General features: G+C 44.4%; 1 long non-coding RNA gene across 1 annotated transcript; it reads right to left on the bottom strand.

The window, feature by feature from the left end:
- Positions 1–11727: 11727 nt before the first annotated feature.
- Positions 11728–30477, bottom strand: LOC146059704 (uncharacterized). The gene is made up of 3 exons (XR_014470300.1): positions 28411–30477; positions 15905–15965; positions 11728–13777 (listed from the first exon to the last, which is right to left on the bottom strand). It is a non-coding gene; the product is annotated as an uncharacterized LOC146059704 (long non-coding RNA).
- Between the last annotated feature and the right edge of the window lie 41612 nt (positions 30478–72089).

Raw genomic sequence — 72089 nt, 5'->3', positions numbered from 1 at the left:
CTGGTGCTGTCAAGACCTTGGTGATGTTTAATGACGGTGTACAGTGATGTTACGTCACTGGTGACCAGCCAGTAATCATTTTTCCATTCTATTGTTTGTAGTGTGGTGATGATGTCAGTGGTGTCTCTTATGTACGATGGTAGGTTTTTTACAATGTCTTGAAGGAAGGTGTCAGTGTACTGTGCTAAGTTGGAGCTGATGGAGTCAATGCCTGAGATTATTGGTCGTCCGGGTGGTTTTTGTAAGTTTTTGTGTATTTTTGGTAGGTAATAAAAAACAGGAATTTTTGGATGTGTTTGTTTGATGAAGTTGTGTTCTGCTTTATTAAGGATTCCTGTTGTATGGCCTGTATTCAGTAAATCATGGAGTTCTTTGTTAAATTTGGATGTGGGGTCATTAGGTAGTACCTGATATGTGTTCTTGTCTTCAAGAAGTCTAAGGGATTCGGTGATGTAATCTGATTTGTTAAGTATGACTATGCCACCCCCTTTATCTGCCGGTTTTATTATGATCTGGTTGTTGTGTTCTAAGTTTTTAAGTGCTTGTCTTTCGCTTGCTGTCATGTTCTGTTTGTATTTATTGTGGTTGGTTGTGGTCAATTGGTCCAGGTCTTCTGTGACTAGTGATTCAAATGTTTTGATCTGGTGGCTCTTGATATGTGTAGGATTGAAGGTGGACTTGGGTTTTAACGTGGTATGTGAATATCGGTCAGTGGTTGTGTTGCTGTTTCTAATGATTGGGTTTGTCATGAAATACTTCTTCAGACAGAGTTTACGTGTGAAGGCCTGTAAGTCGCAGTATGTGTCAAATTTGTCTGGTTTCTTGTTTGGTGCAAACTTGAGGCCTTTTGCAAGGACGTCAAGTTGCTGTTGAGACAATGTAGTGTCACTCAGATTGAATATCTGAGTGTGTTTGTTGGTGGGTTCTATTGTGGTATGTTGATGTGTTTTTGTTTTTTTGGTGTCACCTCCTCTACAACCTCTTCTAGATTTATGTGTCTTTTCTTTTTGTTTTGTGTGTGGTTGCTGGTGATGGGTGTTAGGCAGGCCTGACGACCTGCCTCCGTGTCTAAAAAATGATCTCCCCAAGTAAGAGCTTCTGATGTGGGTGCAATACATGTTGTTGAAGGAGTGGTTGTCACCCTATCCGTGTGGTCTTGAGGAGCGGTACTGCTGCCAAGGTCGTGAGTGGTACTGGTGTTTGATGGGTTGGTGTTGAAGTTACGTTGTGTTGTTACCCACCCTTGATCGAATGAGAGTCTGGTGAGATGGTCGTAGTCTTTGTCGTCCTCGATTTCGTATACTGAAAAGGAGGTGTGGCCCGTGGTATCTAGACTAGAGTCTGATTCTGTCTCTGAGGTTATGGATATTGTCCTGTTATTGGTATGTACTGTAGTTTCCTTATGTAGCTTGGTCATATACTGTTGGTAGGTCAAGCCGCTGTTGTTGTATTTGTGTTTGTTTATGCAATTGAGTGGTCTGGGCAGTAATGACCCTGATGTCTTGTATGTGCGTTTTGTTTGTGGTTTGACGTTGATTTTTTTGGTGTGTTGTACAGTCTCAATTAATTTGGGTTTTGTGTCACGGTGTACCTTTTTGATTTTAATGTTGATGATGTCGTTCTCTTTGCGTGTCAATCTTTTTTGTGATATCTCTTCTATCTCTGCGTACCCTGGTTCTTTTGTATATGGTTCAATGTTCTTGTACGTATTTTCTATGGATGTCGACAGTGTTTCTAACTCACTGTTGTTTTTGCGTATCAGTAGTCTCATTAGATCTAATGAACAGTTGTGTAGAATGTCATCCCATTGTTGTAGAAAGTCAAGGTCATCTGTATAATGGGTGGGCTTTTTCTTTATTTTAAGTCCCTTAGGGATGAGGTTATGGTCAGTGTACCATTGTATGAAATGTTTATCCCACCAGACCTGTGTTTCTTTTTGTATTAACTTTTCTAATGACTTGTAGTTAATGATGAAATCAGGTGATGGTCTTGTTGTGCTGTAGGAGTTAATGTTTTGTGTTTCCAGAGATGCCCTTTCCACCCTCTTGTTTCTAATATCCAGTATACCCATGTATGTGAAAGGTAACAAGCTGCTAAGCAGGTAGACAAATCTGAGTGACACTACATTGTCTCAACAGCAACTTGACGTCCTTGCAAAAGGCCTCAAGTTTGCACCAAACAAGAAACCAGACAAATTTGACACATACTGCGACTTACAGGCCTTCACACGTAAACTCTGTCTGAAGAAGTATTTCATGACAAACCCAATCATTAGAAACAGCAACACAACCACTGACCGATATTCACATACCACGTTAAAACCCAAGTCCACCTTCAATCCTACACATATCAAGAGCCACCAGATCAAAACATTTGAATCACTAGTCACAGAAGACCTGGACCAATTGACCACAACCAACCACAATAAATACAAACAGAACATGACAGCAAGCGAAAGACAAGCACTTAAAAACTTAGAACACAACAACCAGATCATAATAAAACCGGCAGATAAAGGGGGTGGCATAGTCATACTTAACAAATCAGATTACATCACCGAATCCCTTAGACTTCTTGAAGACAAGAACACATATCAGGTACTACCTAATGACCCCACATCCAAATTTAACAAAGAACTCCATGATTTACTGAATACAGGCCATACAACAGGAATCCTTAATAAAGCAGAACACAACTTCATCAAACAAACACATCCAAAAATTCCTGTTTTTTATTACCTACCAAAAATACACAAAAACTTACAAAAACCACCCGGACGACCAATAATCTCAGGCATTGACTCCATCAGCTCCAACTTAGCACAGTACACTGACACCTTCCTTCAAGACATTGTAAAAAACCTACCATCGTACATAAGAGACACCACTGACATCATCACCACACTACAAACAATAGAATGGAAAAATGATTACTGGCTGGTCACCAGTGACGTAACATCACTGTACACCGTCATTAAACATCACCAAGGTCTTGACAGCACCAGACATTTCCTCCATAAAACACAAAAATTACAACAGGACCAAATACAGTTCATCATCGACTCCATTGACTATATATTACATCACAACTATACCTGGTTCAACGGCACTTTCTACTTACAGACAACGGGGACCGCCATGGGATCAAAAGTGGCGCCCAGTTACGCTAACCTCTTTATGGGCAAGTGGGAGGAGGACTACATATGGGGTGAGCGTGACTGGAGCGCCAATTTGATCCTATGGCGGAGATATATAGATGACTGCATTTTCATTTGGAAGGGCACTTACGACTCATTAGAACAATTCATGCAATATCTCAACGACAATGACAGAAATCTGCAATTCACCTCAACGGCTAGCCAAAAAACAGTACAATTCCTTGACCTAGAAGTTTTCATAGAATCCAATCAAATTCACACAAAAACATACAGGAAACAGGTTGACGTGAACAGTTACATTCTTTACAATAGCGGACACTACAAACCATGGCTCAAAAACATCCCGAGAGGACAGTTCCGCCGCATCAAACGGAACTGTTCAAAAACTGATGACTTCCACACACAATCCATAGAACTCAGGGAACAGCTCCTAGACAAACAATATGACCAGGACTTAGTTGACAAAGCATACAAAGACATAGCCGCAATGGACAGATCTGCCACCCTGACTAACAAAAACCCAACTGACATACAGACCACACAGGAAATCAACTTCATAACACAGTTCAACCAATCCTCGGACCAACTCAGAAACATATTAAGCAAACATTGGCACATACTCAGACAGGACCACCAACTCAAGGACATTCTACCAGACAGGCCCAGACTTATATTCCGCAAAGCACCCGACCTCAGACAGAAACTCGTCAAAAATCACATTAAACCCAAATCAAACCGACAAACCACACTTAGCGACAAGACAGGTTTCTTCCACTGTGGTCGTTGTGCTGGATGTAAAAACCTGACCAGTCTCTCCACTAAAATCTCACCGACATGGACTTCCACTACCACCAACCAGACATTCAAACATAGACATCAACTGTCATGTGAGACAAAAGGGGTCATATATCTCCTAAGGTGTCCTTGTGGATTGGAATATGTCGGTAGAACCACGAGGCCCCTTAAAGTGAGACTTTACGAGCATATCCGCAACATAAAAATAGGATACACTAAACATAGTGTATCAATGCACTTCAAATTGGCACACGGCTCTAACCCCAAGGGACTAGTGTTTACCGCAATTGAAGCCCCCGACATTAATTGGAGAGGGGGTGATCACACAGACATCCTCAATAAAAGAGAACTGTTTTGGATGTTCACACTCAAAACACTGCATCCAATGGGTCTTAACATTGACTTTAATAATGGTACATTGGGCTAGCATAAAGAGCCCCTTGCTTGCCCATTCCTACACAGGCCATCCAAGATACATTGTATGTGCCAGAAACATATGCACCTTCAAAAAAATTGCCAAACGGTAACTTGTTGCAGAAATCCCAATTGCAGGGAGGCTACACACTAGGCAATATACGACTGCTATCTTAAACACAGGCTGCTGCAGTAAAGCAACCCCTTCATCAACACTCCCACAAGTGGCCACAGCCTATCAGAGACTCAGAGGGCGGGACCCCTTGTGTGCTATAAAACAACTGACATTTACCATGGCTCAGTATCCTTGAAGAAGACCGCACAGCGGTTGAAACGCGTTGGACACATCATCACATCCACAAGCTTCACATCAAAGCCTCCTCCCGGCTGGGAGTTGAGCCTGTAGTGAAGACGCTACTGAACGCGGCTGGGGTCTCCCTGGCAACCAGGCGCCGGGACCCGGAAGTCGCGCTCGACCGCGTCACTACAGAGCCGAGCACACAGCGTAGTCCACACGCTGTCAGTGCTGCGGCTGACGAACACCTCGATAACGCCGCGGGACCTTCCGTGCTTCACAAACACAGGTGAGAGGTGCACTGCGGGGGGACGGGACGCCAGCCCCCTGCACCACCCCCTGTGCTTCATTTGTTCATTTGTCCATTAACTCTTTTCCCATCCTGTCTGCAGTTGCGGACACACTTACCCAGCAACACCAAAACAGCACTTACACCCGTGCTGCCATTACCCCCTCCCTCATTTCCCCATTTTGTCCCCCCAGTGACTTTATCCCCACAGTAGTGGGTTCTGGACTTTCACGTATTTTATTATCCTTATCAATAAAGCAAAGGTGCTTTTTTCACAATACTGCCTCCAGACCCGTTTTTCATTAGGTCAATACCCATTACATCCAGCTGACGGCTGTCAGCACGCAGTGTCACACCTAAATCCCACAGGGCAGACTTCTGCACACAGGCATTAGTCTGTCAGAAGGAGAGCGCATAGTATACCATATTTGCCATTATTCCTCTGTGGGTCTAGACTACCCATTACTGTGCAGCCCCTTCGGCCAACAGGTAACTGAGCGCTGGCAAACTACCTTGCTCTAATACTACTTTGTCTACCTGCTTAGCAGCTTGTTACCTTTCACATACATGGGTATACTGGATATTAGAAACAAGAGGGTGGAAAGGGCATCTCTGGAAACACAAAACATTAACTCCTACAGCACAACAAGACCATCACCTGATTTCATCATTAACTACAAGTCATTAGAAAAGTTAATACAAAAAGAAACACAGGTCTGGTGGGATAAACATTTCATACAATGGTACACTGACCATAACCTCATCCCTAAGGGACTTAAAATAAAGAAAAAGCCCACCCATTATACAGATGACCTTGACTTTCTACAACAATGGGATGACATTCTACACAACTGTCCATTAGATCTAATGAGACTACTGATACGCAAAAACAACAGTGAGTTAGAAACACTGTCGACATCCATAGAAAATACGTACAAGAACATTGAACCATATACAAAAGAACCAGGGTACGCAGAGATAGAAGAGATATCACAAAAAAGATTGACACGCAAAGAGAACGACATCATCAACATTAAAATCAAAAAGGTACACCGTGACACAAAACCCAAATTAATTGAGACTGTACAACACACCAAAAAAATCAACGTCAAACCACAAACAAAACGCACATACAAGACATCAGGGTCATTACTGCCCAGACCACTCAATTGCATAAACAAACACAAATACAACAACAGCGGCTTGACCTACCAACAGTATATGACCAAGCTACATAAGGAAACTACAGTACATACCAATAACAGGACAATATCCATAACCTCAGAGACAGAATCAGACTCTAGTCTAGATACCACGGGCCACACCTCCTTTTCAGTATACGAAATCGAGGACGACAAAGACTACGACCATCTCACCAGACTCTCATTCGATCAAGGGTGGGTAACAACACAACGTAACTTCAACACCAACCCATCAAACACCAGTACCACTCACGACCTTGGCAGCAGTACCGCTCCTCAAGACCACACGGATAGGGTGACAACCACTCCTTCAACAACATGTATTGCACCCACATCAGAAGCTCTTACTTGGGGAGATCATTTTTTAGACACGGAGGCAGGTCGTCAGGCCTGCCTAACACCCATCACCAGCAACCACACACAAAACAAAAAGAAAAGACACATAAATCTAGAAGAGGTTGTAGAGGAGGTGACACCAAAAAAACAAAAACACATCAACATACCACAATAGAACCCACCAACAAACACACTCAGATATTCAATCTGAGTGACACTACATTGTCTCAACAGCAACTTGACGTCCTTGCAAAAGGCCTCAAGTTTGCACCAAACAAGAAACCAGACAAATTTGACACATACTGCGACTTACAGGCCTTCACACGTAAACTCTGTCTGAAGAAGTATTTCATGACAAACCCAATCATTAGAAACAGCAACACAACCACTGACCGATATTCACATACCACGTTAAAACCCAAGTCCACCTTCAATCCTACACATATCAAGAGCCACCAGATCAAAACATTTGAATCACTAGTCACAGAAGACCTGGACCAATTGACCACAACCAACCACAATAAATACAAACAGAACATGACAGCAAGCGAAAGACAAGCACTTAAAAACTTAGAACACAACAACCAGATCATAATAAAACCGGCAGATAAAGGGGGTGGCATAGTCATACTTAACAAATCAGATTACATCACCGAATCCCTTAGACTTCTTGAAGACAAGAACACATATCAGGTACTACCTAATGACCCCACATCCAAATTTAACAAAGAACTCCATGATTTACTGAATACAGGCCATACAACAGGAATCCTTAATAAAGCAGAACACAACTTCATCAAACAAACACATCCAAAAATTCCTGTTTTTTATTACCTACCAAAAATACACAAAAACTTACAAAAACCACCCGGACGACCAATAATCTCAGGCATTGACTCCATCAGCTCCAACTTAGCACAGTACACTGACACCTTCCTTCAAGACATTGTAAAAAACCTACCATCGTACATAAGAGACACCACTGACATCATCACCACACTACAAACAATAGAATGGAAAAATGATTACTGGCTGGTCACCAGTGACGTAACATCACTGTACACCGTCATTAAACATCACCAAGGTCTTGACAGCACCAGACATTTCCTCCATAAAACACAAAAATTACAACAGGACCAAATACAGTTCATCATCGACTCCATTGACTATATATTACATCACAACTATACCTGGTTCAACGGCACTTTCTACTTACAGACAACGGGGACCGCCATGGGATCAAAAGTGGCGCCCAGTTACGCTAACCTCTTTATGGGCAAGTGGGAGGAGGACTACATATGGGGTGAGCGTGACTGGAGCGCCAATTTGATCCTATGGCGGAGATATATAGATGACTGCATTTTCATTTGGAAGGGCACTTACGACTCATTAGAACAATTCATGCAATATCTCAACGACAATGACAGAAATCTGCAATTCACCTCAACGGCTAGCCAAAAAACAGTACAATTCCTTGACCTAGAAGTTTTCATAGAATCCAATCAAATTCACACAAAAACATACAGGAAACAGGTTGACGTGAACAGTTACATTCTTTACAATAGCGGACACTACAAACCATGGCTCAAAAACATCCCGAGAGGACAGTTCCGCCGCATCAAACGGAACTGTTCAAAAACTGATGACTTCCACACACAATCCATAGAACTCAGGGAACAGCTCCTAGACAAACAATATGACCAGGACTTAGTTGACAAAGCATACAAAGACATAGCCGCAATGGACAGATCTGCCACCCTGACTAACAAAAACCCAACTGACATACAGACCACACAGGAAATCAACTTCATAACACAGTTCAACCAATCCTCGGACCAACTCAGAAACATATTAAGCAAACATTGGCACATACTCAGACAGGACCACCAACTCAAGGACATTCTACCAGACAGGCCCAGACTTATATTCCGCAAAGCACCCGACCTCAGACAGAAACTCGTCAAAAATCACATTAAACCCAAATCAAACCGACAAACCACACTTAGCGACAAGACAGGTTTCTTCCACTGTGGTCGTTGTGCTGGATGTAAAAACCTGACCAGTCTCTCCACTAAAATCTCACCGACATGGACTTCCACTACCACCAACCAGACATTCAAACATAGACATCAACTGTCATGTGAGACAAAAGGGGTCATATATCTCCTAAGGTGTCCTTGTGGATTGGAATATGTCGGTAGAACCACGAGGCCCCTTAAAGTGAGACTTTACGAGCATATCCGCAACATAAAAATAGGATACACTAAACATAGTGTATCAATGCACTTCAAATTGGCACACGGCTCTAACCCCAAGGGACTAGTGTTTACCGCAATTGAAGCCCCCGACATTAATTGGAGAGGGGGTGATCACACAGACATCCTCAATAAAAGAGAACTGTTTTGGATGTTCACACTCAAAACACTGCATCCAATGGGTCTTAACATTGACTTTAATAATGGTACATTGGGCTAGCATAAAGAGCCCCTTGCTTGCCCATTCCTACACAGGCCATCCAAGATACATTGTATGTGCCAGAAACATATGCACCTTCAAAAAAAAATTGCCAAACGGTAACTTGTTGCAGAAATCCCAATTGCAGGGAGGCTACACACTAGGCAATATACGACTGCTATCTTAAACACAGGCTGCTGCAGTAAAGCAACCCCTTCATCAACACTCCCACAAGTGGCCACAGCCTATCAGAGACTCAGAGGGCGGGACCCCTTGTGTGCTATAAAACAACTGACATTTACCATGGCTCAGTATCCTTGAAGAAGACCGCACAGCGGTTGAAACGCGTTGGACACATCATCACATCCACAAGCTTCACATCAAAGCCTCCTCCCGGCTGGGAGTTGAGCCTGTAGTGAAGACGCTACTGAACGCGGCTGGGGTCTCCCTGGCAACCAGGTGCCGGGACCCGGAAGTCGCGCTCGACCGCGTCACTACAGAGCCGAGCACACAGCGTAGTCCACACGCTGTCAGTGCTGCGGCTGACGAACACCTCGATAACGCCGCGGGACCTTCCGTGCTTCACAAACACAGGTGAGAGGTGCACTGCGGGGGGACGGGACGCCAGCCCCCTGCACCACCCCCTGTGCTTCATTTGTTCATTTGTCCATTAACTCTTTTCCCATCCTGTCTGCAGTTGCGGACACACTTACCCAGCAACACCAAAACAGCACTTACACCCGTGCTGCCATTACCCCCTCCCTCATTTCCCCATTTTGTCCCCCCAGTGACTTTATCCCCACAGTAGTGGGTTCTGGACTTTCACGTATTTTATTATCCTTATCAATAAAGCAAAGGTGCTTTTTTCACAATACTGCCTCCAGACCCGTTTTTCATTAGGTCAATACCCATTACATCCAGCTGACGGCTGTCAGCACGCAGTGTCACACCTAAATCCCACAGGGCAGACTTCTGCACACAGGCATTAGTCTGTCAGAAGGAGAGCGCATAGTATACCATATTTGCCATTATTCCTCTGTGGGTCTAGACTACCCATTACTGTGCAGCCCCTTCGGCCAACAGGTAACTGAGCGCTGGCAAACTACCTTGCTCTAACAGCAACCTGAGACTGTCAGTCCTATTCAGCGGCAGCCGCCGGAGCGTGGGACGGCTGCAGCAGGACAATTTGTAAGACAAATTTTTACATATGGCCCCCGAAGGATTTTTCCACCATACAATTGGCCCTTGGCAAAAAAAGGTTCCCCACCCCTGCTGTACATAAACAAAGGCATTCTGCCATAACTTCCAGGAAGATCTTAGCATGGCTGAAAGCCCAAACAGTAGCAAGGAGAACAGAAAATGCCATGCTGGCCAGGAACTTCTGGTACAGTACATGGGGATTGTGACATTGTACACGTATTGCAGACTTAATTGTAAGCAATATTCCAGAACATGTAATGTTGACACTCAATTTTATGTAGAACCCCAATCTTTAACATTTCTATGACAGACACATTTAAAATTAGCCAACCTTCTGTGGACACAATTCCTACATCCCCCTCCCCTAAAAGTGCATACTTGCCAAAGTTTAGCCACTGTTGCACAAATATGTTTCTTATGGACAGACATATTGAAAGAGCCACAATTGCTAATAATTTCACTTGTGATTCTGTGAGGAGACTTGGAAAACATGCACTGCTAGGGTTTACTGAGGATTGTGTTAAGAATGTTTCAAATGAAATAATTTGACAATAAAGGCCATACATTTGGTAATATTTGGAGTAACACCTGTGGCAGCATAATGGCTTATATCAGTGGTTCCCAACCCTGGTGCTCAAGTACCCCCAACAGTGCACGTTTTCCAGGTCACCTGGCAGGTGCACTCATTATTCAGGCACATTTGAAAAGATCCACAGGTGGAGCTAATTATATAACTTGTGATTCTGTGTGGAGAGCGGCAAAACATGCACTGTTGGGAGTACTTGAGGACCAGGGTTAGGAACCACTGGCTTATATATTACCAGCTAGAACTGAGGGAGAATGATTGCTATCAGGAGTCTCCGAACTGGAGGCTCGCTTCCTGAGGTGTAGTAGGATGCATAGTTTTGAGTAAATATTTCACTAGACAGACTGTTGGAGCACACGATCCAATCACTGTCTGTATCCAGTTGGAGTGGATAATATACAGATCCTGACTTCAGCAGGTAGGATCTCCAAAACAACCAGCGGGGACGCACACCAGATGGGAATCAGACCTAAAACATGCCCAATTTTCATACAATCAGTCACCATTGCATCGAAATTAGGGGAATGGAGGCCAAATCATTCTGGTGTGTACTCTACATAAGAAATTAAACACAGATCACTCAGGAGTGACGATGATGCATGGTCCTGCGAACAACCATCGTCTGACTAGATCTTGACTGCATGCAGTCACAAATCCCCAGTGTTCTCACCAAAGAACACTGGTCAGCACAGATTGCTCAGCACACATCGCATGTGTGTCAGCAACGTGAGTGATCTGGGCTAAACTAAGTCACACCGTGTGTATGGTCCTTTAGATATGACTCTGCTACTTTTTCCAGCTTATCGCTCATATAAGTTATCCACCTTGCTAGGGTATGAAACAGAGGCACAAGGTAGAGGTGTCATATGATAGGCCCTACTTAGGAGAACCGAGATAAATATAGTCAGAGTATGACCCAGATTGAAGTGAAATGATTCAAGTGGATGGATTTCGGAATACGTTTTCATACAACCAAAAAAATATATATAGAACTAGGTGTAAAACGTCTCAAATGGTATTTAATGTATAAAATACAGAGACAAACCAACATAACAGTTCAATTAGAATGCACATAGAATATTCTCTAGTCTACATAATACATAAAAACATGGCATAGCTAAGTCACACAAGTGGAGATAGTTCAGGGATACATCGAACACAAAAAGTTGAAAGATCTGGCTGTATTAGTCACCAGCAGCTTCATCAGCTGAAGTACTGTTTTTGGTTATAAACCGATTGTCCCCAAGAAGGAATTGTTTTATTTATGTAATATTCAAATTTATTACGGATTTGTAGGTGTTTCTATGCATTTGAAACAGGTCTCAAACATGAAATACTGAATAGATCAAGTTTCTCTTTTCTTCCAGTTAGATTTATAATTATCATCAAGTTTAACAGCACAACAGCTTCCATTGGTAAAAAGACCCAGTCTTCAATCTTGTCCAAATCTTCATATAAGATACTGCAGTGTCTTCTCATAACCTCAGGATCTTACCTCCGCCAACCCAAATGTGGAAAATGCTCTGCTCTCATCGGGAAGTGGTTTACATGGATCTAAGGGTTTCTGAATTTTAGGTAGAATAAAGGTTTCCGTAAAGAAAGGGTTTGGTCCTTATCCTCTTGATTTGTACAACTGAGTGTTTGATTAAAGCGTTGGACATAAATCAAAATACCACATTTTTAATATAGGGATTATGCAGAGATTTCTGTTTCTGAGCTGTGGCTTTACTTCTAAGAAAATAAAGACAGATAAAAGCAGTCTAAACCAAGGGGAAAAATACAGCAACTTCATGCATGGTATATAGCGGAAAGGTTCAACTTCAATAGAATACACCACAGCAGTATAAACACATAACGTCGCTAGATACGGATGCATTAGGACATCCACAAGGTGTGGCCTAATGACATTACCACAACCATATAGGGGTCAACCTGCAAGACTACATATAAAGCTGGGAGATTCACCGCCTGTAACCACCACTTGTAGGATGGAACCCTATCAAGTCCTTAACTGCAGGAGTGAATAAATTCCATCTGTAAGGAAGTGAGATGCTTGAACACTGAATTAAAGCCTGTGTCCAGGAGGGGGCTGGTTATTAATTCACCAGTGGTGCTGGCATTGAGCTATATTTATTAGATACACCAGTAGTTCCAAAACTATGTCCTCAAAGCACCCTTACAGTTAATGTTTCAAGTATATACATGCAAAAGCACATTTGAGCCTTAAAGTCCATACACACTGGGCGATTATGCCCAGCGATGACCGCTGCCATTGCCGGGGGGAAAGCTACTCAGTGCATACACACTGAGCGTCTTTCCCCCTGCCCGGTGCCATCAGTGAGGGGCAGACAGAATTGCATAGCACAGCGCTATACAAAGTAGTCCTCAAAGCCGCACATCTGCTGGTAATACCAGCAGATGAGCGGCTTTCCTGGCGATGTTGCAGGAGCGCACATCACTGCTTGCCGGCGGCCCGTGCACACTGGGCGGCTTTGAGCTGAAAGCCACTCAAAGTTGTTGTTTAGAACATCTTTCAGCTCAGTCAGCCCGTGTGTATGGGCCTTTAGTTCGTACCTCTGACCATTTAGCTTTATTATCTATGCTCAATCATGGATATTCTTAAAACTTGGACTGCTAATTTGTGGATTGCTACAGCATTGCACTGTATGTGCATACCAGATTTACCAGACTGTATAACAGAGTTCCAAATAAATTGCAGCTTAAATTCACAGGAACAACATAATTCTACATTACTTTACAATACAGGAGACACATTACACAAATTACGACAATCACAGAAATCTCACACTGAAACTGAAGCCCTGACCCACAATCTGAAGAATAAAATTGATTAATGCTAATAAAACCGACAGGCAAACAGTCTTTCTTCTCAGGATCCATTTCAAATAAGTTCATAAACTTGAAGCAGAATTATAGGCAACTTCAACAGTTCTTCAACTGGCAGCTTTAGCATAGAGCATGAACATAAAGCTTGCCACTGAAGAACTGCTGCTGGTAAGCCAGAATGATCCAAGGTAGAAGCCTTGCGCTGTGGAAGAAACAAATGGGCAGATTTTACAAGCAAGGAAACACATTCAAACACTGTATACTCAAGACTGTAAGTGCCTGTCATCTACATAAATATAGAACACCGTGCATGGTCCTCGAGGCACACTAGAACAGCTCAGGTTGTTTTTTTTTTTTTTACATTTTTATAAGAATAGCCAAAGGCAATTACAACAAAAAGCCCAGTACATTTTAGTAATTTTAAGAAACCACAAAACATATAGACAAGTAACTGGCCAACATACTGTATAATAGCCTTACAAATATGGCTGATATTATATTTTGTAAAAAAAAAAAATTGAACTAAAGCTAAAAATAAAAAAAAGCATATTACTGTATATCTTTAGAGACATATGTAGTATTCATATATAAAAAAAAGCATATTACTGTATATCTTTAGAGACATATGTAGTATTCATATATAAAAAAAAGCATATTACTGTATATCTTTAGAGACATATGTAGTATTCATATATAAAAAAATATAGAAAGAAAATAATGGAAAAATGGAGGGTGTAAAAAGGGAGGGTAAAAAAAAATAAAAAAAAATAAAAAAAGGGGAGCAGACGCTGTACACGGCTAAATGAGTCTGGTGTGAGACCAGCTCACTCCAGGCCAGGTATTTGCACAGCTCAGGTTGTTAGGATAGCCATTCTTGAGCAAAGAGGACTACACTACCAGTTATCTGGATTCAACAATCTGAGGTCAAGCATCTACATCACTAAAACCTGAACTGTTATCGGATCCAAAATGACTAAAAGCCTTCTTACACTAAGGGCAATTTACATGCAATTTGGGCTCTGTTCATGCGATTGCGGCGATCAATCAAATGAAAATCAATCTCTTCGAGGGAAGAAGTTGTGTATAAACGCTTTACAAACAATGTCTAGCTAGAGCATGTGGCCCTCCATATGTTGTGGAACTACATGTCCCAGCATGCCCTGACAGTTTTGGCATGCTCTTATAGGAAAAAATGTGGCAATGCATGCTGGAACATGTAGTTTCACAACATCTGGAGGGCCACAGTTTGAAGACCCATGAGCTAGACAGTCAATAGGGCAATACCAAAAGCCTCCCGAGTCCCCCGAACATCCCGAGCCTGCCGACCACATCACTGCTGTAAAGTGAATGGCAGCAAAGGTCAAGAGAGCTCTGGCGTACGATTGCTGGAGCAGAGATGATGGGTGGGGGGTGAAGGGGCTCTAGAGGTGGTGCACACCTGGACACCACTGGCGTGCACCTATTGCATATTAGTGGCATGCCCGGAAATTTTCCAGGACAGCCCACTCCGGTCATACCACCCAAAGGGGTTAATTGGGGGTTTATGTGCTCAGATTTCAATATTTTCCATGTTGTGTTGACCTCTTTGTCCATGTCGAACTATTGACGCTCGACATTGACAAAAAGGGCGCTAGTCATAGTTTGACATTGACAGTTGACCTTTAGGTATCAGCATGTTCGCAGACATGTTCCTGAAAGCTAGATAGTGACAGGAGATGTAGAACTGCATAGAATAGCCAAGAAAAATTACAGTTAAATACATTGTGTAAATCTATTCTTGGCAAATGTAAATGCTGCACCTATTGCCTAAACAATCAAAGTAAAACAGCAAAATAATAGCATGTAGACAGACGAAAGCATTTACAATAGCCATCTTGCCATATCAACAAATAAAAACAAATCTTATACAAAAGAAGCAAGCAAATATAACAACTTATCAATTGGACTCTAGCATGAATATGAAGTTTGATTGTTCGACAAGCAATAACTAAATTTGGGACTAAAACCTTTAGAAGCGGGAGCCCTGGTGAGCTACAGTATATCCTCTGCCATACTGCATGTACAGATTACGGAAGTCATCGTTAATGACTCATGTGAGCTTGCATTGTTAACAATATAAAGAGTCAAAGCTAAATATGCACAAAGTATCGTTAATGATGATATTATCCATGGCACTAAAATAAACTAGATATTTTAGTATCATGGATAAAAAAGGTAATAAATACAGAATTTAAGAGGTGGCAGACTGCCGAAGGTGCATGTTGACCTACTGTGAGGTAGTCCATAAGAGCCATGCTACCCCCTAACCCTGTGCCAAAGCTTTGATTACCTGGATTTCCTGGTGTCTTTAGCCCAGTTGCTGCTTACGGGAATCCTAGAACACTGGGACCCTGTTGGGAAAATAAAAAGTATCTGTGAGGGGAATTGTACCTGACAAATGAGACTTCAAAACATTACATCAATAACACCCACTCCAATCACAAAATTAGATAGCATAGTTAGCTAAATAAGCCTTTTCCCTGTAACATTGGGGCAGATGTATTAAGCCTTCAAAAGAGATAAATGCGAGGGTGATGAAGAGATATATACGTCCAGCCAATCACCTCCTAACTGCCATGTTACAAACCTTGTGAAAAACATCACTAAGGACCTGATTGGCTGGACGTTTACTTGCATTTATCTCTTTAAGGCTTAATACATCTGCCCCAATATATTGCATCCCCCCCCCCCCCCCCCCCCCACACACACACACACACACACACACACACACACACTAAATGGGCCCATAGTCACACCAATATTACATTAATAGCACCCACGCTCTGTGATTAGGACTCCTTTCCCCATTTACTTATTACATGTGTATAATCTCAATACTGTATATAAACACAAGTCTTACTACACTGCTCCCCAATTCTATGGGGTGGGGGGGATTTAAGTTATTTGCACACCAGCAGCCACTAGATGGTGCCCAATGTAGTAATTTTAGTGTTGCGCATTTTGGCCGTGCCCAGCAGCCGGCGCAGACCTGGTTATATTATTACATTATTTTAACAGGCCGGAAACTAGTATGTGTAGGATATACCAGTAAAACAAAATGTAGCGTTTGTTGCATGCATTTACATTAAGAGATAGATACATTAATAAATAGATTATATATTCTTCTGTCATACCACATGAATATAGTATCAAGGCAAAGTAAATTTACTTAATGGTGGAAGTAGAACTTATATCTAACTGGTTGGTAAATGTATAGCAAGTTCTCCTTTGCCCAATAATTACTATTATAGGGCATTATCACACTCTAGAATTAGAATTGCAGATTATCAATTGGAACCTTGGTTACTAGCCTACAAACCTACTTTAAGGCTTCATTCATGGGAGGAGAGTGGTAGGAAGTAGGATAGAACGAGCTCTCAACACAATAGCTAGTATTGGAATTGGGGTAAAAGTAGCTATGGGCAGTGGGAAGGGGGTAATCAATGGCCAATACCTTCTTCATCCCAGCTCACTTCCTGGATGGTGGCAAAAGCTAGTTAATGACATGACCCACAGATTTTGGCCACCTATCTTAAAAGGTCAGCTTTTGTGAATAATTATTGTGTGCAACACAGGGACAGAATTTGGCAGGTGGGCGAGTTTCAGAATGGTTCCGGTTGATAAAGCTACAGTGAGAAGACCGACAAGTTTTCCACAATTCTTTTCCATTTTTGGGACTTTCATACTTTACCTTCTCAATTGTAAGTCTCGAGGATGGTAAAGTGTACCAAGCAAAGCAAGGCACCAGGCCTGCGGCATGCAAGGGCACACATTACACTAATGGGGGGGGGGGGGAGTGTGTGAGTATGTCAACAGGTGTCGACATTTGACATAAAAAAAATGTCAAGTCTACCTTTTTCATGTCAACCTTTTGACTATGTATCTAATAATCCACAACCATTTCTGAATTGCATTTGCAAATGACAAAAACACATTCCCTATAGACATGGATAGCAAATCGTTTTCTGTACAGAGCGCACAGAAAAAAAAATCCCCTATACCGTACATTCAAATAGTTTTCTCTGTTCTTGGTCAGATCAACGCAATGATGCATATCATGTACACATATTTGTGCAATTTAGAGTAGAACACCTTAGACACTGTGCCTTTTAGTTTTTAATTGTACTTTAATAGCTAAAAGCATCCAACTGAAGGGCAGTCATCTACAGAATATATATCAAAAAGGAAACACAGTATCAATGACTCATCAAAATGTCCTTACTGTAAAACATAATAAAATTTAATTTACTACCACATTCAGGGGTCAATTCTATTAATTGCAAAGGGTGCGAGGTGCCATTCCAACAGTATTTAAATGACGGCAACCCAATCTTCATATTCATTATGAATATGCTGAAAATTGCTCACTAAGCCAGGGCTGGATTAAAGGAGGGGGTCGTCAGTAACCCCTAGGCCCCCCTCTATCTAGGGCCATGTATTATTTTTTTTAGCTAAAGGTTTTGTGCATGGCAGCGGGGTAGTGCTGCAGCTTCACCTATCTGCCAATGTGACAGTGATTAATGGTGCTGAGCATTGGGAGCCAAGTGTGCAGTGCATTACTGGGAGTTGAATAAGTCCCATGAAACTTTGCACAAGAGGTCAGAGACTGAGAGGCTTGTGCTGATCTCTGTTATGCTTCTCAGGCCCATGGAGGACAGCAGCGGATATAGAGGGGCAAACGATTTAAAAAAAAAATATATATATATATAATATATCTATCACACACACACACACATGGAGGGAGGATAATCTAATACTCCATACACATAGGTAGGAGACCTGCAGAAGCCTCTTCCCATGTGCCATTGGCCCAACCCAGGCCACAGTGCCCCACGTGATGGGAGGGAGTGGATTGCATTTTTAACACTCACAACCATGTCATCAGTGCAGGGAAAGCTTGGGGCAGCCCAGCAATTTCTTAAGTATTGTGCACACCTCTAGAGTAATGAGCAACGGGCCTGTAATGAAACCATGCTCCCGATAGGGGGCATGCAGAAGGGTTTTCTTTACAGTTCAGCAGCCTACCCTAGACTAGAATTAACACTGCACAACTGCAAAAAGATTTTTAAAAAATAAAGTGTCCACAAAACTACCAGTTATTTATATAGCGCACACATATTCTGCAGCGCTTTACAGATAATATTTGACCACTCACATCAGTCCCTGCTCCAGTGGAGTTTACAAGCTATATTCCCTATCACATGTTCACATTCATTCTAGGGTTAATTTCATTGGGAGCCAATTAGCTTACCAGCTTGAGTTTACTCCGGGTTCTCCAGTGGGTGAAAACTGGAGAACCCGCACTTAACCCAAGCAAGTACGGGATGAACATACAAACTCTTCAGTGCGGTGAGGCAGTAATACTAACCATTACACCGTCCATGCTGCCCTGACCAATCCTTAACATTTATACAACAATATATACATATATCATATGGGAAAGACAATTGCGTAATATAAAGGGGAGTTATTAATCATTAAATAGGGTATAAATTTGGATTTAAAAAAGATATATTAAATTGTGGATTGTATTGTCCCCCTAGGTCTGCTCTTTGGGTGGGGCATCTCGTGACTGTGTGTAGACAATGCCTATAATAACATTCCATTAGAAACTGCTTTGCAGAGATACTACTGTTTATGAAGGTACAGCAAGGTCAGGGAGGCTGCTGTACTGCGTCACTAACAGCCACTGACTACAGTGATCAGTCTGCAGCACAATAGCAGTTACTCGCTGCCACATCACTTTTCTCAAATTCTTAAGCAGTTTCCTTTCTCTCCTTTGGGTTCAGCTACAAAAATCTTTAGTAACCATACTGTACATGCTCTTTAGACGGTGACTGGTTAGATACAAGATGCGGCACATTATGTAAATGTATTCACAGTAAAGCATTATTTTTTAGGTTTTTGATCGCATAAGCTGAAACACGAGCCAATTCAGCAAATATGATAACAGGAGTACAGCTATTTGGCATTATATTGTTTGATAAATACCATTATTTATTATACCATTACTTATGTAATTAGTCGTAAGCACGGGTCCGGTATGATTTACCTACAATCAAAATCCCCGACAGTCAAAATACCGACAAGGTCAAAAATTAGACCCATGTTTTTCATGTATTTTTGGGTCTGTATGTTGACATAGGTCGACACGAGTCCCCCTCCATGTCCACTGGGATGGTAAAGTATGTACAAGTCGGTATTTTGATTGTAGCTAAAATGACCGCATGCCATATGCACAAGTCGTATGCCATATTATGTCTGGGTGTGGTCTTAACTTGGGTACACAGGCGACATTATGATTTGTCAGATTCCTACAGGTTCCGAACAAATCATTTAAATATTCTACTATGTAATCACTATCACGATGCATGCTCCCGCTGGTGGCTTCTTTTTAGCATTTGAACATGCAGGCAGTTTTGTAAATATTGTTAATGAAGGCATACTCCTGGATGTGGTCACTGTCTATATTAAATTAGAGTCGGATCCATTTGTCAGAATGCATCTGGCAATACCTAGTCAATGCGTCCAAATCCGACTATCGGATGTAGCTGCTGCTGCTCATCCGACCCAGCGCCGGTACTGGGTGAGCGACGGGAGGATGGCAGACAGAAAGACTGTGCCGGGTGAGCTGCATCATCTCCTCACTTGGACTCTTCAAAGCCAGATTGAGATTGTCAGAAAACGGCCAAAACCTCTCGAATTGGGCCCGTTTCCGAAAAAAGCATGGGGATCCGCGGCTATTCCAACAATCCACCTGGTTACCGACAGTTCAGAGCATTCTGACCCTGTCAGAAATTTTTTTGGGGGAATATAGGTCGAATCATGGATTCAAATAAAAACAAAACAAAAAAAAGTCGGAAAAGTTTCGTTTGCAAGATTGTACATGCACTATATCACTTGTATGGGAGTTCAAAGGACAATACAGTTTTTTAAACAGGGTACGCATATGACGATTTGCAGAGATAGAAGGGGCAACAATTATTAGGTTGTCAGGGTCAAAAGGTTAACAGCCATTCATTTGATATGAAAAAGGTCAACAGGGTTTTTTTTTCCCCTTATAGGGTGTTATTTTACAGGTTTAACCATATATGAACCAAATTAGGAAACACGTGTCCCTTTGCAGCCTCTCTAAGCTTCAGGCATGGGGCTTGCTCTGCTTGCCACAACTTGCTGTTAATAGCGTTAAACATGGATAGCAAAATAAGCAAAGGTTGAGAAACATGGGGAAAAAAAACAACATAAAAACATTTTCATGTCGACTTCTCAACCACCTGTTAAGTCTGGTAGAGTGAATAATCACGTAATAAGACTCTCCACTAGCCTCCAAACTTTCAAGCGTTCCCTGAAGCATACCTCTTCAGGCAAGCCTATCATATTGAAGTTCCACACGCATAACCCTCTGAGGCACTTACTGTATGTATCATACAGCTTCCCTTCTGGACTTGCAGCCTGGTGGGACTGCTATGCTATTACTGATGCCTGTCCTTGTGTTTCCCTCCTATATCCCTCTTCTAGATTGTAAGCTTGCAGCAGGGCCTTCGTACCTCCAAGTCTGTCTGTTGTTACCCAGTTTGTTTTATCTATGTTTACAATTGTAAAATGCAATGGAATCTGCTGCGCTATATAAGAAACTATAAATACAAATAAATGCCAGGTTATCCTAATCAGTGGACGAGTTGAGCAGCTATGGCGCAAATCAAGGTTGATTAGTATAACCTTGACTAATCAAAACTTATTCTCAGTTAACATGTTGAATGAGCTGAAAGGGATGGCCATAAAGTAAAAAGAAAATACACATTAATATAGAAACAAAGTGTGTATAAAAAGTTAAGACTGTTATGTCCTCCATACATTGGTTTCATTTAATAGAGGATTATTATTTTTTTTTTAATATAGTTGGCTGAATATCAGCTTGATTACCGTCAAACTGGCGGCATAAAGAACACTCTAGTAGCTCTCTAGATGGCAGGATATTAGCAATCACTTCAGAAGCCCAACCATAAATCAGTTTAACCCTTACACCGCCGTTATTCTGATTCTGATTGTGGTCCATAAATGACTTAATATCAAAATCTTTAACTCTGGTTCTGTCATTTTTCAAAGCCAGTTTTAAGCTGGGCATATACTACGGCGATTTCTCATCCGCAAGCCACCCGGGAAGGATCGCATGCGGTCCTTGGGATGGATTGTATGCGACCAATATTCTCAGTCACCGGGAGGGAAGTCAGAGGTTGGACCAGCATACCAGTCCGACCTCTCACTCAGGTCCGATGTGCACAGGACGGTGCATCGGACCCGAGGGGACATCCCACTGACCCAACTTGGGCCGATTCCTCGGTCCGTTCTGTAAGGAATGGTTGACATCAGCCCATATCGAGAAAGTGTATGGGGGCCTTAACACTTAAGGTAGAAGCTGATTGTGAGTTATCAAACACTAGGCAATTTTGTCTCATCACGCTTTGATAAATACCACCCTTTAGTTTGTAATTTTCAAATTCTACTGGTTAGATGGCCGTACACACCAGTCTTCAAAATGTACTTTTATTTAATTTTTTTTTTTTTACTGGGAGATGGATTGGAGAAGTAGTTTATTTGCCATATAGATAATGTACACATACGCCCCTAACCTTGAGGAATTTAGCATATTACAAATTAGCCTACAAATCCTTAAATAAGCTCACAAATCTTAAACTATACCAGATACTGAAATTGTTCTATAAACAGACTACAAGTAGGACTATACAGTAGTTATAGATCGATCAAAAGGAATCTCTGAAATAACCCCTCCCCCAGCCCCCGGGGGGGGGGGGGGGGGATAATATTTAAGAGTAAGTTCAAGATATAACAAAAATATCTGGTTCAGAGTGGCACAAAATACTCACCAAAAATGTCAGCATCTGACATTTGTTATATAAATGCAAATAGAAAAATGCTGTGTAAAAAAAAGATTTCCTATATAAAAAGGTAAAGGTTACAGGTCACTATGATGAATAAAAACCATTAAAAAGAATTTGACAAATTCCCTTGGCACTCAAAGGGTTAAGGCCACAAAGATCCCCTTTAGTCTCACAGCGAATAGCAAGTGAAGCAGTTAATATGCTTACTGTGGCAAGATCACACCAAGAACACTTGCTAACGTTTCTCCCGACACTCCTTACCGGGACACATCTGCTAAAGTGCTGATCAGAAATGAGAACCAAATTCCCAGTTACGTGCGCTGCTTGGACAGGGCTGGGATACCACAAATTCCAGGCATGCCTAGTACATACGATATACATTCCAACCCAAGCGGACGGCCCCTTGGTGTCGTATACACTTTGTTCTAAGCCAGGAGCTCCACCTCTCAATAATCTCTTCCAGGGCCAATCTCCCTCCCCAAAACTCTTAACCGAAATTGATGCTGGCATTGACCAACACTGCTGAGTTACATACACACCCTTCGCCTCCTTAAAAGGGTTCAGTTCCCCAAACAGAATTTTATAGGAATATGGTGACAGGTTCTGATAAACTGACAGAGGCACTAATAATTCACATTAAATGCAGTGCAGGTAATACTTCCCTAGTGTTTGCTAATCACAAGAGATAGGAGACGACAAAAGGGCTGCTCTTATATCACGCAGAGAAATTTCAGTAGCTGGTCTCACCCCTGACCCAATTTGTTACTCTGCAAGCTTATATGAACGTCATGGTGTGAGTCAGTCACAGGATTAGACAGATCAGCCGCTCTGCTCTTACATCACTAATGACATTGCAGAACCCAATTATTTGTTTTGCCATACATGGTAAATAGGAGGTTGGAGTACAAGCCAGAAGTCTACAGGTTTAGCTAAAAGTGGCGATATACAGATGTACCTTTCCCCGTCTAACCTTTGTACATAATGAGTCGCGGTACATAGGGCGCATAATGGCCACCAGCATCAAGCATCTCTTTACCCCCCCTCCCCCCGAAAAGACTTTGCCAATTAGAATGCTGTGCATAACTATTCTGATGCCACGCAAATAAAAAAAAAATGCCCGAAATACTCTGTGTTCGTAAATGCGCTCAATACTGGAATGATGAGGGAGAACAACTCTGACGTCTAACATATGAAATATGTGACATCGCTATAGCAATCCACAGCATCACATGACTTTAGCTAGTCATATTTATTTCATCTTGATAAAATACTCATTTCTAAAATTTGGCGGGAAAACTAAATTTTCAATGTATTTTAAATGCAATGTATTTCATAAAAAAATAATAATAATATTCTGGCTTAGGCACAGGCATCTTAATTTGTTAAGGACCCGCGGCCGTGAGCATCATGATATTGACTGAACACACTGGACGATGTTGTCCATATCATTGAGTAAAGATCACCCAGTTTGTACCCAGTTTAAGTGTATTACTACATCTCAAGCAAAACTTATGGCAAATGGAAGGGAAGTTATGGCATCTTTAGAGAACAGTAAGCTCTCCAAATAGGCAAACCAGCACAAATCACCGAAACTAGGTTATGTTCTACTTCCTGTGACCGTCATAATAAAAGTTCACCCTAACTGCTTTAGATTAAGAATGGCTCGGTTTCTACTAGATCCTTAAAGGGCAACTAAAGCCTTGTGCACGGCCTGATCATCCTGTTTAATTATCTGACATCGCTGCAGCTTTCAGACCAGCCACGCTGAAATATTGGCCAACTTCCCCAACGCTGACGCTATACTGCAGTATTTTGGCCAGCGTCACTCCATAACTCTGGCCCAGGTTACCACGTTTTAGTCACTAGATGTAAAAAAAAAAAGCGTCATCTGGCGTTATTAGAGATTACCCCAAGGATGTCAGGTTTTACCATAAACAAATGTACACATGTAACAATAACTCATGTGCCAGAAGGGAGATATTTCTGTGGAGTTAAATGCAGATGCCTCTAGACAGTTACCATGGCATTGGTAAGCCATGCACAGCCCTTACTGCAAAGCAAAGGGTGAACAGGTGAAAAGAAATGTGGACAGTAACTGTCCCTAAGAGAATGCAGCCATGCTTCAACATCCGTGGCCAGTGGCGTAACTATTAATTTTGCGTCCCCCCCCCGCCACAAATGTTGGCAGCGCCCCCCCAGTGGGGTTAACAAACACACCTCCCACCCCCGTTACCTCCTGCCGCATCCGTCTGCAGGTCCCGGCTACTGCTGCTAATGAAAAGTGAAACACGGAAAATGGTTGCCCCCATACAGCAGACCGTTTTTTAAGGTTGCTAGAGGAGGCCGCCGCCTCCTAACATCCTCAAAAATTGTCTGCAGTATGGGGGCAGCCATTTTCGGCAGTAGGGGCCGACGACAGTGGGTAACCATAGCCCCGCAGACCCCCCGGTGGCCACGAGGCATGCTGGGAAGGATCCATGATTGATCCCTCACACAGAGCTGCGGGGAGAAGACCACAGGCTTCTATAGCGTATCGCCACCTTTCTGGCAATACCCTCCGCAGCAGTACCCTGGTGTGCAGGTTATAGTGCATTCAAAAATGTGCCCCGCCCCCCCCCCCCCCCCAAGTGTCCAATATACTTTATCAATATTTATGAACAAGCCATTTTATTTCACTGCATATTAACCAGATACTTACGGCATACAAAAACTGTGGCTTACATATTTCAATTATAGGAGATGGGGCTTAATGAGATCTAAAAATTACGTGGCTTGTCCATAATAAATGCTATACATAGGATTCCCTAGTCTACAGCAGATTATATAGTAGATGGTACTCCGGAACATTTGAATAAATCAATCACAGCAGTCTGTAGCCATCTATTTTTTTAGGGGATTGAACCCTTTTACTAAGACATTATATGCAGCATTTTATATAAATACATCCTGTAATATTTTCTATTTCCTGATCTGAATTAGCTCATCGCATACGCTTTGAATTATCACCTTTTGAATAGGCCTCATTTTTTTAATCTTTTAAGAACATTTAAATCCTATACTATATTGTTGTCAATGAACAGTTTTTATATTGCACCCATATGTTTAATGCTGCTGGCATTTACTCAAACGGTTGACTTGGCAAACCGCATCACATGCCGCAACCCTGTAAGATAGAACACAGGTAAACTAAACAATGGTCCTACTGAAAATTCAGGAACAAGATAGATTTTCTAGTTAATACTCCTTTCAGTTATTTACCCGGTTCAGACCAGGGACATTAAGCACCGGTTAAAGGCAGATTTTTCTCTACATCTTCCAGTGACCAGTCTGAGTCTTTTGGCTTAGTGGATGCTTGGAGATGATGTCATCTCCAAGTGCCACTATCCCCACTAATGAAATTCATTTAGGCATGACCCGGGAAATAGCTATTATGCACAAACTAGGACAGTAACCTAACACTGGTTGGTTGCAGGGACACACACAGACCAGGGAGTGTCAACCTGTGTCAAACTTTTAGACCTTTTTTGACCAAACATTAGACTCGGTGGGGACCTTCAATCAAGCATTTAGAAGGGGATATGCACTGTATCTAACCCTGCATAGGCATGAAGTTCAGTACCAACCATTTAGCTCTGTCATTTTTAATAACCTGTAAAAAGGCAGTTTTGAGATGATTGGCTGATACACCATTTGACCCCCTCAGAGCAGGTTTAACAATTATTCCTATTGATACATGTGAGGTTACCAGCTAAAATGGATTTAAAAAGTATTGCTTTTATGTCATCTCATCTAATGACCATTAAAAAAACAGAAAGACAAAAACAAGGTGGAGTAACAACAGTTCTGAGTGGCTTATTTGCCAAGAATTAATCAATGAAAATACTTTTTTGGGCAAGTCATCAGTAGTAGAGTATAGATAGTCTCACATAAACATCCAGTTATACCCCTTACCCCTTTTACACCAAATCCCGCACACTGTTTTGGCAGACCCTATACTGTATTGCTGACCTGGGTTACAACTGTCACACTGCACCCTACAAGCAGCCCAGAGTATCTGGGTTACTAGACCTGGGGGGAAGGGGGGAAGTAATACCAGTGCTGGCTGGTTTAAATCATGGTTGTTGTTTTTTTTTGGGGGGGGGCACAGCACAATGAGGGGTTGGTGTACGACGCCTTGATAAGGGAGGAGAAGTTAGCCAGAGGAGAAGAGGCCCATGGCAACAATCAGCTCCTCAGTATCATTTTATTTTATGGAAATTATATGTTACTTCAGTGCTGATTGGCTCACTTTTCCTCCCTTATCACTGCTTCATACATCTACCCCTCATTCTTTAAAGGGAATCCCTAGTATTATTCCACATTTTTATTGCTTATGGTCTTTATCTAAGTAAGCTGAACCAATGCAGTACATCACACTCAAGGATATAGGGAGGTGAATCAGATAAGGTGCTAAATCTGCCTAGCATCAAGATTCTCCCAACTTTCCCATAGGCCATGAAAAAACAGTCAACACACAATCTTAAAGAGATAAGAAAAATAATAATTCCCCCAATCCTAGTTTGTGCCTTTTACACTGAATCGCGACACGCGTTAACCAGGCAATAATCAAGGTAAAAAGCTCTGGTATAAATAACAGTGTAGTGCAATCAGCTGACATTATAAAGAGCATACTCCACTTGGGCGAGGGGCTCAATAAAAGGACACGTCAAACACAAACAGATTTCTGGAAACAAATCATGCACCGTAAATACAAATGATTCAGTTCCATCAGATGTTTTTACTGGGATTAAAATTTACAAAAAAAAGCAAGTACTTTAACGGCAGCGTATAATAGGTATGAGGCAGAAAACCTCGCCCTGATTTTAAACACACAACCTCAACATATTAGGCTTACGTATAAGGGATTATTTTTCCAGAAAATAATGTAGAAGCGGCAGTTTCTGTGTAATTGTACGTATCGTCGCTATCTATGAATAAGCTAAAGCAGGAGATTTCAAAGTAATCTATTGCAAAAGGACATTTAGCGATGCAGACCAAAGTCCCCATTATTTTCAGAGAGGACTTTGGTCTGACCCTTATGCAACAAACCCCTTTAGTTAACATCATCGCCAGATGGATGATGCTTTATGTCTATGGAGGCACTGTTGCAGGAGACAAACTCTTCAGAGGATTGTTTCGACAATGTGAAAGACTCCTCGGATGTGCAGGGGATATAATTCACAGGGCCAGTGGTTATCCTTTGCGCTGTGCCCATTGCAGTTCAGAAAGGGAAAGTATGGTAAAATTAATTAAGTCCAGCACAATACAATGTTATCCACAAAGAACTACATTTTTAATCTACATTCAGACTGCAGCTACGTTACATATTGAGAATTTGTAATTCATAGACATACAGATGCTTTTATTAAATCAAGGACAGAAGTTACCAAATATGGTGCAGAACTAGTCTATAGAGAAGCATAAAGCCACCTACCTACACATCATCTACAAGCTTACCACAAACAAGTGACAGATTGTGGTGACCAGTAAGTGATGCTAATGTACTGCAAGTGGAACCTGGCAGAGCAAATGATCCAGTTTACCCCTTTCCTCTCCAGGGCATGACCCAGAGCGGTGACTGGCTCTCTACTGCCCCTAGCGTTGCGCCGTGTAACTGCAGGTTGCATAAGCGTGAATCAGAGTTTCTGAACGCAGTGAAAGCAAACAGGATCTATGTTCGGGAGGGAGAGGGGACAGTAGCATATGGAAGGAAAGTAAAGAGAATAGTAGGAGAAATTGTTAGAGGAAAAAAAATGGGATGAGAAGTATAAAGAAAGGAGGGGTACAGAATTATATAGGAAGATATACATGGGAAGGGGGGTGGGTCATGCAATGACATTATCAGTTCAGTCCTTACCGTTAGCTGGGCCAGGCCAAGTCATCCTCTCTCCAGTAAGGTCTTTTCACAGGGGTGTGGTCAGAGTCCCCTCCAAACCAGGGGACCCTCACTAATGTGTGCAATCCACCTGCAGGTTCTATGTGCCACACCCACCTTTCACCCGGCCCTGCCTGGCCTAGAGCAACTTTCATGTAGCAGAACTAACGTTACCAGAAGGCTGCTACATACTCTACCCCCAGACATCCTCCTTCTCACTGCGGTCCCCGGCCATACACAGGGACAGCAGCACCTACAGTCAGCCCCAGCACAGGCCATGCACAGTAATAGCACCCAGCTCCAGCGCTGCACTGACAGCACGTCATCCAGTATCAGCTGTGACACCCACAGCCAGCTCTCCCCACCCAGCCCGGACACCTTCTAGTAACACGCAGCCCACGGCCAGTCTACCGTACCCCACCCAACAACCACACAAGCCACCTCTAGCCGGCCAGCTACACACCCTATAGTGTACAGTCTATCACCACCTTCCATCCAGCCTGTATACTACACGCTACAGCATGTCACCTCCCTACTCCACCAATAGCACTCAGCCTTCAGCTTGTGTGTTACACCCCGTCCACATACAGCACCCCACCGTCAAAGCTGCACCCCACCTTCGATGCTACACCCAGTCCATATACAGCACCCCACTTTCTATGCTAAACCCTGTCCATAAACAGCACCCCACCTTCAATGCTGTACCCTGTCCATATCCAGCACCCCAATTTCAAAGCTGCACCCTGTCCACATACACAGCGCCCCACCTTCGATGCTACACCCTGTCCATAATCAGCACCCCACCTCCAATGCTGTACCCTGTCCATTCACAGCACCCCACCTTCAGCTTTTATGCTACACCCTGTACATATCCAGAACCCCACCTTCATTTCTGCACCCTGTCCATATAAAGCCCCCCACCTTCATCTTTATGCTACACCCTGTCCATATACAGCCCCCACCTTCAGCTTTTATGCTACACCCTGTCCAGATACAGCCCCCACCTTCAGCTTTTATGCTACACCCTGTCCATATACAGCCCTCACCTTCATCACTTATGCTACACCCTGTCCATATACAGCCCCCACCTTCAGCTTTTATGCTACACCCTGTCCAGATACAGCACCCCACCTTCAGCCTATATACCAAAACGTTTCCATATACTGTACATACATCTCATCTTCAGCCTGTATACTACACCCTATCCTTACACAGAACCACAACTTCTGTACAGACACTCCACCTTCAGCCTGTATGTACACCCTGGTCACATACAGCACTGCACCTCCTAAACAGACACCCCAGATTCAGTCTGGTCACATAGAGCACTGCACCTAGACACCCCACCTTCATCGTGTATACTACACCGTCTCCATATATACCACTACAACATCTGCAATGCACATAGGAACTGTCAACTTGTTCCCTACAGCCCACCCACAACCCCCATCCACTGATTAGTGGCTATCGATTGCCACCCATCCCCACCCCACTGTAACCCAGTCTCTGTGCTCTGCCCTAGCTTACCACAAGCACCCTCCCTGTATATTCCCCTGTGCCCCCCTCCAGCCTCTGTGCACACGTACCTGCATGCTATATCCTGCTACACCCCATATGGTGATCATACAGGCCACCTCTAGCCCCGCCATACTGGGGTGAATGACCACTCTTGCTCTCCTTCACTCCTACATGTCACCCACCCAGCAGCACCCTCCATGTGCCCCACCCCCGTAAGTCATGCCTGCACCCCACCCTGACACTGCGGCACCTCCAGTGTCACACTCACCTCATCTGTCACCAGGCAGTGTCAGCTCACCACACCCTGAGGAACCCTTCACTGCGCAGCCCTTCTGTAAGACCCGGAATCCCCGGGGCACTTACTGCAAACAGTACCCACCCGTATCCTGCCTACTCCGCGCAGCCAGCGTCCTATAACTCCCGAACTACAGGAGCACGTACCCAGCCCACATCTTTTCCCTGACATGACATGGGCTTAGCAGCCCCAGGTACTGTTCACCAGCCGGTGACCGCTCCCTCCCGCTGACCTGTCCCGTCTCCCCGCAACTCCCAGCAGCAAGCCGGCTCCAAACTCCGATCAGCTGGCAACGTGATGACGCAGACGAGCTCCTGCCCGCCGCAGCCAATCAGCGCTCGCACCGCCTGTCCTTGTGAATAATTAATACAGAAAAGTCTCTTGTTCGACACGCCCCCGAGCCTGTAGCCACGCCCCCTCATTAATATCCCCGCCTCCTTTTCTCGATGCCAGAGTCAGTATTCTGTGCAGTGACGTGTCAGCTTCCAGGAAGTCCCCGCCCCTTACTCCAAGCACAGTCATTGATTCGCTGTAATGAGCGTTATAGATTTAGAACGTCAGCCTAGAGATGACGAAGGCGAAGGAGCCGTGGTCTGGCAGCGCTGCATGATGGTACTTGTAGTCCGTCGAGCTCTCCCAGGTCACCCCGCGCTCCTGTGAGTTGGCATTTTTCAGAGGCTGTGTGTGGATTGGAGGCGACCGGCATGTTGTGGGGATATAGGAGACTAGAGAGCGTCACACACAAGGGCGTGAACGGGAAGTTCCTATTGCAATATGTTTGTAATAGTAATTGCAGGGTGATTGGTTTTCTTCAGTCCAGCAGCATCAGGTCACTGATGAACATAAAGTTGTGGAAAGTCTGTCCTGTCTGCAGATGCTGTTTACTTGCAGCGAGTTGGGGAACTGCTAGTGATGGCCATCAATGTCTAAAGGTGCCCATACACTTGTCTGATTTGGGACGATTTTGCCAGATCCATACGGATTCGGCTGATAAATCGGCCCATTGGATGTGTTTGACACCTCATCCGACCCGGTGCGTGATCCTGTGCGCATCGGGTCATACCCTATAGATTGAACCTGCAGTAGGTTCAATCTCAGGTCGGACAGATCAGCCGAACTGGCCAGTAAAGCTGGGTACACATATATACAATTGTCGGGCTGTTCTTCCGTTCTGGATCGGACGGCCGTTCCATTGTATAGGAGTGTACGCTGTCCCGTACGAGCGATAAACGGCAAAAAACGGTCTTGTCCGTCCATACTCGGTCTTGTCCGTCCATAGATGGATGATCTGATGAAGCCGCTGACACCTTACAGGAGGCGGAGAAACGCATCATATGACTGTATGCTGCTCTCACCATTTCCTTCTGGAGCTCCAGAATACGATCCCTAACCTGCCTGCAAAAAAGCAAGTACTGCGATATTACAACCCAGCACTACACAAATAGTAGCTGGTCAGTCAGCAGCCAGCACAAAACTGGGATCCGTCTTCTTCTTGTTTTAAACTGTATCTGGCCAGACAGCGGACATTAAAAAATCTCTTCCCTTTTTTTTTTTCTCTCTCTTTGGGATCAGTTTTTTTTTTTCTCTGTCCCAAGAAATCCTAAATGTCGACGCTTGGTCGACAGTACTGATGAAATTACATTTGGATCTAAAGGGCCCTACATACGCAGAGATGTGTGCCAGAGATACATAACGGGAGATTCAGCACAAGAGATTTCACTCTTGTGGCTCATTTCAGACAATGAGCCACATACAGAGAGATTTGTGTCAGAGATTCAAATTGGGAGATTCAGCATGGGAGATTTCAAATCTGTCACAGAAAGTGAAGTAAAACACTGCACTTCATCACAAAAAATTTATTATTACTGAACACATCTAGCACATAACTAATTTCTTCTTTAATAAGTATTCTTTCACCTCCCCCTAATATTGCCCCCCCCCCCCCCCCCAAAAAGTTAATCATTGGTGGTGGCTAGTGGATCCCCCCCCCCCCCCCCCCCATATGCAAACTTTTAAACGTTGGTGGTACAGTGGGAACGGACATAAAAAAAATACTTACCAAGTCCGGGGTCCAGCGTCTCGTCCTGTCATACAGACAATAATTTTGTAAAATAAAAAAATGGCATGGGGTCCCCCCCCAGGCATGACCAGCCCCGGGCTTTTTGAGTGGTCCTGGTTCCCAAAATCCAGAGGACAAAGTGTGTGGGGTCCCCCGGATTTTGGGGACCAGCACCAGGCTCTTGAGCTGGCCCTGGTTTCCAAAATACGGGGGACAAAATGAATAGGGGTCCCCTGTATTTTGGAGACCAGCACCAGGCTCCACTAGCAGGGGGTGTAATGCCATAGCCAGGGGACACGCTTGATGGTGTCCCGTGGCCAAAGCATTACCCACCCTAACTAGTCAGCCCAGGCCGGGAGTTTTTGGGGAGGTGGGGACCCCCCAAATAAGGGGGTCCCCCCTCTCCAGGGCACCCCAGGCCTGGGCTGCAGCCCGGTCATATCCCCTGCACCCCTGGGCGGTGGGTGCAGGGTTGATAGCTTGTTTAACAGTAATATTGTCTTTTACAGTAGGACTACAGGTCCCAGCAAGCCTGCCCCACATGCTGGCACTTGGGAGAACCACAGGTATCAGCATGTGGGGCATTAAAGGCCCGTCGGTACCTATAGCCCCCCTGTAAAGGGAATATTAAAATAAAACACAAACACAGATGTTTTAGTATTTTATTAACTGCATCTGGTCTTCACCCAGGGGGGCTCCTGCCCCCCCCCCCCCCAGGGCTTCTGCGGTGTCTTCACCTGGGGGCAGCGGCCCCCTAAGCTCTTTTGCATGGCCGCCACCTCCCAGGGCTTCTGCCTTTTCATCTGTGTTCTTCACCTGGGGGTGGCGGCCTTTTAAGCTCTTTTGCATTGGTCGCGCCTCCCAGGACTTCAGGAGCTCTTCTCTCCTCCTCCGCCGTCGCACTGACTGCCCCTACCCTGTCTCGAGCTGGCTAATATAGCCAGCTCTAGGGGGCGGGGCAATGATGCAGCGAGCCGTGATTGGCTGGCCGCGGCCATTTTGAAATTTGAATTTTTTTTTTTTTAAACATTTCCGTCCCGATGCCGCCGCGCTGCCGCCGAGAGGTGAGGTGGGGGTGGCGATGGGTGCTACTGCTGGTGGGGGAGGGGGGTCAGGGGTGGCGGCGGCGGGTTCTGCGGCGTCTGCAGTCGCTCGCCCTGCTCATCTGCCCGCAGCCACACATGCGGGAGATGAGCAGGAGCTTTCTGAGCGACTGCTCTGAATTGTACAGCCCGTCCGTTCTGAATCTTGGACAGATTCAGAACGGCGGGGGCACGCATGTAAATCGCTGTGTGGGCTATATACACAGCGATTTACATGCATTTTCAGGCATTTTCTGAGCGATTTGTTAGAATCGCTCAGAAAATGCCTGAATATCGTGCTGTGTGTGGGGCCCTTTAGCCATCCTAGGAGATTGTATATTAACAAGCTAAAGTCTGTTTTTATCAAAGAACAAATCATCTATTAATACTATATGTGTATCTGTTTTTAATACTGTTTAGTATCACTGGCCAGTGAAATATATTTGTTTAATAAATTCTTAAACTTTTTATTTATACATTGTTTCTAGCGCGTGTATCCATCTATATTTCTTACTTTGGTTCTACACTGGGAATTGGCATCTCCCTTTCACGCTGCCTGAACCTTATATGCAAGGGAGATTTCCTCTAGACTAGTTATGTTTTAAATTTTCCTATATATATTGGTATATATTAATTCAACCCCGATAGTGGATTTAATAGCAATTTTGGGTTTACAGGGAAAAGCGCCAGTTTCTATCCTCTAGCGTTGAATCCTATAGATGTTTGAATTTCAACTTCTCAGGTACTGAATATCCATATAGGACTACACTGAGTGTGGGTCCCTCTATTCACAGTAAAGGTTTCTTTATAGAACATCCCTCATCATCAGATCAGTAAGGGGTGGACGGAGGAGAAAGGATTCCAAATGGTTACACTGACCTGGGAATTGGACCCTATATGTCCATAAAGTTATCTTTGCTCCAGCCTCCTTTTCATAAAACGCAGTTCACACTCATAGGTAGAGATACTGGCCTGGGGAGTGTTCCCTACATACACGTAAGGGTTTCTTTTGTAGCTGATCAGTCAGTCTGGAAACGGACTCGGGATGTTGCTCCAAAAGTGGTTTTATTTCAAGCAGTAATGGTCAGTAAAAAATCAACAATAAAATGTGTTAAAAAATAGGAATGCTAACAGGGGGGCTATATAACAAACAAATAGATCCTTCTCACCCGGACTGAGTAAGACATAGACGAATGTGGACCGATGACGGGTGAATATGGATGCCTTCCTTCTGAACAATTCCTCTCACATGTTCAAACATCTATAGGATTCGCCTTGGTCTGGATCTTCACTGGGTTACCATCAGTGGCGGCTCTTTCCTCTGTAGAGGAGGAGGGCTGCTGATATGCAACCCCTCTGCTGCTGGTTCCTGCTACCGGTCCCGGCCCATGTCGTGGTCGCGAAATCTGCACATGTGCAGTAGCTTCTTCGATACTGCATATGCATTGGCCCCCAGCCTCTATGGACTGCTTCAGCAGCAGTCCATAGTAGCATATTCATGGTTCCAGCTCTGGTGCATGCGCAGTATCGTCCTCAGTACTGTGAATTCGCAGAACCCGTTTTTATGGACTGCACCCTCAGAAGCCCATAGTGGCATCCCGGAGGGAGGGAACATCTCCCAATGGGGCTGCCTTGGATGACTGGCAGGTCGGGCTTCCAATAGGAAGTCACTTCCAGTCACGCTGAAGCCAGTGCAGTCTCACAGACTGCATCTGGCTTTACAAAGTGGCAGATGTTACCTGGGGAGCTGCAGCCCTGTAGCCCATAGGTAGAAACCACCACTGGTTACCAATAACTTTTTTTGTGTAAACTTACATACCTACAAGTTATTATAAATTTTTGTCTGAAGCCAATTAATATACCAATATATTTTTGGAGAGTGCAAAGAGACCCACACAAACACAGAGAGGACAAACACACTCCACACAGATAGTTCCTCTGTGGGGTTATTAAACTCAAGACTATGAAGCAGTAACTGGTGCCAGATGGTGTTCACGTTCTAGGCATCAGAGTACTGAGGTCAGAAGTGTCAGGTAAGTCTTTGCTATAGCACTTGCTGATTTCTCAAATGTTGATCTTATGCGGCTTTAGCATTGTTGCTAACCCAACCTCATTAGCTCTATGAATAACAATAAAATGACTTTCAATGAATGTTGCCTGGGAAGAGTATTCAAGTATCTCCCAAAAAAGAAGAACTTTGGGGAAACACCAGTTACATGGCAGCACCCACAGGACTTTTGGAGCATGATATCAGCTTCTGCTGACACATAACCATCTGCAGACAAATCCCTTTTAGCCTGCTGTAGCATCATTAGTGCAGGGCAGGTTGTCCTCACCATTAGACTATTCATAGATGCAGCCTCTCTAGAACAATGAGTTCTAGCATTACAGCAGTACTCCATAGCAAAATTACATCCTCCCTATTGAGGTTGTTTCTACCGTACTTCTTTGTATAACCATTGTATTAATACCACCTGTCTATATGTATCATATATATTATGTTACTAAGAAGGTAGATGTGTATAGCATTACGAGCCGGGCTAGGTACCACTTATTGGAAGGCAAGCATCACATGACCAACAAGCCTCCCTTTAAAAAGAAGCCCAGGAAGGAAACGGCATATCTTGATAAAGGAAAATACCTTCCGAAACGCGTAGATGCCGTGTGTGTGAACACCTTATTGAAAGAAGGACGGAGGCGCACGTCTGAAGACGGAAGGTGTCATAGTCTCCAGCGTCTGCAGCGCTGCTGACCGGTCCATCGGACACCCGCCACCGCCTTCACTTCGCCTTTTCCCGTGTACATTTCCCCCTTTTTTACCATGTGTATGCTTCCTGGAAAATAAATATCTTTTTACCTTCAGAGGAGTGGGGTCCCATGCTTAAAGAACCTGTTACGGGAACGCGTGACAGAAACTATAAGTAAGTCTCACCTATTTACTTGTGTACAGACGTGGAGATTTATAGAAGATTTAAAGAAACTGTTACGTGTATGCGGGTCAGAACTTAGAAGTAAGTGTCTGTCGATAGGGGACATCTCTGATCCCAACTGCTTCTCAAGTTACTGCACCTGCATAACATCATTGGGATTTCTGAAAAGTAGGATCTATGCTGTTTGCAATATCCACGAAACTCTCCCATTAAATTCATTACAGCGCTGGTTTTATTCAAATTTTTCTGTTTGCTTTGTGGTTACCGTAACCCAGCTGTCTAGAAAACTCTGGCCTGCACTGATGAGGCCGCAGCGCACTGAAATAGATCTGGTGACTGGTCTATGTTAGTAGAAATGTGTGTCAGGCTCGGGCACTGAGGGGCCCACATTATCCTAATCCATATTTATGATTTACTGATGGGCCCAGATTACACATGCATCTTAATCAGGCTCTAGTAATAACCTATGTGCTAAAATAGGATAATGTATTTTTGAACAGACATATGTTTGGAATGAAGGGACAAATTGCATAAGTTAGAGATGTATGCAAACCCAATAGCTCTTCGATGTTTGCAGACCTGCTCACGTTCAGAACGGGTCCTGCATTGTCACTTGCAGTTGCCCCTAAGCCACAGAAGGTCAATCAGTGGTGGGTAGGGAGCAGCAACAGAGACTGTTTGATAAAACAGGGGCGTTTTGCCTCCATTTTGGAGGCATGCAAGGCCAGGGTTCCTGTCCCCAGCAGTGTGAATTTCCTGGTCACCATGAGTTACCTGGGCTCGCTGTCCCCCTTCCCACCTGTTATACTTACCTTTATAATAAAAGTGGGTCCCTTCTCAACAGGCACCATTTTCCCAGTGATATATTTGAGAAGATGGCTCCACACAGTGAAAACAAATACTCTGACACTGCATACCTCCCAACTGTCCCGATTTTTGCTGGACTGTCTCATTTTCTTGGCATGGTCCCGTATCACATCGGTGGCCGGCGGTGTGATGCGGTGTGTGTGTGTGTGTGAAGGGATTCGGGAGTTCTCCGTGTCACCTGCTGCTTTTCTCAGCAGAGCAGCGGGGAAAAGACGATGTGCACATGCACACAGCATCTAGGGCTAGATGTACTAATCTTGAAAAGTGATAAAATAAAGAGTGATAAACCACAAACCAATCAGCTGCTACCTGTCATGTCACAAGCTGTGTTTGAAAAATGACAGGTAGGAGCTGATTGGTTGGTGGCTTATCACTCTACATCACTTTTTAGGGCTTAGTACATCTCGCCCACAATCAGCAGACAGGGGGCATGGCCAGCAGCTCACAGAGCACTGGCCACGCCCCAAGAATGAAATCATCAGGAGGCATGGCTTGCAGGAGCGTCATCCCGCAAGGTCATGCCCCCTTACCTGGAGTGCTCGGTGAATTTGAAAATGCCATGGTGCCAGATTTTTTGCTCTCTATTGCACATATTGCAAATATCACTAGGTAGAAGGGCCCTGCTTCCTAGATCAAGCAAACAACCTGCCCCCCTCCAACCCAGATCTAATTAGCGCCCCCACTGTGAAACATGCAAACCCACAAAAAAAATTTGTTTGTATTTTTTTGGGCAAGGCCCCAATGTTTAGGCCACGCCCTTAAGTGCAGTATGCCGGTCTGGAATTACTCATTGCAAACCTAGCAGCTGTTATACAGCAGAGTTAATTATTTTGGTATATAAGGTTTATCTCTGGGCATGATTCAGAGAAAAATACCAATATGATGTGCTCAGCTACTTGTGTGAAAGCAGAAATAGTGTATTAGATCCCAGGGCCATAGTTGCCTACCCTCCTGCTTTCTGCAGGAGACTCCCTGAAATAGCAGCAATCTCCCTCTCTCCCTCATTAGTCTACCAATCTCCCTAATTACACCTAGCCCACATTACACTGTTACATTTGTGGGCAAAAAGGAATGAGAGACAGATACATTGAATCATCAGCACCATTTCCCAGCACTTTACCAAGTATAGTAGCTCTTACTTACTCCTTTGGGGCTCATCTACATTTGGATATAAGTCATTTTACAAGATTCATCTCAGTTGTAGCGGTACACACCCACGCTTCTAGGTGCCACATTCACAATCTCTTTTCACACCCTAGAATCCAATACTTGTTTATAAAGGACAGGACGGAAACTGCAACAATCAAAGAAAAGTTAATCAGTAAATTTGCTGACATGTGGCTACCCTACATACAGACATGAAGCCAATCCATGAAAGAGGCACAGAGAAATAGTCTTAAATCAATGTCCTGGTATGACATGGAGATTATTGCAAATGGCACGCTACCTTTTTGAGATACTAACTGTAATTTCACTTTCCACAGGTAAATTGACTCAAAGTATACAATTTGTCACGATCTTCTACCCTTTTTCATCTCACTACTATCGTTTATATGACATTGATGCCTGATATCTATGTGTCTTTTTCGAGCTCTTTGTATATGATTCTGACATGTAAGGAACAAATGCTGTATATTCATGTTAAATTGTGCATTGCATTCAATAAACTATATTTAAAAAAAAAAGAATCTCTTTTCACAATCTCTCCATATATGGAACTAGACACGCCCTTTGGGTGGAGAATGACACGCCCCCTCAATGGGGTGCTGTGCAAAATTCTCCTACCAACTATAATCTCCCTGAAACTAGTTTTCAAAAGTAGGCAAGTATGCCTAGGGCATGTGCTCACCTTATTCTGGTTCTGTATTCTGATTGCCTGCCACTGCTTCCTGATCACCTCAGTATACCTCCAAATATTTGGAATCAGGATCAAGACATTGGAAGTGGCCGGCTGGGGGTGTGGCCACATCATACAGGGTGTGGCTCTCCCCCGGTTGATCTTTTGTAGCAGAGACTCATATTTTATTGTAGCATACGCTATGGTCCTTATTCTGGTTGACTCGCAAGGCTTGTGAGTCCCCCAGATGCTGCCCACACTGTCGCCTGCCCCCCCCCCCCCCAAACCCCGCAGGCATGCAAATAGGTGATTTGCATAGTCATCCATTCACAGCCTTGAGTGCATCAAATGAATTCTTGAGCGCTTGTAGATCTGAGACACGTCTATGGTGTCTCTGATCTGTGGGCACCCTGAGCGAGGACAGGGCGGGCAACTGACATCCGCTGACCTCAGCTTCCCGGCCCCCGCTTCCGTATAATCGAGAATCACCATGGAAACGCCCAACGTTCTCATGGAAACGCCCATGAAACGCTGGGGGTTCCCATAGGCGAATTCCCCGGCCACCTCCCCACATCCCCTCTACGCCTTCTGTTAACGAGCTCTGTCGGCGCTCGCCCACAGCGGCTACATATGCGCATAAAAACCTATGTGCATGCGCAGTCCCGAACAATCGGTCCCCCTTGTGAACGCGCGGGGGACCAATTGATTTAGAATAACCCCCTATATGCAACTGACTGTTGTTACCCTACAAGTTGGGAAAAAATGTCATACAGTACATCTCAAATCACTATTGTCACGTGGAAATCGGTAGGGCTGAGATTTAAGCACTTTACATGTGTATATTTCCCTGTAAAATGTATTTTTTACGGTTTTGGTAATTTTTTTGCCCAATCACTAAGCACTCTTTAACCAGGGCCCGTTTCGTGTGTGTACGCAACCCAATGGATTGTGTACAAATCTGATGTTTGGAGAACTGCGCGAGTGCTGGAAGGGTCCTGCATGATCTCTCACAGTCTCCCATTAGCTGTTGCATCATAGCAATACAATAAACATTCATCGCCATGCATTGTTTGCTCTACTGGAATAAATGAAAAAAAAAAAATCAGTTGCTTTTAATCTAAAACATCAAAATTAAAGTTTTTCTGGATTTTTTTTTTTACATAAACTCAATCTACATATAAGAACTGATATATTTTTGAATGTTGCATCACGATCTGTGCTGAGCGCTCAGATTGCTCAAGATCCCTCAACACACAGCGCTGTCAGGGCCAGTGTTCTCCGGTGAGACCCTGACCAGCGATTAAGTGGATTTATCCAGCATACTGGCTCTTAATCATTGGGTTATAGCGACACGTGGGGATGCAAATCGCTGTGGCCCCTACATACGGAGCAAAGTAGGGGCATTTTCTAAGCGATCTTGTCAGATCGCTTAGAAAAAGCCCTGAAATCGCCCCGTGTGTGGGCCCCTTTATTCAGCAGCTGGAGTTCATATTGTTCAATATCATTTAGATCTGGAAAAACAGGTTTATTATATCTGACGCAGGCACAGAAGGTCAGCGTTGTAGATCACATCGAAGCTGCGTAATGGAGCATTGTGTGTGTCAGCAGCAGTTCATAGCTGCACAATGTGACATACACAGTAGTGGAAGTGTTACATGACTATATTCCATTGAAAAGCTCTAGACTTGAAATTCAACAAAATCTGAATGGGCTTTTCCTCTCAGCCCAGAACACAGCTATGAATCATGCTACTGACTACATCAGACTGAACATTCATGCTGCCCAGTATTGCTGAAAGCAAACAAGGGTGTACCAGAACAGACATTGGGCAAATGTTATGCTAGTTGTACCAGTCAGAGACTTTTTTCAATGTTAATTATGCAGATTTTTTTATTTTATATTCTGGCATTACATTTTTATATTATGCTGTATTAAAATGGAGGCACCATTTTGTTCTCCACAACTCTTGTTTTGGACTGTAGTGGACTTCTAGTCTAGTCATTCATTTGGTCTACAGCATGATGGTTGACAGTCATTAGGTCGACATGAGAAAAGGTCGGCATGGGTCTAGGTCGACAAAGGAAAAGGTCGACATGGATCTAGGTCGAAGGGTCGTTAGTTCGACAGGTCATTAGTTTGACAGTGTCTAGGTCGACAGTCAAAAGGTCGACATGGGGTTTTTCACTGTTGCCCGAAGCATAGCGAGCTCAGCGAGTGATGCGAGGGGATGTGGTGCACTTTAAACTGCGTCCATGTCGACTGTGTTGACATTCAGTTAAAAAAAACAGTGGAAAACCCCACGTTGACCTTTTCACTGTCGACCTTGACATTGTCTAACTAATGACTTGTTGAACTAACGACCTGTCGAACTAATGACCTTTCGACCTAGAACCATGTCGACCTAGAACCATGTTGACCTAGACCCATGTCGACCTAATGGTGTCCACCTAATGACTGTAGACCATCATGCTGTAGACCAAATGATCCCAACCCCTTCTAGTCATGGTTGTTGAATTGTTGAAGCCTATAGGGCAGTGATTTTCAACCTTTTTACCTTGCGGCACACTAAATAAGATTTTAAAATTGCCAAGGCACACCTTGAGATCCCCACAGGGCAAAACACATTGGCCCCCACAGAAAAAAAAAAAAACCTATTGGTCCCCATATAAAAAACAATCACACTGGTCCCCATAGGTAACAAAAATAAAATACATTGGTCCTTTACATTAAAAGAGACCAGTAAATAACAGTTGAACTGGTGGTGGCTGTAATCTGGTTTGGGAATCTCTAGATCTGGGAGCACACTTGAAAACAGCTTAAGGCACACTAGTGTGCCACGGCACAGTGGTTGAAAAACACTGCTATAGGGGCTATTACCCCGCACCCCCTCCAAAAAAAAAAAAAAAATCAAAACAGTTCCCTGTTCAATTTTTGTGCCTAGACCTTGCATTAGATTTTTCTGGATGTTTGGTCTGTGACTAATGGACATAATGTTTAACTTAAGGCTCATACACATGAGAGGACTTCAGTCGCAATGCTTGCGTAGGGCTCGGCGACTATACAAGTCACTGAAGCCATTCCCCAAAGGGGAGCTGCACATGCGCATAATAGACCATTATGTCCCCAAAAGATCAGGATGGGGCCGAACTCGCTATATATCGAGTCAATCCGAATCACCCCCTTAATCACAGAATGATTGACAGGAAGGAACTGTTTGATGGTGTTAACAGAGAGTGGCAGCAAAAGTATATGTCATGGCCATTTTGGGGGCATTTGTCTGCCTTCAGCTGCGATCATGTATGAAGAGAAACCTGGCATTAGCGTCGCTACTGCCCTGACCAGTCTCACAGTCATAGATCTAACCTTATAGTTCATTTTTCTTGTTCTTACATATAGGCTGCAAATAGTTTTTATTTTCAGGACAGCATGTTTCCCAGGTCAGTAAATTTTATTTGTGTGCACCTTGAGTCTATCAGAAGGGATTGCTTGAAAACAAAGATACCTTTATGGGAAAATAGGGTTTGTCCCTAAGGTCAGTGTCATTCTGAGAGAGTAAAGTGAATATGTCTATTTGACATAATGAAACTGCTACGTGAATATAGGGACCAGTATCAAGGTCAGTGTGGCTGCAGAGCATACCACTGGAGAACAACCCTGATATTGGTCGCCACCATCTGGTAGCGCCTGTGGATCACACCTTGTTGCGAAAGTAGCATGTTCACTTGCTTGCATTATAATAATAATAATAATAATAATAATGTTATTTATAAAACACGTTTCTCCTAATAGGACTCACAGTGCTTGCATTAGCCTTTTACAGCACAAAAGTAACAGTTCTATAGCCTAGAAAATCTCACTTACTAAAGTGGGATACATACGGGCGACTGGGGGTGAGGATACCGGCAGTTAGAAGACCGCCACCGGCATCCCAAAAAAAGGAATCCCAACAGGGGTAAGGTAAGTATACTTACCCTCCCTTTGCCCCCTTACCCTCCCCATCCCTCCCTTTAAATCTACCCCCCCACACACTTTCTGACCACCAACTACCGCTCCCCGCATACTCACAGATCAGGGTGCCTCCCTGCACCCCCCGTGGCGCACGCGTCTTTCAACACATGCGCATATAGGACTCTGGGTCCTAAACCTGGAAGTTCTAGCATCGCAGCTCTTACCGCCAATGCCGTCTTTTGCTAAAATCTTCATGAATATGCTTGCTGCATACCGCCATATGGGGATGATTCAGAGCTGGTCGCTGTTGTGCGAGTTTGCAAGGTGATCAATTATCAAATGACTGCGCATTTGTACAGACTGTATCATGCATGCGCTAGGAAACACAGCGATAAATTGGGAGTAACTAGAAAAACAGTGGCGCTTTTAGGGAAGGCCTGTGACATCAGCTCCAGCTTCGATCAGCAGAAGGGTCAGAGGTCGGCGTACTTACACAGACTGGGAAAATCACTCTATGAGCAAGTTACGTATAGATTTGCAGCTGGCCGGTGATTGCCAATATATTTGCAAGCCATTCACTTTGTCTGAGTAGCAACTATCTGATTGAATTGCATGCGCCATTTCACACAGCAGCCAGTGGCATTGAGAGGGGGGGGGGGATTAGCGGGTACCGCACAAATCATTATTTTTTTCTTCACGGGGATGTGGCACGTCCCTTTTATTTTACCGGGACCTGGCTGACCTGGCAACAGCTATCAGATTTGAATCAGGCCTTATGTGGTTTAGTACTAAAGATTTATGGTGTTTTCATGCAGAGGGTGCAGGGGGTGCAGCTGCTATGGGTCCCGGAGGCTTGGGGGGGGGGATATTTTTGTATATATAAAAATGCAATGTGCAATAAAAGCAATATAGATCACTTGAAACCAATAATGGACCTGTATAATATAACCTGCTCTGGTGAATCTCAACCTGGGGGGGGGGGGGGGGGGAATATGAGGTAGATGGAGTCCAATTTGAAATCCCAATGGATCGCTGGAGGTGTCCCAGTCCGCAATAGACTTACTGGCTTGTGGGGATCCTCTCTAAAGTGCGTGTTCCGTAGCAATGGGATATATACTCCAATTGATAAGCCACTTTGTAAATCCCAGTCCAAGAACTGTATGGGGCTCTTGTAAATAAAGTGCACTGTGCCAGGTATGGAGTGCTCCAGGTATTTTGCAAAGTCCAGAGAATTAAGCAGGTGGTGGGCAGAGTGTCCACTGTAGGTCCTGTTGGATCACCAATGCGTTTCGCTGTCACTGGGGGCTCCCCCCCCAGGTTGAGATTCACCAGAGCAGGTTATATGACGTTATATTATACATGACGACATATATCCTGTGTCCACTGTGACGACATATATCCAGTGTCCAGTGTGACGACATATATCCTGTGTCCAGTGTGACGACATATATCCTGTGTCCAGTGTGACGACATATATCCTGTGTCCAGTGTGACGACATATATCCAGTGGCCAGTGTGACATCTAACCATTGTGTGACGGCATATATCCAGTGTCCAGCGTGACATATATCCATTGTCCAGTGTACAGGAGCTGTGTCCAGGGGCAGTGTCCAGAGGCTGTGTCCAGTGTGACGGCTGTGTCCAGTGTACAGGAGCTGTGTCCAGAGGCTGTGTCCATTGTCCAGGGGCTGTGTCCAGGGTGACAGGCTGTGTCCAGTGTCCAGGGGCAGTGTCCAGTGTCCAAGGGGCTGTGTCCAGTGTGACAGGCTGTGTCCAGTGTAAAGTAAGAAAAAGAAATAAAAGTAATAAATAAAATAAAAACACATGGTACTTATGTAATATCTGGGCTCCCGTTTTTCTTATGAGACCGTGTCCCCTCGCGGGGCTCGCTGCGCTCGCCACGCTTCGGGCACGGTGGCTCGCTGCGCTCGCCACACTATATAAAATCAACTCCATGCGTAGTTGGATAGTAGGGGTATGAAAAAATAGGGTGCATTTAACATGGGAGCCCAGATAATACATAAGTACCAAACACATTTTTGGAGGATGATGGAGGAGGAAATAGTGGGAGTGCTGAAGCTGCTACCACCAGTCATGACAAGGTGGAAATTAATGTTATTGAGGTTAATAATACTTTAGGGGCAAAAACAGGCCCAAATTCTGTTATTTTAGCCATTTTTAGCATTTTTTCATAAAAATCCAGATCCAAAACCAAAACCAAAATCCACAAGGGTGGTTTTGTCAAAACCAATCCAGATCCAAAACCAAAACCCGAAAAAGTGGCCGCCGCACATCTCTACTTTCTACCATATTTGTATAATAAATATGGGCTCCTGGCTTTATGGGATAGGGTGTCGGGCCCTCAATAGACATCTGCAGCCCACAATACAGGTAGATCTTATTGTGCTATGGCTGTATGGAAGTCCCATGAGATTGGGGCAGAGATGCTAGCTGTCTCCTTTCACCTGAACATGTTATAGAATATGCAAATGAAAGAACTGTTACTATAGATGTGTATTGCGCTCCCTATTTCCCATATTTTACAACTATCTAGATAAGAACACTTTTATTTCTATTTCATAAAAAAAGTTATTGTTCTAAGGAATTAGAGGATCCTGGATTAGAGGATCCTGCAGTATGGACCTTGAAGTAATACATAAAATAAGCTTAGTTCACTTCTTGCTTTTCCAATATAAGTAAAGGTGCGTACACACGGGCATTTATTGCTGGCAATATGGTCGCTGAGCGACCATATTGCCAGTGATTGGAGTGTGTACCGCGCGCTCCCGTTTATAGCCCCCTTATGATCGCTTGCTCCTGCGACCAGCTGATTCCATCTGCGGCTCCCCCGGCAGAGGTTCCCTTTCATCAGCGACCATCTCTGGTCACTGATGAAAAGGAGACACTGAGCAATAAATCGCCCCGTGTGTACGGGGCTTTAAAGGGACAGACAAGAATGTCTCTTTTGTTGGCGCACAGAGGTAAGTTGAACAATTTTTATATATATATATGTGTGTATATTTGTAATAAAATGTAATACTTTATTTACTATTTTTTTTTAAACTGTCAAACTTGTGAAATATTCATGTGTTGTACACAAATAAACAAACGATTCTGTTTAATAAAAACAATGGTGTTCTTGTGTCTTATTTCAGGTTCTATTATATACATTGTGTCATTAGCTACTTTTTATTTATTTAGTCCTTTCACTTTCTGGACCTACAGGTAAAACTGTGTTCTTTGCAACTGTCTATATATAGAATTTTCAGAGGGATGACTCATTAGTCAAATCTGTGCCCATACAATTTAAGTACACTATTTGTGTTTTTTCTCTTTCTATAAGAATCCCTGAATATAATCAATATGCTCCACCTAGGCTATTGGGTGATTGACTTGTATTTAAGTATTACCTCTCTCTTAAGGTCAGATAGTTGTATTATGTATTTTCTTTAATGGCATGTAATTGCGGTATAATATATTATCCGGTAGGTAATAAATGATGTCTGTATAGTGTATTACTTTGATACCTTATGCTTTTTATTACAAAGCCGTTTTAAAGTTTTCCATATACTGTGTGTGGCCGTGATTTATGGTCTCCTTTATATTTCCTTCGGCAAATACATGCTGATTCTGGAGTCAAGATTTACAGTATATAAGAAATAAACGGTGGTGCATATAGTGTGATTTTCAAATGTTGTCAACTATGACTTTGAATTAAATTGTACACATATGATTTATTTATAGAAGTACCGTTTAGCTTTTCCAATATCCCTGCTAGAAACTGGATGTGGTCGGTTTTTAGAGTCGGCATCCCTGCAAGAAACAGTTTCAGGATGCTGGATCCAGGAGAGACCACTATCCACCCTTTACATCTGGGTACACCACTCGAATCCGGGTGAGGAGGACTAGAATACTGTATATTGGTTTCACCTGTTAAAGGCTCCTGTATGACTATTTTATCTTGTTTTGGATTTTATATGCATGTGGGAATAAATATTTTTTTGGAGACAACTGTTACCTCTGATATCCTCAATTGGGAGGAGCCTCACGCTAAAGATACCGCTACGTGAACGTAGGGATCGGTGTACAGGTCAGTTCATTTCCCATTTGAGCATGCTGGCTTGATGTGTGAAGAGCTATCTATTGTAAAGAAACCCTTATGTGAAAATAGGGACCAGTCCCAAGGTCAGTCAAGACCATTAGCTGACCAGTGTGGAGTGTGTGACCATTGAAGTGGGGGACATGAGATATAAAGAAAACGCTATATGTATATAGGGACCAGCACTCAGGTCATTGTGGTCCCATAGAAAACTCCATGAACCCTTAGAGAATACCGTGGGAATTCAAGAGAGCCTGTTTCCGTAGATACCAACCATATATAGATCAGCGCTTGGCCACTATCCTATTGTGGTTTTTTTTAGAAAGTGTATTTGAGAATGTGGTGCTCCTAGGATAGGAACTGAGATTGGAAAATCTTATAATATTCTATGTCCACTTGGATAGTAAAGTATGAACCATGTTGATCTGTCAACCCCATGTGACCATCAGCCACGCTCCCGGCGACCTAACCCTTGCGTCTAACTTCCGTTACTGACGATCTAGACGTAGTTGACTATCTTTAGGCGTCTAAGTAGATGCGTTCGACTAAGCATGGTATATATAAAGTATACAGTTTGCCAGACAGTATCACTCCAGACTTCACATAAATAATAACAGAAGCTGTTGCCACTGTTATTATTAATGTGAAGTCTGTCCGGAATAACGCTGCCTAGCAAACTGTATATTGTTCCAGCCACGCTGGATTTGACTGAAGGCACCTGACAAGTGAAGATATATTGCCTGTATGAGTGCCGGCATCTATCACAATAGTTTTTTATAATTTTTTTTTTTTTATGGGGAGTGTTTCCAAATATTTGTTGACAATTTCATTTAGGAAGATACAGTAGATTGAGAGTGGTAAGCAGAAGAATATTTAGGCTAAATCCTCATTGCTTTACATAGCAACCTCCAACATTTTGCTACAAACAGATCCCCTTGATCAGAAATGATATCTCAAGGTCAGCTAGGGAGATAAAAGATCTCCTAATTGAAGAGCTTTACTAAGGCCCTTATTCTGATTGACGCGTACTTTACCGCATACTTTCGGATCGCGTCTTTACGGCGTCTGCGCATGCGTGGAGAACGCTACGCGCATGTGCCACGCCTTGACTCCGTACCTGTTCGGGCAAATCCCGTACAAAACTGGTCACCGCAATCATTCGGGAAATATGGGCGTATTATGGGCGTCATGCGGAATGACACATGGGCGTAGTTTCAAAGTGGGCAAAACGGGGCGGAAACATGGGCGGACACGGGGGAGTACACTTATGTTGGGGGGCGTGCATTCGGATACCACTCCGAATGCACGCGAACAAAAAGGGAAGAAATGTGCGGTGTCCAAAAGGCCACTATTGCTTTGCGGACACCACTCGTTCCTGCGGGAGGCGAACGGACCGCCTAATGACTACAAGCATTAACACCTGAACCCAATAAAATCGACTCCTTTACTCATTACTCACTAATAAGACGCTTGTCAGTGCTTTAATTGAAACCATTGCTGCTTCAAGGAAACCTTACTAATCACCCACAAATGCTGTACTTCTGACACACTTTAAACCTGCTAACAATGGACATGACTGAATATTAATACTATCAATACACATGTGTATTCGACATGTACTCATGAAACCACACATTTTTTGTAAAGTAAACAAATTTATTTATATACATGTCATAGTCAATGCCACTGTGATGCAATTACCAAAAAATAAAAAATCCCAAAAAAAAACAACATGGCAGGAATGTACCAAAATAAATAATAATACAAAACAAATATAATTGCACACAGATGGACTCCAGCACCTCCTATGTGCCACTGCACATGCAGCCAGTGGGAAATGAGGAGGCTGCTGGCCCTTCTACAGCAGGCCAACCTGCACCTGACCATTCTACAGCAGGGCAACCTACACCTGGCCCTTCTGCAGCAGGCCAACCTGCAGCTGGCTCATATGCACCATCAGCAGAATCATTTGGAACACAACCGGGGACTTAGCAACATCACTTCAAGTACAGCTGACAGTAATGGCAGGCAAAAGAGGGCAACAGGGGAACCAAAAAGGACATATGAAGCAAGGGCTCATCTGGTTACCCTCAGCACGTGATTGGACACAAGAAGCTGACACACACAGCACAATGGAAGATTTGGGACCACATAACGGTGGAGATTAATGCAGCCACAAGTTCATTTGCGACCACGTTTGGCCTTGGTAGGCTCCTTGGCCTGTGCAGCAGCTCTTCGGGCACGGCCAGATGCTGGGGCAGGTGGAGCAGATGCTGTTGAGGGGTTGGCTGGTCTACCCCTCCTGCCAGCAGGGAGTGTTGCTGGTGGTAATGCACCAGAAACGGATGACATTAGGACCCTGTTGCTGGTAACCAGCTCCACCATAAGCTCATTATGGTGGAGGAGGAGATCATTTTGGCGGGTGGCTTGCTCGGCCAGCACCTGAGCACTTGCAGCCATGGCCTGATGCGCCTCAGCCATGGCCTGCATGCTCGCAGCGATGGCCTGCTGGGTGCTGACCAAGCTCGCCATGATCTCCTCGGTCCTACGCACCCGTTCTGATGCCAACTCTCCCTGCTGGTTGATGTCCCCAAGCATGTTGGCCAAGGTGGCCAAATCGGCTTGGGCCGATGGCTGCTGCTGCACAGGCCTACCCCTGGGGCCAGGTGGCACGGACTCCTCCACCTCCTGACCAGAGTCGTCACCAAGCAGTGGGGTGTCTGTGGAAAATGATAAACACAATTAGGACACATTCTAAGATAATTACTTGCACAAGTTTATGGCATGACCAATATTTACCTTCAATAAAAGACGCAAACACTTCAGCTGGGGCCTCGCTATCCATCGTGCTCACCCCCCTGATCTCCTCAACTGATATACAGCTCTCGGCCATCAACTCCAGGGGGGTGAGCTCTAGCCCTGATGGCATGGGCCCGGCCCCAGATGTCTGGCTGTGTTCCCACCGCTTGGTCATCTTCCTCTTCAGGTTGGTTTTGAAGTCCTGCCACCTGCAATGTAAGTTGACATATTAATACATGTCACTCCAGATGTTTGCTGTTGCAGCCATTGCTCTGTGCTACATATTACGACATGTGCTTAATGTCCAAAAGATAACATTACATGCAACTATGATATCAACCGTTACAATACACATTCACAATCACCGTACTCTAACTCTCAACTAAATAACATGGCAATAATGTCTGTGTATCGTAACAACCTCACGGGCCATTTGCAAAATCCATCTAAGCATGAATTCAATCATTACTTGTCTATTACTGGGCACATGTATCACAAAACAACTTGCCTCTTCTTCACATGGTCCGTCTCACGAACTTGTGGCGCTACTTCATTAATCTCTGCCGTTATCTGTTCCCAAATCTTCCATCTGCGTGTGTGTGTCAGCTTCTCCGATGGACACTCAATCCAATCACGTGCTCGGGGAACCAGGATGGCAAGCTCCTGTGCTTCATATGCCTTATTTCTTGTAGTTGGTTCCTCTGTTGCCCTCGCTCTCCCCTTGCCACGTCCATGGCCACGCCCCCTGGCACGTGTCGCTGCACTTGAAGTGCTGGCCATGGTACTATCTTGTGAAGTCCCCGGTTGTGTTCCAAAAGATTCTGCTGATGGTGCATATGAGCCAGCTGCAGGTTGCCCTGCTGCAGAAGGGCCAGGTGTAGGTTGCCCTGCTGTAGAATGGTCAGGTGCAGGTTGCCCTGCTGTAGAAGGGCCAGCAGCCTCCTCATTACCCACTGGCTGCATGTGCAGTGGCACATAGGTGGTGCTGGAGTCCATCTGGTCAAATAGTTGCTGCAGCTCTGGGTCCACCTCTGGTTGTGATCCAGACATGTTAGCAACAACATTGTCACCTTCTAATACACCTTTATATACTGTTTGTGTATCCTGTTTGGCGGACATCAGCGGCAGCTGCGTTCCGTGCGCGAGCGTACGTCGCTGTTTTTTCGCGCCGCACACGGTGGCGGAAATTCCATTGTGTAAAACCTGGCGAAACTTCGACATGAAATACTGGTCACCAATTCTAACATTGCATAGAATCTTCTGATACACCTGTGACTATTGCACAATACACATGCTATTTGCTAGCATGACATGACATTTGGTTCATGACTACTGTGGTATTGTGGAGTTTGATTGCAAGCTAAAAGTAGCCCAATCCCTTAGAAAATCCAGGCCACAAGTCATGCAATACTCATCACTACTGTTATAGACCACACATGTGAGAGGCCTATAAATAGTGAGTTGCTGCTAGAATCATTTGTCTCCAGATCTGGAATTGTCAGGGTCTAAGGTAAGCTCTTCCATGGTCCTTGTAGATATGATATCCATTAACAATGTAAGTGTATGAATGTATGCACCATTGCCTCACTGCCTACAGATTGTTGGGCCAGCAAAGTGCTTGTAGCATTATTGCAACATGTCACATGTTCACTATTTCACTCACAGGTCTTAAACCTGTGTGGGTTCATCTATTGCAGGACAACATGTCCCAGCAATAGATGAAATGTCTCATAGTTCATGATGTTTGCAAAAAATGCTGACACCTTTATCTGTGTGTTTAGGACGGTGTGTATTGAGTTCATATTATTGTTACATCATTATAGAGTCAAATGGATCTTCGGGATTTCACGGGGCGGCCATCTATTGTACGTATTGAAGCCTACAAATCTATTTGTAGTCGGATATGGCCATTATGTGCATAGGTGCATCAGTATTTATGTTCATTTCTTTATAGGTTGCTGAAGCAATGATGCGGTACATGGAAAGGAGGCTAAGGGCACTTGCGGCTCTCCCCACTCGTCGCCCAAGGAGGCCAGGACGTGCTAGAATCTATCGCACACGGGTGACTCTGTTTGCTATGCCCGATGATGAGGTACTTACTAGGTACCGGTTACCGCCACATGTAATTCTGGATCTGCTCTCGTTAATTGAGAGTGATCTGGAACCTCTACACGGGATCACGACAGCAATTCCGCCTCACACACAGCTGCTGGCGGTGTTGCATTTCTGCGCCTCAGGATCATTCCAACAAGTAGTGGCAGTACTTGCTGGAATATCTCAGCCGGCCTTCTGCCGAATCCTGAGGCGTGTGACGTCGGCCATGTTCAGGCGCAAGGGGCACTTCATGGCCATGACATTTGCCACCGAGACCCTGCGCAGAAGCCAGCAGGCCTTCCATCAAATTGCTGGCTTCCCTAATGTGATAGGGGCTGTGGATGGCACCCATGTACCATTTGTGCCTCCATCTCGAAGTGAGAAGATATATAGGAACCGCAAATTGTTCCACTCACTGAACGTGATGGTGGTATGTGGCCCATCCATGGAAATTCTCGCCTTCAACTCGAAGTTTCCCGGAAGTGCCCATGACTCTCATGTCATCCGACAAACCGGGATATGGCAAAGACTCCAAGAGCTGGAAGGCCGTGATGCGTGGGTTCTGGGTGACTCCGGTTACCCATGTACGCCCTGGCTACTTACGCCGTACAGCTCCCCAGCACCGGGCCCACAGGAGGCATTCAATCGGGCGCATGTTGCCACCAGGCAAGTGGTGGAGCGCTCAATTGGCCTTTTAAAGGGCCGATTTAGAGTGCTCCACCGCACTGGTGGTGACTTACAGTATGCGCCTGAAATGGTGTCGAGGATCGTGGGCCTGTGTATATTTTTCCACAACATTGCTGTGCGGCGTGAGATACCCTTTGATGAGTGGGAGGTACCATCTGAGCCGCAAGATCCGCCCATGCGCCCATCCCGCGCCCCTGAATGCCGGAGGGGATACCAGCTGCGGGACTCTGTGGCGCAAAGATACTTCAGGTACATTTTATCTAGTTGACCAGAACACACCAATTGTTGTAAAAATCACCCCTTCAAATAAGTACAGTGTGGTAGTTGTCAGTGTTACAAAACGACAATTAGCCAGCCTGCCCTCCTAATGGCAAAGAAATAGTAGATATTTATCATATGTGCTTAGTTTTGGGGGAAGTACAATATAGGTGCTCATTATTATACCTTGTACAAGGGATCTTATGTGTTTGTTATATCTTCATTATTGTAGTTGATACTATCCCTGATGACTGGTGAGTACATTGATTTATTCTCTAATGTGTTGGGGATTTTTTCCTGTGTTGATGTATGATTTGTTAGCAGATATATATATATATATATATGATATTTGAATTTATTAACATGTTTAAACATTTGAAGGAGCAGGCAGGCAGGCAGGCAGGCAGGCAGGCAGCCAGGCACCCAGGCAGGCAGGCAGGCAGGCAGGCAGCCAGCCAGCCAGGCAGCCAGGCAGGCAGCGCTGGTGTATAATGCTGGACTCAGGATACCTGCAAGTATGTGTATGTGTCTTTTAAACATAAATGTACGCATACACATAGATGCATAGAGTAAGTAATGCTAAGTACAGCTATGCGTTGCTAAGCTATAGCACGCGTTGCTTGGCGGAGCGAGGCGTCATTGGATTTGCTAAGTGCATACACACTGTGTTTTATATATATCAGATTTGTTCATTGCCATACATCAGCACTACTGTTTTGAAGGCATGCGAATTTGTCACCATTTGTGTTGGCGCAGAGACGCTGTTCATGTAAAGATGAACAATAAAGTTATTAACACAAATAACTGTGATAAACCAATGCCACCACCTGATTGGTTGATTGATGCCATTGTTAACATGGCGGAGACACGCAGGGCAGACCCGTTTTCGCCTGCGGAACTGAGGGTTCTGGTCTCCGTCATGGAGACAAGGCTGGGCCGTGCGGGGCCCTTTATCAGTAATAGGCATAAGCGGCGGGCCTATGCTGCGGCAGGGCGCAGGATTTTCGCCCGCACTCGGGTGCGGAGGACCCTCGGGCAGCTCGAGAGGCGGTGGTCGGACCTCCGCAGGCGCCAGCCCCAGCTTCTCCAGCAAATTAGGGGCGAGATAGCTGATTGTGAGTATTTTAGCTATGAAATTTCGCACTTACATCATAGCATCTATAAACAATAAAATGGGTCTCATGATAAGTGGGTGTCCATGGGTTTAAAAGTCCATAGACTGTTATGTGTGCTTCTTCCTGGTTAACATGCAGTCATGTGGCTTTTATATGTAATCACATAGCATTCATGATTCAGATGCATACAATGTGCCAGATCTAATATGTGTTCAACATTGATAAATGGCAGGGTTGTAATGATTGAACAAATTACTAACAATCACATAATAACTTAAATGTCACATTTTGGAGTCCATTAACAGTAAGGAGCTACTTTCCAGCATCGTTTGCCATCATTATCACCCTTCCATGTATGTCTTGTTATGGATTAATACATGTGCCCCAATGACCCCACATTGACCATGATTTTGTTTTCTACCACACAGCACGAGCCCGAGCCCGACAGGCACGTGAACAGGCAGAGGCAGCCCTGGCCGAGGAGGAGGGCCAAGAGCCTGAGGAGGAGGTGGCGCCAAGGGTGGAGGAGGAGCAAGTGGAGGAGGAGGAGGAAATGGTGGAGGAGCAAGTGGAGGAGATGGTGGAGGAGATGGTGGAGGAGGTGGAGGAGATGGTGGAGGAGGTGGTGGTGGAGGAGGAGGTGGCTGAGGAGGTGGTGGTGGAGGAGGTGGAAGAGGAGTTGGTGGCAGAGGAGGAGGTGGAGGAGGTGTTGGTGGCGGAGGAGGAGGTGGAGGAGGTGGTGGTGGTGGAGGAGGTGGTTGTGGCGGAGGAGGTGGACGAGGTGGTTGTGGCGGAGGAGGTGGACGAGGTGATGGTGGCGGAGGAGCTGGCGGAGGAGGGGGCTGAGGAGGCCACGGTTGCCCCGGAGTTGTCGGAATCCGAGGGGGAGGAGGCGTGTGAGGCCCCGGAGTCCCATCAGATCGGTATGTTTACATAATGCATCATTCATGAAGTAGTTGTACTGGTATTTGTTATGTAGCACTGTTGATTAAAAATTTTGGTACAATACTATTAATACAGACCCCAAAGTGGGTAGCTACAGATACAGGTACGGGTTAGATGGGGTGTCCAAGGCATCCCTTTCATCCAGGACACCTCTGAATTACACAGGTTTGTGGGATGGCTTGGAGCTCCATTTTGACTGCCACATAACCGTTGTAGTTAAACAGGATCCTGGAGTAAAGGGATGAGTGGATCATTTGTGGATTAAATTCACCTGCTGCAAGCGTTGATTATGACCCATCAAATAGTGGAATCTATATTTTTGGTGAATGTTATTTATAAACTATAGGATGTATGCTATAAATGGAGTATGGCCCGGCCTACCTTGGAATGGAGTCACAAGTTGCCAGTGTCCCAGGAGCCTCCTCTACCTTAACACCCCCTGTAGTTCAGATTTTTTTTTTGGCCTCACAGAATTGTAGGTTGGTTTAGACTGAATTATGATTTTGAGGATGTGTACTGTGCATTCCTGAAATTTGCATAACTCCCATGCCACGAACCATCACTGAACTTAGACTGAGGAGATTGTGACAAGTTGTTATTGACGGAGGCCATGACATGCTTGTCATTGGTTAGTCATGGGTGGGTTGTGACTGAGAAGAAACACTATGACTGTTATGTCTTCTGCAGAGTAAAGGGTAGAGGGAAAAAAACACAGTATGTAGTAAATAAGTTTGCATGTATGTATATATGTATGTGTCATATCTATTTATCTATGTGTGTCTCTATCTCTCTACATAGATATATATATATATATATATATATATACACACATGTCACCTAGCATTTCTGCAATGTATGTAGCAGTATGTGAAATGTATGCATGAATATCATGACTAATTTTTGCCCCTTTGACATGCCCACAGATGCCACAACACCGCCAGATGAGGGGGTTCGTGGGGCCCTCCTGCGTGCTGAACACCATTTACGGCTATTATTAGCCGATCTGCAGGACCTGCGCGATTTACTTATATAATTTTTTCTTTGCTTTTTTTATATTTAATTGTTAATTGTTCCTGATAATAAATAATTTATGCAAGTTCAAAGTTGTTGGTTTTCTTTGCACATTAAACAGTATATGTGTAGATTGTTTATAATATTTTACACAGGGTCTAATACAAACCATTGCACTTCAATTGCTGTAAGGGTTAATGTGTGCAATGCATGTGTTAGGCATGCTTGTAAGGATATATTGGCATCTAATTGATTCCAATTCCAAATAAGCATTTTTTTATGAGGATAGGTAATTGAATAAGTGGGTCATGTGATGTATTGCAGAATTCACATAATAGTGGGTTGTTTGGCGTAAATACACCGCTTACGGGCGGTAGCACCGCTTGGCTCCCGTTCGGATGCGGTATTCCCGAGCATACTCTGTAATACTCTGTAATACCGTGCAGAATCGGAGTGTTTCTCCCGCACACGCATGGTTTGTATGTCGTCCGTAAACACGCCCTGTTCTTAAAGAGTGAGTCCGTCCGAATGCGGAGGACACGTGGGCGTTTCTACGGACGATGGCCGCACGCGGCAGAACACCGTGGCGTGCGGACCGCTCCGTAAGAATGCGGGAATATCCGCACCGATCAAAATAAGGGCCTAAGTGACTGCAAGAACTTTAAATGGAACAAAATGAGCCATCTTGGAGCGGTCCACCATTATCCAAATTATATTTTAGCTCCCAAACAAAGACAGATCTGTAAGGAATTCCATGGCAATATAAGTCCTTGCTCGAGGCAGAAATAGGCTCATATGTACCTTGATAAGAAACACTTAGTGCATCTTACAAATAAATGGTTCCGATCTCGACAAATGGTAGGACATCAGTAGCTCTGGATGATATATTCAATGGTCTTGCCATCCCCAATGTGTCCAGAGAAAGTAGTGCATTGAATCCAGTTCGGTATATTTTTGGGGCTACAAATGCTTTCTCACGAGGAGTAGTAGAAGACAGATGGTTGTTAATGGCTACGAGGCAATTGGGATTATTGATTGGGTGAACTTTGTCTTTGTCACAAGGGGCATTATTCTGGTCGGTGCGTACATTTCCGAATACTTTCGGATGGCGTTTTTAGCCGTCTGCGCATGCGTGGGGAACGCTATGCGCATGTGCCACGCATGGTCTACGTACTTGTTCTCACTAATACCGTACAGAAATGTCCACCGCAATCACTCGGGAAATATGGGCGTATTATGGGCGGCATTCGGAAATACACAGGGGCGTACTTTCAAAGTGGGCTAAACTGGGCGGAAACATGGGCGGACACGGGGGAGTGCACTTATTTTGGTAGGCGTGCATTCGGATAGCACGCCGAATGCACGCAAACAAAAAGGCAAGAAATATGCGGTGTCCATAAGCAAGTATTGCTTTGCGGACACCACTCGGTCATGCGCTAGGCAATCGGAATGCCTAATCAGGATGGCCGCACCTCAACCAATGTCAGCTGAACACAATACAATCACCTCCTTTACTCATTACTTGTTAATTACACGCTTGTCACTGCTTCAATTGGAACCATTGCAGCTTAAATGGACACATATATGCTGCACTTTTCACACACTTTTACACTGCAACTAATGAACACAACTTAATATTGATATTACAAATACACATGTCACTTCTACATGTATCAATTAAACCACACATTTGGGGGGAAAAAATAAAAATTTATTACATCAACTTATAAAATAAAATAGAAACCGTCACAAATTAAACGGTACCATTGCAGGAATAAAAGTAAATAATATATAATAAATACATGTATTGTAGACATACATAGCCACAGCAGAATCATTAGGAACACATCAGGTGGCTTTACAACAAAAGTATAGCACCAACACTTCAAGTACAGCACACAGTAATGGTAGCCGAAACAGGGCAACAGGGGAACCAAACATGACATTCGAAACGAGGGCAAATGTGGGGACCCTCTGCACGGAATTGGACACAGGAAGCTGACACACACAGCTCAATGAAAGATTTGGGAAGACATAAGGGTGGAGATTAATGCGGACACAAGTTCATCTGCGGGCACGTTTGCCCCTGGCAGGCTCCTTGCCACGTGCAGCAGCTCTTCGGCCACGGCCACGGTCAGATGGTGGGCCAGGTGGAGCAGATGCTGGGGAGGGGGGGGGGATGGTCTTCCCCCTCTGGCAGCAGGGAGTGCTGATGGTGGGAATGCACCAGAAACGGCTGACAATAGGACCCTATTGCTGGCAACTAGCTCCACCATAAGCTCATTATGGTGGAGGAGGAGGTCATTTTGGCGCAGGGCTTGATCAGCCAGCACCTGCAGGCTGGCAGCAATACTCTGGTGGCTGCTGACCAAACCCTGCAAGACCTCCTCAGTCCTACGCACCCGCTCTGATGCCGACTCTCCCTGCTGCTGAATATGGCCAAGCACCTGCCCCCAGCAGCTACATTCAGCCGCGGTCAGTGGCTGCTGCTGCACGGGCCTGCTACTGGTGGCAAGTGGCACAGACTCCTCAACCTCCTCAAGAGATTCTTGACCAAGCGGTGGGGATGCTGGTGAAAGAGAACATTACAATTACAACACATTCCATGCAAAATAAAACCAGCTACTTATGGCATGGCAAATAATTACCTTCAAGCAAAGAAGCCATGACTTCCGCTGGGGCCTCGCTGTCTATGGTGCTCACCCCCCGGACCTCCTCGACTGCAATGCAGCACTCTGCCATCTCTTCCAGGGGGGTGAGCTTCAGCTTCGATGGCATGGGGCCAGCCCCAGAGGTGTGGCTGTGTTCCCACCGCTGGGTCAATTTCTTCTTGAGGTTCGTTTTGAAGTCGTGCCACCTGCAATCAAAGTTTACATATTAATACATGTCACTCCTCATGTTTGCTGTAGCACCCATTGCAATCTGCAACAGATGACAACATGTGCCTCATGACACCAAACTTACATTATATTAAGTTTGAAAACCAGCCCTTAGAATATACACTCACACTCACCCTACAATAACTATCAATTAAATGAAATGGCAAACATGTCTGTGCCTCCAAACAACGTGACCGGCCATTGACCTACTCCATCTAACATCTAATGTAAACATTACTGGTCTTGTACTGCTCAAATGTAACACACATGAACTTGCCTCTTCTTAACGTGCTCCGTCTCACGAACTTGTGGAGCCACCGCATTAATCTCCGCCGTTATGTCCTCCCAGATCTTCCATCTCCTTATGTGTGTCAACCTGTCCTGTGGACACTCGATCCAATCCCGTGCGCGGGGCACCAGGATGGCAAGCTCCTGCGCTTCGAATGCCATGTTTCTGGTGGTTGGTTCCTCTGTTGCCCTATTTCGGCCACAGCCACGGCCACTGGCACCGCCACTGCCACGGCCACTGCCATGGCCACGGCCACCTGTCGCTGTACTCGAAGTGCTGGCCAGGCTACTCTGTTGGGAAGCCACCTGCTGTGTTCCCAATGATTCTGTTGAGGCTGAAGATGGGCCAGCTGCCGATTGGCCTGATGTAGATGGCCCATCTGGCTGCTGTTCTCCCAATGGCTGGTCTGGGTTGATGGGGACATAGGTGGTGCTGGAGTCCATGTTGGCAAACAGGTCCTGAAACACCTGGTCTTCCTCTGTATCTGAGCCAGCCATGTTTGCAACCACATTGCATTTGTCTAACACACCTTTATATCTTAATTCTGTAATTGGCGTACATCAGCGACACCCTGCGTTCTGTACGGCCGCGTTCCGTACGGCAGCGTCGACTGTGCGGCGCATAGGCCACGCCCCTTGCTGGGGTAAAATTTTGTATAAAAACCTGGCAAACTTAGTAAGTGTGAATTAGTAGGTAAATGCAGATTTGTACACCAATGACCAAATAAAACTGAGGTCAGACATGAAATGTATATGTGAATGTACATCTGCACTGAGCACTTGTTTGGTATGGAGTACAAATGACAATACCCATTCCATATGTAAATCCAGTCCACCACTTAGGCAATAGTAATCAGTGCTAGCATCCAAATCACATGTGAAAAGTCTCCAAATTCAGCCTTGATGCTAGCTACTTTTCATTCCACATCTCTAGTGTGGCCCAGTAGAAGGTAAGTGTACACATGGCACCATGGCCTAATATTGGGAAAAGGTCTGCCACTATTTGCTATATTTTTAAAGCATAGCTTTCACTATAAAAAAGCTGTTTAGTACTTTGTGGAGTTAGGTGTAAGTGGCTAGTGATGCAGACTATTTCACCTGTTGCTTATACCCATGTTTGGTGAATGTAATAGATTATATATAATGGCTTCCCAACTTTTTTTACACTGTCTGTTTAGGAGATAGTAAGTAATGGCATGGTCTGCTCAACTATGCACAGGTACAGCAAGTGTGGGTTTGCGATGCAATGGGTTAGCCGTCTATTGTGGCGCATACACGCTGTTACTGTCAAAATGAACAATAAATTTAATACCAAATATCACTCTGATCAACCAATGACAGGACATGATTGCTTGAATTGTGCCATTGCTAAGATGGCGGCAGATGGCAGAGCAGCACCGTTTTCAGCTGCGGAGCTGAGGACATTGGTCTCCGTTATGGAGACCAGGCTGGGGCGGGCAGGCCCATTTATAACTAATAGGCAGAAGCGGCGGTGGTCAGACCTGAGGCGTCGCCAGCCGGATTTGCTCCAGCAAATCAGGGCCAGGATTGCGAGATGTAAGTGTTTATACATGAAATGGCCATTTGTACATGATTGCTTACATGACATTATTTAAGCCAATAAGGTAACCAGCCTGATCATGAGTTAAACATGGCATACACTATATGTGTGCTACTTCCTGTTTGACACCCTGTAATGGTCATAAAATATGTGATTGTGTAGGATTATAGATTGTGATGTTTACAATGGACAAATGTCACATCATAACTGGCATGTTACAGGCTGTGTTGTGTAAAAGACACTAAGGAGCTGATTGGCTGTACAGTTGTCTCAACTTATAACCTTTGGATTTTTTTTTTTTTTAAGCCTTAATACATCTGTCCAAATGACCCCTAATTGGCATTTTTTTTCTCAAACACAGCACGGGATCGAGCAAGACAGGCCCGGGAGGAGGCAGAGGCAGAGCCATCTTTCCCATTGGGCACGATGGGCAGTTGCCCAGGGGCCTTGAGACCTAGGGGCCCACCCCAATGGGAAAGACGGTGGGGTCCGGGCAGCGGTGATCAGGCCAGCGGCAGTCCAGGTTCCTGTAGCCAAGCCCGCTGTGCACAATGTGTCTGCCCGCTGAGCCCGTTCAATCTGACAGTTAGTGCAGCATGAGTGTCCAGGCGCTGCACCAACTCAGGACATTGCAGGCAGATTAGGTATTGCTGCTGCTGCCGCTGCACTCTGCATTCTCATCGTCGTCTGCCAGCAGCAGAACAGAGAGCTGGGAGTGCACCCCAAGCCGCCGATCTCCCTCACAGCTGGCAGCACAGCTGCACAGCAGCAGAACTATTGGCGGAGGTGAGCCGCAGAAGCGCTGCATCCAAAAGCTCACACACACACCCCCACCCACCTATGTGCAGCAGCGGGGTTCCAGGTGGCCGGCAGCTGTGGCTAGGAGCCTGTACCGCTATTTGCAGGACGGTAAGCACTGCTAAATTTAAAAAGACTGTCCGGACACTGATTAGCTGAATTCAATGTTCCGCTATTTTCCCTGCTGGCAAATAGCGGTACAGACTCCTAGCCCCAGCCCTGATCCCCCGCTGCTGAGGTGAGGCAAGGCTTGTCGACTGGGTATACTAATGGGGGGCCCAGTGAATTATTTTGCCCAGGGGCCCTCACTTATGTTAAGACGGCCCTGGGCAGAGGTGGCCCAGGAGGAGCTTGCCCAACCAAGGGCCGAGGAGGTGCTTCCTGAGGAAGGGATGGCGGAGGAGGTGGCAGAGGAAGTGGAGGAGGAGGGGTGGGCTGTGGAGGCGCTGCCAGCAGAGAAGGAGGTGCCACCAGAGGAGGCCCCTGAGGAAGAGGAGGAGGTGGAGGCCTGTGAGGTCGTCCAGGCGGCCGAAATTGGTATGTATACATAAGGATTAAGTATTCCTTTTGTCATCTACTAGTTGCTATGTAGCACTGGTGATTCAATTGTGTTTTTAAATACTATAAAGTGATAAAACAAACTGGGTAGCAACAGACACACTTAGGGGTTAGATAGGGTGGGCAAACCATCCCTTTAATCCAGGATACATATTAATGACACAGGTTGTGGGGATGGCTTTCAGGTCGATTTTAAGTGCCACTGAACCTGTGTAGTTAATCTGTATCCTGGAAGAAAGGGATGACGTGCTCATGTAAAGGTTACATGTCCCTGCTGCAAGCGTACAATCTGTAGCCTCATATAGGTGAGTAGAGTTTACAGGTGATTAATTTTACTAAACTAGATTCAGTATGGCATAAATGGAGTATGGACAGGCGTGGCTTAGAATGGAGTAACAAGTGGTCAGTGCCCCTGGGCCCTTCTCTAGCTAAACCCCCCCTGCGGTCTGCATGTATGTTTGGCACCATAATTGTGTGTTGATTTTGTCTTACTAATGATTTTGTGCATGGGAGTGGGTTAGTGCTGCAGCTTCACCTAACTGGCATTATGCTAATGATTTGTGGAGCAGGCCATCAGCAGGCAAGCCATGCTTGATTGCACAAATGTACTGAGCATTCCTGAGAGTTGACTAAGTCCCATGCCACGCTCCATCATATAACAGACACTGAGCGCTTTTTGATGAGTTGGGATTGGTGCAGCGCGTGACATGCTTCTCAGAGCTTAGTCATGGGTGGGTTTGGATTCAGAAGGAGCACTATGACTGTGAGGTGTTCTACAGAGTAAAGGGTAGAGGGGAAAAAACAGGCTTTCCATGTAGTATGTATGCATGTATGTCTAGCTGTATGTGTCATATATATAGTTATATATGTGTCTATATACATATATATATATATATATATATATATATATATATATATATACACACACACACCTGTCACGGTGCATGTTTAAAATTTAGGTATGACTATGTTAAATGTATGCATGAATATCATTAGTAATTTGACCATTTTTAATATGTCCACAGATGAGCCAGCCCAAGCACAAGAGGGTCTCCGTGGGGCCCTATTACGTATACGAGGCCACATGCGCCAGGTCCTGGCTGAATTGGACCAGCTGCTGGATGGCCCAATTTAATTTATATTTTTATTTTTATTTAATCAAAGTTTTGTAAGTTAATAAATTGTTTATTACAGTTCGAAGTTGTCTGTGTGTTTTTTTTAAATGTAAAAGTATATGTGTAACTTGTTTATAATCTTTTAAATAAGCAAACTGTACATACTGTATATAGATGTATGTTATGTTCACATGCTGTAAGGGTTAATGTGTGTAATGAATGTAGTAGTAATGTGTTTCAGTATATATTAGGATTTAATTGATTCAAATAGACAACAATCCCTTTTTAATGAGGTTGCCTAATTGCATAAGTGGATCATGTGATCGCTGTGTGTGTTCAGAGAAATAGTGTTGTATTTTGCGTAAATACTCTGCATCGGTGCGTACGGCCAGCTTCCCGTACGTTCTGACGTGGTAAGACCGTGCTTATGCTGTAAGACCGTGCAGAATCTGTACGTGTCCACCGCACACGCAAGGTTTGTATGTCGTCCGTACACACGCGCTGTTCTCAAAGAGTGAGTCCGTCCGAATGCGGAGGCTCGGTGGGCGTTTCTACGGACGATGTCCGCATAGCGTTGCGTGCGGCCCGCTCCGTAAGAATTCGGGAAAGTACGCACCAATCAGAATAATGGCCAATGTGTAGATATATCGACAGAATATAACAGAGCATCCGCCTTACAGTTTTTGCTGCCAGGCGAAAAATAATAAAGAACACAGAGCATGATGGGGGTTCATGCACCGGTCAGATTTTATTATCAGTGTTGCTGGTGACAGGAAAACAGGTGTACTTTTGCAGGTATCTGTATTCTGCAAGGGCTAAATATATAGCCAAAAATTATTTGTCATCAAAGCAGCCTCTAAAGCAGCTTTAACTGCTTCCTGTGGCCATATTTTGGGATTGAAGCCTTTCCGATTTAATTAGGAGATAGGAGACACAATTTAGGAGTAATCTTAATATTTGCAAAACCCTCAAACTACTGGACAGATTTTCAATTGGAAGCTTGATACATATCAATATTTGCTTGTACTTTTTTCCCAGATCCATTTGAAAACCAGTTCCATATATTAGGTATCAAGAAAAGTGAAATGTATTTGAACTACAGCATGCACTTCTCCAGTTTATAGTTTGTTCTGGCAAAGGCAAGTGAGAACCTCCTTGTGAGGAAGGTCTTATGAGAACATCAGGATATCACAGAGATTTACCACAACAGTATCATATAATAAATATCAGAAGATTTCATTGACAAAATTTTGGAAGACAGTGGACATATTATAAAGGCCACAGGTCATGACCAGGTACTGATAGTGCCAGAAGAACTCAGCACCAGCTGGGGAGGTAGATTGATGGATAAAGATCTGGTGTATATTTTCTTTTATTTACTCAGACATAGTGTACATTTGCTAATGCTTCTAATAATGAAAAGTGGTGATGTTGCCCATAGCAACCAATCAGATTCTTTCTATCATATCCCTGGGTGTAGTCTTCCAATAAACCAAATAAATGGGGCAGTCCCGTTTACGGGGTGGAGGCAAAACTTCAGCATTCTGGGCCTTATTCTAGTTCACTCTTTCTGACAAAATCCTTCTTAGATAAACAAAACCATGTGCACTGCAGGTGGGGCAGATGTTACTTGTGCAGAGAGAGTTAGATTTGGGTGGGGTTTTCCTTCAAAGTGAGATCTATATTGCAGTGTAAACATAAAGCAGCCAGTATTTACCCTGCACAGAAACAAAATAACTCACCCAAATGTAATTCTCTCTGCACATTTTATATCTGCCCCACCTGCAGTGCACATGGTTTTGTCCATTTAAGAAGGATTTTGTCAGAAAGAGTGAACAAGAATAAGGCCCTCTGTTTGTTGAAAACATCTTGAAATCCCAGAGCATAAACAAGCTTAGGGATTCAAATTGGTGCATTTAACCCTGCCCCTGCCTGCAGACCAGCAAATGGCTGGTTTCATAGACTGGAATCATGGTCTATTGACAAATAAGCCAGATTCATAAATTTATGCCAGTTGCACGGAGGTAAGTTAGAGTTTGGTGCCCCCCTCCTTAAAGAAAAAAAAAGGGAAAACAAATATTGGGGGTTCTTCTTGTATATACACTTGGTTCTGAATCCTGAATCCAAGTCAACTATAACCCTCCCTAAGAATGGTGGTGTTCCCCCCCCCCCCCCATGCCGCCCTTACGATGGTTGCCGGCCATAGAAAAATGTGGTGCATGCACGCATATATACAGTGACTTTCAGGTCACAAATATATATATATATATATATATATATATATATATATATATATAGGCAGACCGTGAGTCTAGGCTGCACACACAGGGCAATTTCAGGAGTGCTGAAGCTCACAAAATGGTAGTAATACAAAAATGCATTAGAGAGCCAGCAACATCAAGTACAAAAGTATTTATTAGGCATATAAAGTGCATATCGGAGCAAAAACAAGAAAAATGGTTAAAAAGCAGGAGGAAGCGTCTACTTAGCATTATAGCAGCAAGACATCTTCACTACGCCAATCCTCCACCAACCAGTCATGACACCCGACAGGCTGTTTCGGTGCTACACTGCACCTTAGTCATATGCCCATGACTAAGGTGCAGTGTAGCACCGAAACAGCCTGTCGGGTGTCATGACTGGTTGGTGTATGGATCAGGGTCAGAATCAGCATTCGCCAGTAGAGCCTATCTCACTAATAAGTAGCAACAGCAGGTGCACTGTTGCTTGCTGCAGAAAAGGTTGGTACCAGGCGGGAGCCTTTCTGTCTTCTATTGCAAGTGTTAGCAGGGCTCCTGGGATAGAGACGATTAACTATGCCTGTGCTGCCCAGAGCTCCATTGGAAGAGCATCGGTCACCCTTGTATCCCACTGTGAACTACACAGATGCTGCTGTACATGCAGGTGCCCCTTCAGGGCTTGTAGCTTGGAGGCAGGTGACTCCATCGCCTCTGGGAGTCACACCCCATGGGTTATTCAGTTTGGTGCTTTCACACAATATATGTCAGATATACACATACAAGACTTAGTCATGGCGAATAAAGCAAACATGGAAAAAGCTCCATTAAAAAAACATTTGAGTTATTTTTCTTGAGAAGACTAATTGCCAGCAAACATTTCCGTGGAACTATACGTAATGATGTTAATTTCACAGGCATCTACAGTATTAGTGAAAACTCACCCCTTGAACTATGATACCACATAAACACTGGTAAAAAAAAGTAAACAGGTAAGAAAACTTACCATTATTACCATAAAGTCATAGATACAATTGCAGCAATAGACAGATAACAGGCTAATGGGCCCATTTATCAAGCAATATTTGCGGCTAAATCCCCGAAAACATCTGTTTTCGGGTGTTAACCGCAAATATTAAGTATCACTGAAATGTATTAAAGGGGGATTGCAGCAGGAATCTCCGATCCCTGCTGCGATCCCCCTTGCAGCGCCACCGGCCGCATCCCCCATAGGTTTCTATGGGGGATGCAAAGCTGCCCGATGTATCAACATCGGGCAGCCCGGCTTCGCACCCCTGGGCTATCGCCATTCTTATATGGCGATAGCCCATTGTAGCCTATGGCTTCCGGCTCTGGGTATCGGAGCCCTGTCCCTGCACCCTCAACCTTGATACATTGAGGTGATATGATCGCATTTTACAATGCGATCCTGGGCGGTAATATTCCGCCCAGATCGCATTGTAAATGCGATCTTGATAAATGTGCCCCTAAGACTGCATCCAACTCAGAATCAGTCCTTCTGAGGAGGAATAATCAACTTCCCCAAACAGGCCACACCCCCTCACTAAACTCAACTTCCATTACACAGGTACTGTGTGGGCATTTATGTACCTGCACTGTGGGGGCATTTATGTATTTGGCACTGTGGGGGCATTTATGTATTTGGCATTGTGGGGGCATTTATGTACCTGCACTGTGGGGGCATTTATGTATTTGGCACTGTGGGGGCATTTATGTATTTGGCACTGTGGGGGCATTTATGTATTTGGCACTGTGGGCATTTATGTATTTGGCACTGTGGGGGCAGTTATGTATTTGGCAATGTGGGGGCATTTATGTATTTGGCACTGTGGGGGGATTTTTGTACCTGCACTGTGTGGGCATTCAAGTATTTGGCACTGTTGCCATAATTTGAATATTGGAGATAACTGTGCTGCGTAATATAAATCAGTATTATTTTGTGGCCACGCCCCTTTCCCATGAAGCCACTCCCCTATATATTTGGCTTGCGCACCCACCAGCAAAAACATAAATCGGCACCTATGGATGGCATTCATTTTCTGCCAGTAATAAATTATCATTTTGTGTGAGCATATCATTTTGTTGGGAACAAAATGACCTAAATCTAACAATGTGGATAATTCAACATGAATTGCTAATTAGAGAATTCTCAAATTTTATTATTATCAAATAACTGTGTACAATCTGCATTGCGCATGTGCAAGGAGAAATAGCGGCTGGATTATAAACGCGATGTAACAACAGTTTGATTGACAGGTGTTTGTGGGTTGTAACATGTAACTTTTTCTGGGTTTGTCTAGAAACAAAAGCAGGAGTGCCCAGATGGTTTTGGAGAGGCTCTGTGACGTCAGCGCTAGGGTGGCCAATCCCGGGATCGTGATCGGCGGGATCCCAGGAATTGGCCTAAAAAAATGACAGGATTTGAATCCCGGGACTGGACCTTCCAATCCCGGGATTTCGGGATTAGATGCGCATAAGCATATCTAATGCCTGGCAGCGTCTGAGCGAGCCCTCACATGCTGCCCAGGAGTTCCCGAACCCCGGCCTGCAGTCTGGAGCGGGTTTGGGCAGTCCGACCTGCGCAGCGTGACCTCTGACAGTCACCTGCGCAAGCCGCACCTCCAATATCCACTCCAGAGTGACCTCTCATCATTGAGTCACTGTTTGTCTCGGCCGCCCGCCCTCTAGACGGCTCTGCTGCTGACACCACCGCAGCCACCACCACCCGCTCCTGTCTGCCCTGCTTCCGCTCCCTACACCCGCTGATGTCTGCCGCCTGCCCTACTCCAGGCCGCACGCCCAGGTGAGTAAATAAATGTGCGGGGGGCCAGAGCAGGGGGGGGGGGGGGCTCCTTTTTTGCACATGCTTTCTGCCTATACTGCTTAAAGATGTCAATCCTGGGAATCCCGGGATTGAGCATTTTTCAATCCCGATTCCCGGGATTGAAAAAATGCCCTGGGATTAGAATCCCTAGTCAGCGCTGACCGCGTCCAGACTGCCCGATTAGTGCCAGCCTCAGACCTACTCACATTTGCTCAGATGGCAAAGTCTCTTAGATGTTTCAGGATTTGCGTATGTATTTGCGATTGGAGAGTGATCTGTGATCCATTTGCAAATTTTGCATGGGGCATTTTCTCTTTCTGTCTGGACAGCGGCTTTCTACTCGCAGTCAACTTGAACCTCTCAGATTAGCGATCCATACTGAATTAGGCTATGTACACATAGTATAAGCGGCTGTACGGTCACTCAATGCCTTGATGATCTTTGATCCAGATGGAAAGGGCTGGACTGGCCATCTGCCAATGGTCTGTTGGGCAGGTCTGGTGGGCCCGCCCCCTCAGCTGTTTCCCTGCTCCTATTGTGATGCCAGAGCTGCCCCGTGGCCCCAGTCTTCCTCTGCTGCTGGATATAGGGTGTTGGATCAAATAGAAGGTTATCCCATGGTTTGTTATCTTTAAACCCCTGTAGCATATATTGCTGCTCGCTGATTTGCTGTTTATTCTGAAGTAAATACTGTATGTCCTGTATCCTTTTTGTATTTCCAAAGTCATGGTCCATTTGTATATAAGGGCTGACTGAGTTGGTGCAAAGCAAAAAAGAGCAAGTATAGCTGCGTACCCTAAACACCATACCATTATCAGACAAAAACATGTTTAATTCTTAATTGTGATGCTTTACTCCCAATTCAGAATCAGCCAAACACACCTCTACTCTTCCCCCTATGGTACTCTGATGGGCATGTGTTCATTTAAGCTGCCTTAACTGGAATGAGCAGATTAAAATGTTCCCAAACGCCTGTGAGATGTAATACTTCCTCAGCCTGTCACTGTGGGATATTGCTTTAGTAACACTGAGACTGACCCACCAGATCTTCCTGTGTCAATGTATTTAACACCAGTATATTCTATTTTCTTTTTTCTATTTTTCTTAGTATATTGTTGAATGCCCAAGTGTATTACTGCTGATCGTCATGTGAGAAACTCTTTGGGCAATATTTACCCTATGATAATAGTTTCACCGGGAGAGATACAATTAGCCCCAACAGCTGGCACTTATTGGTGATTATGCCTCAGGTGCCTCAGGCATGTAAAACATAGGCCCTTATTCTAGTTCACTTCTTAAATGGACAAAACCATGTGCACTGCAGGTGGGGCAGATGTAACTTGTGCAGAGAGAATTAGATTTGGGTGGGGGTTTTCCGCAAAGTGAGATCTATATTGCAGTGTAAAAATAAAGCAGCCAGTATTTACCCTGCACAGAAACAAAATAACTCACCCAAATCTAATTCTCTATGCACAAGTTACATCTGCCCCACCTGCAGTGCACATGGTTTTGTCCATTTGAGAAGGAATATACCTCTGAGAGTGAACCAGAATAAGGCCCATAATCCGTGAAAAGCCAACCCTCAGGCTGCAATAAAATATGGAATCGAAAGCTTACCCCAGATCCCATGTGTTAATGTCTGAAAATGGGTCATTTTTGGCCCAAAAAAGGGTTATAATTGGATAATGACCATTGGGTTAAAATCACCATAAAATCCCATTTGTTTCATCAACAGGTGGCTGGGGCAGTTAGGATTCAAGTGGGTGTTAGACTTAGAAGGGGCTGTGGGCGGCTTAGAGGAGCAGGGGGAGGGTTTAGAGGAGCAGGGGGATGGCTTAAAAGTGCAATGGGTGGTTCCGGGTGGAGTTGCTTTGCAAGGCGGGGTCACACTGCGGTGGCTTGAACGCCCTGTGAGATGAGTTGTGTGTGTATGTGTGTGTGTGTGTGTGTGTGTGTGGGAATATTGCTGCGGGGGACTCCTATGCATACAGGGAATACGACCAATAATCCGGCAAAACTGGTAATTCGGCACATTGCTGGAACCGGTGTTGCCAGATTATTGGTGGTCTACCCGTACCTTACTTTATTAGTGCTTTGCTACAATATTGTGGCATGTGATGTCCACCTAACGTTATTTATTTCAGTATTCTTCCCTCTTCCTGACAAGCCTGGGAACAGCACCACTCCCTGTATTTCATCAGTTACAGCCAGTTCTCTTCTCTGTGCACTAAGCTGCTCCCTATTGGCTGTACTATGGCACTCGTCCATTTAGGTTCTTCTGCTACTCAAGAGAAATTCCAACCATTTTTTTTTAATTCCCCAAAAGTAATTGTATTCATATTGGCTATATATTCTGTTGCTTGCATGCTCAGTTTTATTGTACTGTTACATGCTATACATTATATATACATCCCATTACCAAACCAGAATTATTTTAAATCATTTTTCATTTTCCATACAAGCCCAAAGTTTTACAGAATACACAATTAGCAACATGGCTAATTGTGAGCAGTAGATTTGAGCTTTATACTAATTCAGAAGGAATCTGCCTCCCTTTCCAGCATCAGCTGCAGCGCTGAACATGTAGTGCAGGGGGGATCACGATTCACTAATCACAAGCACATATAAATATACGTCTTATCATCTATATACAGGTTGAGTATCCCTTATCCAAATATCCGTTATCCATTTTTTTTTTTGCTTAAAGCACAACTGGGGACATCTGTAACAGCACTACTGAGGACATTATATATAACTGGCACTACTGAGGACATGATATGTAACTGGCACTACTGGGGACATCTGTAACAGCACTACTGAGGACATTATATATAACTGGCACTACTAAGGACATGATATGTAACTGGCACTACTGAGGACATTATATATATAACTGGCACTACTGAGGACATCATATATAACTGGCACTACTGAGGACATTATATATAACTGGCACTACTGAGGACATTATATATAACTGGCACTACTGAGGACATTATATATATAACTGACACTGTATACAAACTTTGTTTCATGTTTTGAAATCTTGTTTTATGCACAAATAAAATATATTTGTGTGTATTTCATATGTTTGATGTGTTTGTACATTATAAATGCAAGTTACCACAAGGTGCATCATTGAAATATAAAAATATTCTGAAATATGGAATAATCCGTTATCCAAAATTCTTCTGGTCCCGAGCATTTTGGATATGGGATACTCAACCTGTAATAAGTTGAAGAGTGTGTGTGTTTATGTGTGTGCGTGTCTGTCGCATTGTGGACACACCGTGACACACCGAGCCACCAAATTCAGCAACAAGGTACCTCTGGACCTGGTGGTGGGCACCTCGAAGCCGTTTTTTGGGGAATTTCACTTAGAAATGTAAAAAACACCAAGGTTTAATTTGCCTTCATTGATGATCTGGGGAAAAAGATTGACGATCTAGGAAACCGTTGACTAAGGAACAACTCCACACCTGATTTTATTGCTGTTATTGAGTATGAATGACACATTCTAACATTATTTGTTCGTCGGGAGGCTTGCCACCTAGCAACAGCTGGTGGGTTGTAGTGCAAGCCTCCCGACGATCGCTGGAGAAGGAGAAGTGAAAAGAAATTTCACTTACCTTCTCCACAGCCGGGGGAGCGGGCTGATGCCGCCGGAGCGTGTAGGCGCGCGCGCGCGCACGAAGTACACGGCTCTGGGGCTACTGCGCATGCGCGCATATCAATAGGTCGCATGCAAATGAGCTCTGTGACGCGCTCACGCTGGTCACGTGAGCGCACAGAGTCTAGCAGCTACCAGCCCGCCCCCTGCCCAGATTTTACCTCAG

This window comes from Crinia signifera, chromosome 2, assembly GCF_055691185.1.
Source record: "Crinia signifera chromosome 2, ASM5569118v1, whole genome shotgun sequence".
NCBI classification, from domain to species: Eukaryota; Metazoa; Chordata; class Amphibia; order Anura; family Myobatrachidae; genus Crinia; species Crinia signifera.
Note: the sequence above shows the minus strand (reverse complement) of the source record. Positions and strands in the feature narration are given on the sequence as shown.